At 32.4% G+C, this 72,089-nt stretch overlaps 2 protein-coding genes and 1 pseudogene across 6 annotated transcripts in view; 2 read left to right on the top strand and 1 right to left on the bottom strand.

The window, feature by feature from the left end:
* Positions 1-16,478, top strand: part of LOC145277621 (ketosamine-3-kinase-like) — a 90,180-nt gene extending 73,702 nt beyond the window's left edge. For all 5 annotated transcript variants that reach the window (XM_080129166.1, XM_080129158.1, XM_080129184.1 and 2 more), the window contains exons 5-9: positions 251-416; positions 4,336-4,386; positions 5,582-5,726; positions 10,067-10,241; positions 16,126-16,478. In XM_080129166.1, the coding sequence (XP_079985292.1) occupies positions 251-416; positions 4,336-4,386; positions 5,582-5,726; positions 10,067-10,241; positions 16,126-16,201 (613 nt within the window). In that variant the 3' untranslated portion in view covers positions 16,202-16,478. The remainder of the gene's footprint in view (positions 1-250; positions 417-4,335; positions 4,387-5,581; positions 5,727-10,066; positions 10,242-16,125) is intronic.
* LOC145284883 (U2 spliceosomal RNA) lies at positions 9,706-9,848 on the top strand (annotated as a pseudogene).
* A 14,949-nt stretch (positions 16,479-31,427) lies between the features above and the next one.
* LOC145277614 (thioredoxin-related transmembrane protein 1-like) lies at positions 31,428-68,440 on the bottom strand. Its single transcript, XM_080129147.1, has 8 exons — positions 68,236-68,440; positions 53,623-53,738; positions 50,633-50,678; positions 45,901-46,029; positions 45,745-45,790; positions 41,347-41,448; positions 39,681-39,791; positions 31,428-31,612 (listed from the first exon to the last, which is right to left on the bottom strand). Exons 1-8 carry the CDS (start codon positions 68,388-68,390, stop codon positions 31,523-31,525), a joined length of 795 nt encoding a protein of 264 aa, XP_079985273.1. The 5' UTR covers positions 68,391-68,440; the 3' UTR covers positions 31,428-31,522.
* Between the last annotated feature and the right edge of the window lie 3,649 nt (positions 68,441-72,089).

The following is a 72,089-nucleotide window of genomic DNA, read 5'->3' as shown; positions in this document are numbered from 1 at the left end:
CGTCACTTCCGATTCATTAAGAATTGCCACGAAAATTATATATTCATCTAATATATAAACGGTTATATGCCTGTCTGTCTGCCTCTATATTACTGCCAATGCTTTATTTTTTTGTACATTATCTTTTTTGGGGGAGGGGGAATAACTTTAGCTCATTGTATAATTGTAATGTGCTGTTTTATTATTACACCTATTGTAAACAAGTCTTCTCTTACAACTTTAGTCGCTCAATTTTTGCCTTCCTTTTCAGAATGCATAAACACAACGAAAACATGATGAAACAGGCGGAAAAAGATGCCGGCAATGTCACCAGGAAATCAGATTGTGAATTGCATTACAAAACCCAGTTTGGCTTTCATATAGAAACTTGCTGCGGATCAATTCCTCAATCCAATACATGGTCAAGCGATTGGCCAGTAAGTATAACTTTGTTTCTTTCGTAAAACATGCACAATATAGATCCTAATCTAACAGAGGGTGGACGCACATATGTAAATGTATATGAAATGCAAAATGATGGCACTGTAAAGAAAAAGACTATAAAAAGGAGAGAGAGAGAGAGAGAGAGACAGAGAGAGAGAGAGAGAGAGCATGTTAGAGAAGTTGAGCACATTTGATAAGATGATTACTTTAGAGACATGAATGACGTCCAAGAGCATGATTACATTAGAGACGTCACAGCCATAACGAGAAGTCATGCCTGGCAGGAGAATGAGGAACTAAATGTCATTATACAACAAAAAAAGCGCGTTGAAGTTCTTTTCTTTGTTTACTTTGCGACTGAGGCTACAACATGTTGGTAACGTTATATTAAGTCATAAATTCAAGGATGTAACTGTCATGTTTTGTAACAGTACCTTTTTTTTTTATATTAGTGACAAATTTACCATTGACTGTGTCCCAGGCTTACATTGATTCTCATCTTAGTGCAATGTCATTTTATTTTCTTTCTAACGGCTCTTTATTTTTTCGATTCCTTTTTGTTTTCATGTGTTAAAGCTTTATTATACTACTTTGAGTTTTCTTTTAGATTCATTTTTTTAATCATTTCTTGGTAACGTTATTACTACGAGACTTAGTTCTACTTAGTTGGCTTTTCAATCTTTTCCGCCCACCCCGCTCTACTTCCTACATAACTTTGCTATGTTTTATGTTAATTTCTTTATTGTTTGTTTTAAGTTGAATCTACTTGTTTGGCCTCTTGTCTTTCTTTGACGATATCTTTCCTTTGTAATATAATGTGTTTGCTGTATTTCCACACAATTGAAAGCTAACTAGATTTACCACTATTTTCTAATTAGTGTGGTAATTCCTTGCCGCAGTATATTTTCTTTCTACCATTCTAGCCGTTACTTGTTGAATGAGATTTCCCCTTTCCTTCTTTTTCCGTTTATGTCCTTTTTCTCTCCTTAATGTTTTCTTATTTCTTCTGTGCCGTCGCAGTGAAACTCACCTCCTTTATTTCATGTTTTCTTTCAGATTTTTACCTAATTCAATGAGAGAAATAAATTATTTTTTTTCTTAAAATGGAATTCGTTTGTTCTGCCCTTTTTGTGAAGTTCGAGTTAACTGGTTATCTAGACAACATGTTGAATAACATTTTGATGACGGCTGCACACAGTAGCATTGTCAGAGCTTAATATATCACGAGCCTAATTTTAAAAGTTAAGCCCAAATATAAAAAAACAAAAAATAGCAAACAGTATCCAATAGCTTTTTCTTATCAAAGGGAGGAACGCAAAAATTAACATATTTTAAAGTCTAGTAGATTTGCAACATTTTGACGACAGCAGCAGAGTAGCATTGTCAGAGATTGATATATCACAAGACTAATTTTAAAAGTTAGATAGCTTCGATCCAAATATAAAAACAAAAAAAAAAGCAAATTGCTTATTTTTTTATCAAATGCAAAAATTAACATATTTTAAAGTCTAGTAGATTTGCAACATTTTGACGACAACAGCAGAGTAGAATTGTCAGAGATTGATATATCACAAGACTAATTTTAAAAGTTAGATAGCTTCGATCCAAATATAAAAACAAAAACAAAAAAAAACAAAAGAAGCAAATTGCTTATTTTTAATCAAGGGCAAAAATTAACATATTTTAAAGTGTAGTGGATTTGCAACATTTTTTTTTTTTATTAAAAATTTTTGACATACAGATTGTCCTCTTGTATTATTTGGAATCTTTGGACTACTGTTCTCATCTTGAGTGTCATTTTTACAACGTTTCGGTCGATGTAACCTTCGACCTTCTTCAGGTGTATCTTGTCGAACTCGGGAATTTGAACAAAATCCAAATAATGCAAATAATCAATCCTCATCTCAAAAATTCCTCCTGTCTTATCATTCAAGATGCTGAGGGTATCCCAGATGTTGGATACAGACAATTACTCACACCCGCTCTTTGTGCAATATAATCCAAAGAGTTAATATCAGTTTTGCTGCATGCAGTCAAATCACGTCTTACACCAACAAGTACAATAAAATGTATCCTAGGTAAAGTATTACTGCCTCCTTTAAATTGTTAATTGTATTTACTATTGATTGTAATTGTTAATTGTATTTAATAATCATAATTATTCACGTGTACTACTTGAGGAATGCTTATAAAATACTAGCTTGCAGTCAAATCATTTTTTACACCCTCTAGCCAGGTTTTTCTTGATCTAATATAATGCCTGTGATATCCAGGTGTGTTATGTAGTTGATGCAAGATGTGACATACTGTACATTACAAAATCACCTAAAACACGAAACACGTGTAAAACCTTCATTATCCTATTGATACCATGTTTCTGATGAAACACAGTTGAAGAAATCCTTCCATTAACAAGTACACTAATACATATCATGGGTAAAATATTACTGCCTCTTTTGCCAAAATAATTTAAATTGTTAATTTCTTTTTTTTTTTTTTTGTTACACAGAAATCACCACTTATCTAGGCCATGAGGCCACTTGAGGATAAGGGTTAATGGGTAGTAAACATAAGTAGTGGGAATTTTGTAAATTGGATTACTTAGGGGGACGGTTCATCAAGAACTTGTTTATGTTGGACTTGAAGACACTCAGATTGCAGTCAGCTGGAAAGCAGGCAGTCGGAAGAGAATTCTACAGGCGTGCAGTTCTAAGAAAGAAGCTTTGTTCGTGGAATCTACATTTAGGTCTAGGCACAGACAAAGAGTGTGGGAAATTATTGATAGTGGGTTCGGCCAGACAAGTGTTTTTCGTACTGTAATTGTTAATCGTATTTAATACTATTCATGTGTACTACAGACTGAGGAATACTTATAAAATACTAGCTGGCAGCCCAGCATTTCCTATTTTAATTTATGTAGATTGTGTATGTATTATTATTGAATCAATCTTTTATTGATTATTGTATATTACAAAGAATAATTTGCTCGGTGGATTATTTTGCAAAAAAAAAAAATAAAATAATATTGATAATGTCATTTATTTATTTTGTCATTTATATTGTTTACAATGTCATGTCAGCTGATATTTGGGGTTGACAATGAATGTCCTGGAAAAGTCACTTCTGATTAATGTTAATTTTGAAAATATGCAAAAGAAGAAATGATTTGTGGCAATATTAAATGATACCTTTTCTTTTATCATAAATTAAACTCATTAATAAGAAAACATTAAAATAAAATGGTGAGGTAGACCCGGGCTTGACAAGTGATCATTCGATCTGTAGTCAAATGATCTACCACTAAGCTATATCTCCAGATTATAATGAATCTATTTTTTTTTTTTTGCTGAGATTTCATTATTTCCCTTGTTGGTGTAACGTAAAATATTCCCCTGTAAAAATTGTTCTTTTTTATCTGTAAGAGAGAAAAGCTATTTTCTTATCAGATTTTTTCGATTTTCGATACTTATTCGCTGAATTTCTGTACAAAACATATCTAAGAACACTGCCAGACATATAAATTATCTCCGAACACGGTACCCCCATAATAATAATGAAGGGTTGGGTTCGAGACTCCTAACAAACGGTTCCCCAGTTTGATACAAAACACCTGATGAAGGCCAGAGGGCAAAACGGCCGAAACGTGACTATAACAACCAAGATGAGGAAGTCAGTCCGACAATCTCAAAAAAAAAAAAATATATACATATATAAATTATCTTTGTTTGAAATTTGCAAAAGATAGGCTCAACCGTTTCAGAACCTATGGGAGAGAAACTCGCACACTCATGCACACACACACACACACACACGCACACACACACACACACACACACACACACACATGCACAAAGTGACTTTTATATAATAGAAAAGATTTAATTATTTGGTATGATTTACCTTTTCTTCCAGGAATTTTATGCAGGGAAGATTGAGTTCCAGATTTCCAAAATTGAAAGTCAGGTAAGTTTTTAAATGGTTTAATGAAATAATAAATTCTTGAATTTAGTTTATTTACATGAATAAGTTTAATAAAATGACTTATTTGTTTTTTTTATCAGAAAAAAAAAAGAATTATATGTAACTTTATCTATACATGAACAAAAAAATAAGTCAGTCATGACTAGGGCTAGGACAACAGCATATTCTTTTCATTGTTTTGTGTATCCATTAATATCTCATATGCTTTTATATAGAGTGATGTGGTTCTCGGTTGATTAACTGTGTCGAATGTATACCCGAGAGTCAAAACAATTAAAAGAATATTCTGTTGTCATAGCCCTAGTCATGGCACTGCATATCTCTGCCTAACAACATAAGGATGAGCCAAAGTTTTATCTGTGTCATACTTCTCCATATTGTATTCTTGCAGTTATGGAAATGCTGATAACTCAAAAGTTGTTTATCAGAAATATTACTTCACGGTTACTATTATCAGAATTATATAAATTATCTCTTTTCCTCTTACGCATTAAGCTATATATATACTTAGGGGATTAGAACAAGAGTCTAAAGAGCAGAGTATATTTTAATGTATTAGTAAATTCATTAATATAATTAAAATAAAAGAAAAGAAAACAGTGCTCGTTGTAATATATATATATATATATATATATATCAACATTTTCAAGCATTCATAAGCTACATTTATCATCTCAATGAATGTATTGATGATGATATGTACGACTTTTAGAAGGCGAACCATTAAAAGATACATCTGCCTTACTTAAAAAATGCTAGGTTTATTTTTCGTGTCTTTAGAAAAAAAAACAACCCGATATTTTTTGCTGATGAGGAGACTTTGTTTCAAAAAACTATATGATAAAATTATTGTCCATGACTTATTGTCTATCTCAATGAAACATTGTTTCCGAAACGATCATACAATTTATTGATTTTGTTTGTCCTTCCTTATGAAACCGATTTTTAATTTTTAATTTTAATTATAAATTATCAATCATCTTACTTAATATATATAATCATCCATATACAGTACTGTTTTGCTGTATCACAGCTGATCAGTGTGGCTAGACTAGCACCCATCCCTTGCCAAGAATTGATATCTTGATTTCTTGACTGCTAACTGTATTACAAGGCTACCTATATTGTATTTATGTTTTCTTTTATGGTATTGAGAGAAGATATCTTTCTCTTACAGTATCACGATCGTTCGGCAAGGGAATTGTGGGATCGCGTGCTGAGGAAGTATTCGGTTTTATTTGATGATCTTGATGTAATCTATCCCGCTTTACTGCATGGAGATTTGTGGAGTGGAAATGTTTCGGAATCTGCAGATGGACCAGGTAAGAAATGATGAGATTTGGTCTCTTTTACAGCATATCATTCTCTTTTCTTTAATTTAATATGGAAACATACTTTTGGTCATACAATTAATGGAATATTTTTTTGTATACAATTAATGGAATACAAGTTACAATTTGAATCCTTAACTGTTGGACAAATTGTGTGGTTATACTTTTTCCAACAGTATTAGTGCAGAATTAAGCAGAATTTGGCATAATTGATTCCATTTGTTACGGTATCCATTCGGCCGGTGATCCTATGCATGAATTGATGAGAAAAAGCTTCAACCTCTGTCCCATCACCGCAATGTCACATTCCTGTGCCTGTTTTGCCAGTACTTGAATGGAAAATGCTCTGATGAACTCATAGCACTTGTGCCCCTCGATGTACATACTCCTGACCAACCCTAGAAGTAGCAAAATCACACCCCTTCACTGTTGAGTTACCTAGATGCCAGAAAGCCTTCTACTCTAACAGTTTCTTCCCTAGGACTGGTAGACTTCAGAATTCCCCCCCTGTTTTCTGCTTCCCTGACTGTACTAACCTGCTGAAGTTTGAATGTAATGTGAACAGACATCTCTCTGCTCAACTCCTCACAGTCATCTGTTAGACAATTAGAAAATCGTAGCCCCTTACATTTCAAGTGACAATATGCTTTATTTGGTGTGGAAAGGTGTAGAAAAAGAAAGCAACAAAAAAAAAAAAATTGTAGCCTGCAGAGAAGTAGTCTCAGGATAACGTATTAAAAAATGGAAAATGATGATCATAAATAGTTGAATTGTCAAAATTGAATAATTTCCTGCCTTGACAGAGTACAAAACCAACTTTGAAATCTAGTGAGCTGTTCTCTTCTTTTTCTTGCAGTCCCTTCCTCACATAAGAGAAGTTGCTAGTCTTTCTCTGCTCTATCATTTTATGGTAGACACTTGATTGAGCTCTGATCTCTGATCTCTGATCTCTACGTTCGCAACAAAAACACATCTGACCACATTGACTGTAAATAATTTTTCTTTCTTATTCTGTGTATCTAAAACTAAATGAAACTTCCATGAACAATGTTTTTTTCCTATATGTCTGTAGAACACAATATCACTGGGCTGTTTCCCACCTAACTACAACATGGTCATTTTCAGGTTCAATATAAACAAATGCTTGTTGAGCCGTCCTCTTTAATAATCAGATTCTGTCCAGTTTCAACCATCATTACCAAACATCATGATTTTGTCTCACTGTCCAACCGACAAACTCATTAACCCTTTTCTTTGAGTGGCCTTTGGACCTTGATAAGCAGTGACTCGTTAGTGTTGGATATTGGCAGGCGACCCTGGAAAGAGAAACATCACGCAGATGGATTCCATCTGAAGAATGCGAGACTTTCCATAATTGTCTAATGGAATGCATAATTTGACCCAGAAATATGTGAGAGGATATCGGTCAAAGGATTGAAACAATTGACAATGAGAAATATTGAACATTCCAATAGGGAAAGAATGTTTATATAAATAAATCAACACAAAGAGAAAGCGGGCAGTTGGTCAGAGAGAAATAAAGCTGTCACATTTCTTCACCGTCAACATCCGACCCAACCGCACACCCCCTTACTTGCTTTAAGAAATGTCAAAACACCAGTAATACGAGGAGCCTTCAATAAGTTTCCAGACTTTTTTCATATGGGCACTTTTACAGAGTGGAACGATAAAATGGTCGCTCTAGAAAAGAGGACATAATTCTGTTTATGTTTAATGAAAACTGGTTTTCTTTTTTTTTTTTTTTGCAGACTATCTGCTAGTTGGCCAGTTGTGTACAAATCCCAAGAGCGATAGGAGCCTTCTATCATGTCTGAAAGTGACACAATATTCAACGGGCAAGATCGGAGATGTGCCGTTACCGATCCAAATTATGACAACAGGACCATTACCAGCACCCTCAAGATGCAAATCTGGATGGTTCAATGCTTGCGGGCATAGCTCAACAAAGTTTCCAGTCACGATTATGGTTTTTGGTGTGGTTTCAAGTGAGGGCCACATCATGCCACCTCACATCTTCAAAGTTGGCTTGAAAGTCAACACCAAAGTGTACCTGGATGTGCTGAAGAGTATGGTGATCTTTTGGTGCAATCAGGCGGCCGCTGGCAGAAGGATTCTGCGCCAGTCCACAAGTCCAAAGAGATCCAGGCTTGGCTTCAGAAGGAGTGCTACGACTTTGTACCCTTCTCTCACTGCTCCCCTTTCTCCCCCAATCTGAACCCGCTGGACTACTTCGTTTGGTCATATGTCAAGAACATCACCAACATGACCTCCCACAACACCAAAACCAGCCTGATTGCCACCATCCGCTGAGTATTTGCTGTGGAAAAGTCATGCTCTCAGTGCCGGATCCGTATCAAGGCGGTGATTGAGGCTGAAGGCGACTACATTGAATAGATCTCACCTCTACTACATAATCAAGTTATCAGAATTAATTTTTTCAATACAAGTTTTAAAATTGTTTTCTTTAGGGTGACAAATTTATCATGCCACCCTGTATTGATAGTACACACATGAAACTCTAGTCCCCTTTGAAAGTAATCTCCTCTGACTGCAATGCACTTGTTGTACCATTCCAACAACTTTTGATTGGCCCCATGGAAGTTCTCATGTGTGAGCGTGTCAATGAACATCGTCATAGCCTCTTTCATCTCCTCAACTGTCTCATAACGATAGCCTTTAAGGTTTTCCTTGAGCTTAGGGACTAACCAAAAGTCACAGGGAGCAAGGTCTGCACTATAGGAAGGTGAAGAACTGTCTTGATGCCCATCTTGGTCAAATAGTCTGTGACAAGGATGGAGTTATGGACTGGTGCATTCGCACACACCTTCTGCATTTTCAATTTCTCATGAATAATTTTGTGTACAGTTCCCACACAGACATCAAACTATACACTTATTGTCTCTAAAGACACATGATGGTCCTTATCTATGAAATTCTTTATTTGGCCAATCAACTTTGCTCCTCTTAAACCTATCATCATCTTTCACAGACTCTCCTTGCCTTCCTTAAATCTCTTATGCCACTCAAAAACCGATGCTCAATTCATGCAAGATGGTCCAAAAGCAGTCTGAAGCATTCTATACATTTCTGTGGCATTTTTCCAAGTTTAAAACAGAATTTTATTGCATATCGTTCTTCTAAAGTGTCCTCATATCCAGATTGCATTTTTGAAATTCACCAGTTGTGACAATCAGGCTTTAGTAGGGTGTATTCCAATTCCTGCTGTAGCTGTTCATTTGAAGCTGAAATCATAAAAATTGGTCAGTCATCTCATAAGATGTATAGCAATAACATACAGAATTTTCAAGAGTTTACAACAATTTTAAATGCCTGTATAAAAAAGTCTGGAAACTCATTGAAAGGCCTTTCATAACTTATAATCAAAAGCTGATTTGTTTGTTTGAAATAAAAAAAAATTTTTTTTTATAGATTAACTGTGTTGTTTTACTTGCTGTCAGTGTGTGTATATCGTAGACCAGTGATAAAAGTCAATATTAACAATTACATAGACTGGAAAACGCATTTTGAACAACTGCCAAGTGAATACAAAACAGTACATAATTTTTTTTTAAATGACTGAACTAAATGATGATTATATAATTAGTTGCATGAATAAATAAAGCGAAAGAATAAGTTCTTGATCTTGCTTTTTCTTTTTCTTTTTGGTAATCTAATGGTCCACCTGTTTTTACATTAAATAAGCCTTTTAGGTTATTTAGTCGGAACACAATACCCCATTGTAAACGATCAATTATATCCAGTTAATTGAACTCAAGTTGCTATCTTACCCATCATTTGGAAATGGGATTTTCCAAAGATAGAGCAAAATTGTACATAATAGATCTGATAGGATCTTTAACTAGTCATGGCCAATTCCAAAATCTGTAATAATATCCATTAGACCAAATGTGCACTGCCTTCTCTATTTTCACTGCCAACATTGTTGAATATTGCTTCCTTGGTCTTTTGGCTAGGAACAAAGTGTAGTATCTGTTCTAATGATTTAGTTAATTTTCTTCTCAGTTAATGGAGGAAGAGTCCTTCCAGACTGAAGCACTTTTTATTTTTGTTTCAATCCAGAGTGCTCCTTTTAGAGGAGCTGGATCTTGACCATATTAAAACCAACCTTGTGTCCAACTTTGCCTTCATGCAGAGGCAAGTAACTAGGCACATTGTTGAATATTTTAGTCTCTGATGAAAACACGGATTCTTGTACTGAACTCATTTGTATGTTTCCATAAAAACTAGTCCTCATGTACCTGTAATCTTCGATTTTATAAATTCCAAGGTTTTCTCTTTGATTTTTGCAGTTATATTTGATCCTGCATCTTTTTATGGCCACTCGGAATATGAATTTGCAATCTCTAAGATGTTTGGCGGATTCTCTTCAGAGTTGTTTAATAGTTATCATACTGTGATTCCTCAAACTGGCCGACACAAACAACGATTGGAACTCTATCAGCTGTTTCATTACTTGAATCACTGGTAAGTGTTAAGAATGTATGTATACACACACACACACACACACACACACACACACACACACACACATATACACACACACACACACACACACAAAAAAAAAAGAAACTTTTTAAAAAGCAAAAGGTGCAGACAAATTTTGTCGTCACAATTTTGATATTATTAACTTAACCCTTTATAATCTGGTTGAACTAATTCATTCAGTCATAAATAAATGAATATAACGGCATAAAGAAAATGGGAATTGATTCAAACACACCTTGTACATATTAGTTCAGTATTTTTTATTGAAATATACTTTTTTCTAGTTCAAAGACAATCATAGTATCTAAAGTTAATGGTTTTGGTGAGATATTGGAAAGATATTGTAATAAGATGAATACTCATTTTTGTGTCTAAAAGAAATTTTAACAAATAAGATAACTCCTAAAATGAAATATTGTAATTAGATGAATACTCCATTTAGGTATACTTCTGCCCAAAAAACAAACTTTTCTCAGCTAATTATTAATGATACTAGCAAGGCCTGTTTCTTGGTGTTTCCCCGGGGAGATATAAGAAATGTTAAGTTATTTATAAAGATTTAAACTAACTAAAATTAACAATAAATATTTTTAATCATCTACATCATAATTCAGGCCATAAAAGATTAAGGAAAAATTTATGCACCATTTTAACATTATGATTTATTCTGCAAAAATTTATTCAAAGCCAACAACAAATTTTCAGAATAAAATGCATCATTATTCACAAACTTCTGCCAATGACCCACAGGCTTTTGGATTTGGCCAATCAATTCCTTTGAAAAATTCTTGACAGGCTTCTTTCAGATCTGAGTACATTATTTCATTTTATTTTAATCATAATTTGATGACTCTCTGTAATCGAAATTGGTGGAGATCAAGACTTTAATAAAATTTGAATATAAGAACATAAGAAGAAAACAGAAACTTGAAATATGTGTGAATTTTTTGTGGGACGTCTTTTTACTTCTTTCATGTTTTAATATATTTCATTTTATTATAATGGGAATTTGATGTTTCTTTGTAATCGAAACTGGTGGGGATTAAAACTTTAATAAAATGATATATCCCTAGAGGAATATAATCAGTATAAAATAATGAGGCCCAACACACAACAGTAAATTATAACAAATTTATTATACAAAGGTACAATATAACAAATATGATATTGGCACTCGAACGTATCTTGAATGCCATAGTATCAAGATCAATTGATTTCCCCATCTGGTTACTGCTTCCTAGTGTCTTTTATAGACTAATCTATTCTTACGGGGTCCTGGATATGACCTAAAACTATATCTGATGGTGAGGCCCCACCTTGTGGGCCTTGGGGAGTGTGGAGCCACCCTTTAATTGCCATTGCCCCCAGGTCCACTCTGACCCGGAGTGGTAGTACCTGTTAGGGTACCAACATACAAATATCTGTGCGTGAGGTTGCCAAGCTAATCAAGAACCTTGATTCCAGTAAAGCAACTGGCCCTGACGGCATTCCAGTTATAGTGCTGAAAAAGCTCCAACAAAACTGTTTAAGCGTTGCCTTAAGGAGGAGTGCTTTCCAACACCTGGAAAACCTCATCAGTATGCCTTGTATTTAAGAATTCAGGTGAAAAGTCATCTCCCTCTCAGTACAGACCAATAAGTCTCCTGTGTGCCGTGAGTAAGTTGTTGGAATCCATATTAAATAAAGAAGTAGTCAACCACCTCAACAGAAACAACCTTCTTAGTGACATGCAATATGGTTTCCGCTCTGCAAGATCTACAGCAGATGTGCTTACAGTTATATCACATAGGATTAGTAAATCTCTTGACAAAGGTTTCCTTTCCAGGGAAATTGTTCTTGACATATTGAAGGCCTTCGATAAGGTATGGCATAAGGGCCTACTTCACAAGATTTCCAGCTACGGTATTACTGGAAATGTTTTCTCAATCATTAAATCATTTCTCTCTGATAGATTCATAAGAGTAGTGATTGATGGGCAGAAATCAGAGGCCCACAGTATTAATGCTGGAGTCCCCCAGGGGTCCCAACTCTCTTCCTGATCTACATCAATGATCTCCCAAAACACATACTTAAATCATTCGTTGACATCTATGCTGATGACACGACCATCTATGCCAATACATCAAAGGCCGTAAATGACAAAGTTCTCTCTAATTCTCTCTCCTCTGATCTTGAGCGTGTGGTACAATGGGGGAAGAGGTGGCTGGTCACTTTTAATGCATCCAAAACCAAGCTTCTATCTTTACATCATTAACGCTCTGATCCCCATCTGGCATCAATTGAAATGGATGGCTCTCGTCTTGGGGTGGCTCCATGTTTTGACAAGCTTCTGGGTCTGACCTTTACTCCTGATCTGAAATGGAACACCTACATCAAATCTGTTGCCAGGGATGCTGGGAAAATGGTGGGATCCTTCTACTGCTTCAGAAGATATCTCACTACTGATGCAATTCTCTATTTGTATAAAAGCCAAGTACGTCCAAGGATGGAGTACTGCTGCCACATCTGGGCAGGAGCTGCTAAAAACAGCCTATCCTGCTTTGACAGAGTACAAAATAGACTTCGTGGTTTGGTGGGGGATGCCCTTTTCTCTTCCCTGCAGCCTCTCTCTCCGAAGAAACGTTGCGAGCCTGTCATTGTTTTATTGTTATTTCCATGGCAAGTGCTCATCTGAGCTCCAATCTCTTGCCCCTCCCCCTCGCCAATCTTTCACGAGAAACACCCATCTGGCTGAAACTACTGTGAATAATTTTCTCCACTCTTTATCTGTGCCTAAATTCAAACGTAGATTCCATGAGCAGAGCTTCTTTCTCAGAAGTGCACGATTGTGGAACTCTCTTCCGTTTGCCTGTTTCCCACCTGACTACAACTTGGATGTCTTCAAATCCAACATAAACAAATTCCTGACAAACCACCCCCTTAAGTAAGACACTCTATCAAATCTCCAATACTAATGATTACTACAATACTATCTCATTGATTACTGTACACGCAATAACCCTTATCCCTGAGTGGCCTCCGGGCCTTGATAAGTGGTGACACCCATGTAAAAAAAAAAAGAAAAAAGATATGTACCTGAAAAAAATTAAAAAAAAGGCTAACAGTAATTAAAGATTCACCAAGTTCGAAAGTTGAATGAAAAATGCCATTAAAAACATAATGAAAAAATATTAAATTATGTCTTATACTTAACAATATGTCTCTTACAGACAAACTTTGCGCCTTGAATTACAGAGATAACTCCTCATTCTTCATAAAGTTTTGCTTATGAATACTTGATAAATACTTGAAAAAAAAAAGAAAAGAATATAGACTGTAACAATAATTAAAGATGCACCAAGTTCGAAAGTTGGAAAACATAATGAAAAAATATTAAAAATTATGTCTGATACTCAGCAATACGTAGTATTTATGTCCATTGAGAAAATTAATGAAGCTGACAGTTATCATTTATTCGTCATAATTTTCAAGGGCAATCTTTAAGGTACGTGCAATCTTACATGAGACCTGCCTAAAGACATAGCAAGTTATAGAGATACAATTCGTCTAAAATGAGATATTGTAATACAATGAATATCCCATTTAAGTATACTTCTTCCCAGAAAAAAACTTTCTAAGCTAATTATTAATAATACAAGCAGGACTTGTTTCTTGACGTTTCCCAAAGAGATATAAGAGATGTTAAGTAAGAAAAATATTATTAAAATCTTTTTGAATTGCTAAGTACCCATGTACCAGCATTACTCACCAGAAGTATGGCACAAAGCCAGAACAGATCTGGTAAGAGAATCCTCCCCCCCATTCCCTCAAATAAACAAAATGAACTATAATTATCTGGTGCATCATCATATGTGAGTCACATAAAAAAGTGATTACAAATAAATTGCTGAAAAAAGTTAAACAGAGAGATGTTATATATAAAAAAATTGAACACGGAAAGAAATGATTAGTTTGTTATATAAAATTTTGAAAGATAAATAAAAATAAGTTATTGACAGAATTGTGTACCATAACACTTGAATACAAACCAAAATATGATTATTTGGTGCAAACTGATGTATGTATTTCTGAAAAGAATCTATTCTTACCACTTAAATAATTTTGTAGTTTATTTAACTGAAGTAGGAATTAAAATTTTTTTAAACTGCTTTTTAATTACCAGTAATGAATAATTGTGATTGTATGAAGTAAATAAAATGTGGTATGTGATATTAGAATTAATAGAAGCTGTTATTTATGAATGTATTCGAGAATAGTGGATCTGATCAATGTTTTTTTGTTTTTTTTTATATGGGGGTCACCACTTATCAAGGCCCAGGAGCCACTCGGGGATAAGGGTTATTGTGTGTACAGTAATCACTGGGATAGACTCGTAGTAATAGTTAGTATTGGGGATTTGATAAGGTGTCATTACTTAAGGGGGCGGTTCATCAGGAATTTGTTTGTGTTGGACTTGAAGACATCGGGGTGGGGGGTGGGGGAACAGGCAAGCGGCAGAGAGTTCGACAGCCGTGCAGTTCTAAGAAAGAAGCTTTGTTCATGAAATCTACGTTTTGATTGTTGAAAAAAAGTGAACCAATAAGGATGTTGGCTATTCATGCCTGCAGTTGTTTGGTGTTTGTTAGAGTCGAAGTAAATGAAATGATGTTAAATGATTCTTTGTAATAAAATGTTTTGTTAAAGCTTTGTTATTTGTATAAAGCTCTTGTATACACAGTTTTGTAATTAAACTAGTTAAATATGTTTGTAATTTTTTTTTTTTTTACATGGAGTTCACCACTTATCAAGGCCCAATGGCCACTCAGGGATAAGGGTTATTGTGTGTACAGTAATCAAAGGGATAGTGTAGCAATAGTATTGGAGAATTGGTAAGGTGTCATTATTTAGGGGGGGGGGCGGTTCATCAGGAATTTGTTTGTGTTGGACTTGAAGACATCCAGGTGGAAGTCGGGAGGGAGACAGGCAAACGGAACAGAGTTCCACAGGCGTGCAGTTCTAAGAAAGAAGCTTTTTTCATGGTATCTACGTTTTGATTTAGGCACAGATAGGGAGTGGGGAAAATTATTGACGATGGTTTCAGCTAGTCGGGTGTTTTTTGAGAAAGATTGGCGAGGGGGGACCAGAGAATGGAGCTCAGACGAGCACCTGCCATGGAAATAACGATAGAACAATAACATTAATTTAACTTGTTATATATTTTTGTAATTTAACATTAATTTAACAGTTTCTCAATTTAAATAGTTAAATACTTTTGTAATTTAGCATTAATTTAATATTTTTGTAATTTAACATGAATTTAACAGTTTTGCAATATTTTGAAATATTTTTGTAATTTAACATTAATTTAACATATTTTTAATTTTACTAGTTAAATATTTTTTAACATAAATTTAACATTTTCTTAATTTAGCATAAATTTAACATTTTTTTTTAATTTAACATTAATTTAACATTCTTGTAATTTAAAATTAATTCAACATTTTTGTAATTTAACATTAATTTAACATTTTTGCAATTTAAGTAGTTAAAACATGTTTGTAACATAACATTAATTTAACATTTTTTTAAATTTAACATTAATTTAAAATTTTTGTAATTTAAGATTAATTTAAAATTTTTGTAATTTAAGATTAATTTAATATTTTTGTAATTTAAGATTAATTAAAAAATTTTGTAATTTAACATTAATTCAACATTTTTTTAATTTAACATTAATTTAACATTTTTGTAATTTAACATTAATTTAACATTTTTGTAATTTAACTAGTTAAAACATTTTTGTGCAAATATACATTTGATAAATCCTCATTTTTAATTGTTTCATTTTTACTTTTTCACTGATTTTTTTTTCTTTTGTTTTTAGGAATCACTTTGGAAGTGGCTACAAAGGACAAAGCATTCGTATTTTGAAGAATCTTGTAGCATTTCTTTGTGTCTAAAAGAAACGAGATGTGTGGAAACGAGATTAAATCCCATCTGTGATATGCACCTTCAAAAATGAAAAATAAGTCATTCCTTGATAAAATTTTGTAATTTTTAAGAAAACTGACACCTAAAACTGGAAAGCTGTTCTTCAAAAATTTTGAGAATTTAGAATTAAAAACAAATTAACAGAGAAGGTCATTACATTTGATTTTTACACAACAGTTGTTCCATTATTTTTTCGTATTCTTAACCTTTGCAAATAAACTACGAAATTTGATTGGCAAATCTTTATTAACAGGTCATTCTTTTTTCCTTCATACAATGAAAACGATACAAAAATTCACAATCAAATATGCAAAGTTCATGGTTAAAATAATATTCTTGATGAAAATTTATGAAGCTAGTTAAACATAATCGAATCTACAGTCGTGAGATTACATGATAACATTAGGATGGGTTTTATTTGGCATCTTATCTGTTCCTTACTTCTATATCTCTACTTCTATATCAAAAACATTTTATGTGTGTGTGTGTGTGTGAGAGAGAGAGAGAGAGAGAGAGAGAGAGAGAGAGAGAGAGAGAGAGAGAGAGAGAATTCTCTATGAACTCGGAAACAGCTGGGCCGACTTTTTTGAAATTTCACGCAAATGTAATTCATGTATTTGGCAGTGTTCTTAGATAGATTTTGTATCAGAATGTCCTCGATAAGTTTAAAAAATCGATAATCAAAAAAATCTGATGAAAGGAGAAACAGTCCGATTTTGACCAAAGTTAACACTCTGATACAGCCTAACATCATAAATGCATTTTAGAAGTTTTATCCCATCACAAGCAGAAGGGGTTGGCATATAAAATCAACAGTAAGTTCTTTGATAAGACAGGGGTGCATTCAAAATGAATGTTTCTGTGTAAAGCACAATTGAACCATGATACATAACTTTTGCATTTTGAACTTTAATTCAAGCCATTATATAAAAAATAATTTTATAAAATCAATAGTAGGTTCTCTCAATGTACACTGCAATGTATTGTGGACTATGTCAGTGTAGGAAGCCATGTGAAGTTTTTCTGATGCACTGAGGTAGGTCCTCAACTAGAGCAGGCAATCAATCAATTTGATTAAAAAATGGGCAATTCTACTGATTACGAAGTCTTGAAAGGGTGGAACATTCATTAATTCTCATTTAATGCCGGGCAACGTCGGGCCTCCCTGCTAGTATTGTATAAAGCATTTCCAAAGTTATGCAATATCTGATAAGGTTGAAATTTTGCATGGTGATTAGTGCTATAAGAGAGCATCAGATTCGAACATTAAATTGGAAAGATCAGAAGTTGAAATTTTGTTCAAATTTTCACCTTGACCAAACTTATCAATGTCACATAAGATGTGAGTGGCTCTTAAAATGTATTTCACTAGTGTTGGGGCAATATAAACTTTTCTGTTATTTAATCTATAAAATCCTGAGACAGCTTTTTTATGGGTATGAGTGAGAGTTTCTTGTGTCTACATAACTTTTGGTGGAAAAATTGCACACTAATGAAGCAACTGTAATCATATGCGTTTTGTAATGAAATAGAACAACATATATTAATTGTACAAAATATATGAAACCAGGAGAAATATTTCATCATTTATTTATCGTCATTCTCATAGTAGTAGTAGTGGTAGTAAGTAGTGGCGGTGGTAGTATTTTCTGTACTAACCTGTCACACAACTATTGCAGATTTTCCTTATAATGTACATTTCTCTTAAAATAAAACAAAAGAAAACGGAAAATATGAAAAGAATATATTTTTGAAATCTATATAAATAAACCATTTCTTATCTAAATACTTGAAATGATTACACAAGAAGGAGAGTGAGAAAAACAAGTATTGTTTAAAAGTTTAAAAGAAAAAAAAATAGAGAAAGGAATTGAGAAAACCAAACATTCTTTCGAAACTTTGAATATTAATTTAATGTAACAAAAATTGACTTGAAAAAAAAACAAAACAAAAACAACAGATAATAAGAATGGGTTCATTTTAGTTAACAAGTTTTTCTTCTGTTTTTATATGTTTTATTATGTACTAGCGGACATATCCGGCGTTGGCTGGGAATCTTTTTTGCATTCATTTTTTCTTTTACTCTTTTGTTGCATAAAAATTTTTGATCTTTTTTTTTTTTCTGTAAATCTTAAATCTGGAAGAAGAAAAAAACTATTAATTAATGAAGGTTAAACAGGATTTTTAAAAATTTCGTTTTCGTTTATGCTATTGCATTTTTTTTATGGAAATCGCTCCAGACAAGGCATGAAGCCACTTGATGTAAGGAGCTAACAAAAACAAAAGATGGTTATTGTAAAGACAGGAGATGCCTATGACCTTATTCTTGAAAAGGCTAAAGTTATAAGCAGGAAGAAAACAGGAAGAGAGTTCCATGTCTGCAGTCCTTGGAAAAAAGCTACTGAAAAAAGCTACTGGAATAGGAACCGGTATTACAATAACATATCAAAGTAGCAAATTGATGGAGACCACTAGACCAATGAATCAAACGAGATGGAACAAAAGAAGCAGGGAATAAATCAGACAGTTCTGATTAACAAATTCCATAATAGTATTTGTAGAAAAGATTGAGACTAGCAGCATAGAGGTTGCAAAGAAAAGGAGTGGTGTGAATCAAATCACGGATATGTTTCTGTATTTTATCAGGAACTCTCAAATTAGACAGAGATTCATCAGCCCAAATATGATAACAATACTCCATACATGGTTTGATATTAGATTTGTAGAGATAAAGAATAAAGAGTGTGAGAAAGTGTTTAGAACGATGGAGAGAACCAACTTTACAAGAAGCAGAAATTAATATACAACGAAAAGTAGATATACAAAATGATAATTCATGGTATCATTCAAAGTTATGTAGAGCAAGAAACTCACACACTCATAAAGTTGTCTCATGGTTTCATTATATGCCAGTGGGTGGGGGTGCAGCAGCCTTGCCCGGCCATAAAATATCTTTAAACACATTTTAATTCATGCAGATTTTTTTTATTCATTATTACAGAGCCAATTCTCTATTGAATATTATATTGTACCTAATATATAGTAATGATTTCAAAAGATTATTAAAAGAAATGACTTGGTTACCATCAGCTAGAATCGAAACCAAAATATTTAGTGCTCCAGTTGCATTCCTTATTGTTTGAGCTATCAACAGATAGATAAGAAAGATTTAAAATCAAAGCACTTCAAGCTATGAATGAATTTGCGCATGTGTAAAACTAATAAAAATATGTTGGCAAGTTGAAATGAACATTTTACAACTTGCTAACATATTTCAGTCATAGTCAGTTGGAAAGCAGGAAAACGGAAGAGAGTTTCACAGGTGTGCAGTTCTTAGAAAGAAGCTTTGTTCATGGAATCTATGTTTAGGTTTAGGCACAGATAAAGAGTGGGGGAAATTATTGATAGTGGTTTCAACTAGACAATTTTTTTTCGTAAAGTCAGGCCATGGGGGGGGGGATAGATTGGAGCTCAGTTTTATTTTGAGAGGTTCCAATGGTACTTAGTCTCTCTACCAAATAACAAAGTTGCAATCAGGGTAAACATCTGCTTAAGACCCCAGAAATCAAACTAACCTCTCCTGTCTATTTTGCAGGAATATACTGTACAACCCCGGGATACAGTAGCCTAGGATATCTTTTTCAGGTTACGATGTAGAATACAATGTTTTTCTGGCCCCTGGTTACGGTATTTGTCCCGCCTTATATTATACTTATAAATAATATACTTATATTATTTATAATGTTATTTGATTATATACATGTGTATTTTGTTACTAATTTTTAATGCCGTATCCTGGAGTTCTACTATATATAATGTTGGGACAATTAATCGGAATCAGAATCAGAAAAAAAAAAAAAAATCAGAACTTTTGAGGAAAAAAATTTGTTTGGAAAAATTTGTGTCTATTTTCTGATTGCAAAAACGTTTTTTTTTTTGTTGCAGTTATTTATTTTATTTATTTATTTTTTTTTGTTTAAAACTTAATTTTCCACAACACGTATTAATGTTGAGATGATAAATATTTATTGATTTTAAAACTACAATCTATAGATTAATCTGATGAATGTGAAAATAGCTGCACATCTTACATGTATTTTTTTTTTTTTGCAGTAAACAACTCTATATTTAGAAATTTAAAAAGAATCGGAATTGGTAATTGCATCAGAATCTAGAAAAATATTGGAATTGTTCCATCACTAATATAGATATCCTGTCATTTGCCATATGCCGGACAGCAAGACAATTTGAGAATTATCTGCTGTTTAATCCATGGGTATAAAAATTTGACTTGTACAATCATAGAAGGAACAGAACAAGAACAGTGGAATAAATGTGATTTTAGGTGTTTGAGAGCCCAATCCCCACATTTATTTTGCCCTCAGCTCTCCCCAAAGGTCGTCTATCTTGGAGAACACCATCCATCACCATATTCCATACCCCACTCATCACATCTGCTTCTTTTCGGTTGATCTGGAAAACAATAGGCAGGGTAACAAATGGTTGGAAAGGCCTTACTAATAATGTCCCATAAGCATTTTGTTTGGTTCTTCATCTTTCATTATTTTTTGGGGTCTTTTGTAGATATTTCCACTCCGCATCATTCATCATTTTCTATACGTATTTTCATGGAGAAATAAAATTCATATAAAAACGATTGGAGATTCTTTAAGTAGGTTTAAACTCCAGGGTGTGAATGCGGTATTTTGGTAAAAAGATTTGGCTAAGAGTAATCCAGAATTTTGCAGTCATATATTTTAATTAATACAGAATTCTTATTTATTATAAACAGAAATACGCAACGTTAAATTCCTAAAAAAAAAAAAAAAAATGCAAAAAAGAAAGAAATTGAAACAGGTGCATGCGAATATTATGTTTTTTCCTAAACAGTTCAATTCTTTCTTGTAAGTAAAAAAAAAAATACTCGAGGTGAGATCGAAACCAAAACTTGACAGTGAGTCAAGTACGATAACCATTAGGCAAGCTTGACACGCTCTTTAAAAAGTGTTTTCAAACCTACTTATTCTTAACATTAGTAATCTGTCATGTGAACGATTCATGCATGTGCATTTGCGAAACAGTTGGCAAACAATATTCCGATGACCCTCCACATACTAATTTTTCAATATCAACCTCTTAGCAAGCCCCTTTTTTCCGGATGAAAATCGATTAAAGTTTTCCACATGTCTGAATACCCTATATATCAAATTTCAAGTCTGTAGATCAAAAATTCGTTGAGTAATAAATATATAGGTTGAATCCTCACTAACACACACACATTCTCACTTTTATAGCTAACACTGGCGAAGCATATTTTTTTCTGCTAATTTTTTTTATGATGTTTTTTTTTTAATAAAATGGGGGAAAAAATAAATAGCGAAAGTGAAGAGAGAGGGACTCAAAAGTATTCTAAATAACTGATGTCGCTAACAAGCAATAAATAAACGTTGCTAAAGAAAATTGTTAAAAAAAAAAGTACAATCTGTTGTCGCTAAGATGTTTAAACGATATTATGTTCTTTTACTAGCTGGCAGCCCGGCATTGCCTGGTCGTACAATACACTTAAACATGGTATTTTGATTGATGCAGATTGCGTATGTATTATTATAGAATCAATCCTCTATCGATTATGATATATTACGAGGAATAATTTGCCCGACGGACTAATTCGCAAAAAAATAAATAAATAAATAAAAATCTATATATTAATACGATAGCGTGTGTGTTCTTTTGTGTGTCACGCTTACATCCGGTTGTTTAATTGTTATGTTCTATTTCTTGTCATAAATAATTTTACTAAGAATTCTTCATAAGTTTTGGTTTCGGTTTCGACTATAGCTGATGGCACTTAAATCATCTATTTTTTTATAAAGCATTTTATCAAGAATTCTTAAGTTTTGGTTTCGGTTTCGATTATGGCTGAAGGAATTCAAGTTATGTATATATACGTATATTTTTCATAAGTTTTTATTTCGGTTTTGATTCCAGCTAATGCACCCAAGTCATATGGATATATAGATATATTTTTTTTTTTTGAAATCGCAACTTTATAATATATAAAAATCGATAGAACATTAACTCTAGAATAATATATATACGAAATCTGCAAGAATTAAAATATCATATTTAAGCGTACGTTATGACCGGACTTTACCGAGCGTTCGTGCTAGCTTAGATAAATACTTTTGCAGTTCCACAGGTCCCGCTAGTAAATAAATAAAATAAAAAATAATGATAATGTCGTTCATCAAATTCCGTCTGTGTTTGTTTACAATATCATGTCAGCTGATATTTGGGCTTGACGATGAATACCCTGGAAAAGTCACTTCTAATTAATGTCTAGTTTTAAAATATGCAAAAGAAGAAATGATTTACGGCAATTTAAAATGGTACATCTTATTTTATCATAAATTGAGCTCATTAATAAGAAAAAAATCAAAATAAAATGGTGAGGTACACCTGGGTTTGAACGAGGGATCATTCGATCTGTAGTCGAATGATCTACCACTAAGCTATATTTCCCAGATGATAATAAATCTGCTTTTTTTTTTTTTTTTTTTTTTTTTTTTTTTTTTTTTAAAAGAAGAAACGATTTGCTGAGATATTATTATCTCTCTTGCGCGTTGTAACGTAACATATTCCCTTATAAAAATCATTCTTTTTATCTATAAGAAAGAAAAGCTATTTTTAAAATCAGTTTTTTTTCGATTTCCGATACTTATTGGATGAATTTCTGTATAAAACCTATCTAAGAACACTGCCAGACATATAAATTACCTTTTTGTGAAATTTGCAAAAGAGGCTCAGCCGTTTCAGAACCTATAAGAAAGGAACTCTCACACACACACACACAAAGTGACTTTTATATAACAGTAGAGCTCACCCCAAGATTGCTCCTCAGTTGGGACTAACTCCCCTCATAGTAATTACCTCCTCATGAGGGGGTTATTTGTTTTTCTAAACTATCACTTCAAGAATATTTTCCTTGAGGAGTGACTCCCTTAATAATTACTTTGCAACAGGTGAAGGGAGTAATTTTTCTTACCGTGACGTCATTACTTACACGAATGAGAAAATCGACCCAAGAATGCTTTCTGTACGTACTATACGTACTACTTACTTATCTCCTCACACGGGGATCTTTTTATCCTTCTTTTTAGCAGTGTCATTTGCACAAAAAAAAAAAAAAAAAAAAAAAAAAAAAAAATTTAGGAATGTTTTCATTCATTTCTTCAATTATTTTCATCCCCTAGAGGGGATTTTTTTTTCTTTCTTGTCTAAAGTATCCCTTGCACAAATGAATGAACATTCTTTGAGGAGTAATTTTTTTCCCCTCACGAGCAATTAATTAATTACTTCTCCAAGAGTGCATCTTTCTTTCCTTCTTAGAAGTATCATTTGTATGAACGATGTAATCTCTCCAAGAATACTCCTCACGAGCCCATATTTATTTTCTGTGATGTATGGACCACACGAATAAAGCAAAAGGCTCCCCTTGGGGAGTAACTTATTTTTAATAGTGCATCTTATTTTCCTTCTGTTTCTTCATGCTGTAATGCAATACACAATTAGACAACACATTGTAGCAGAATACATCACAAAGAACATAGGACAAATAATAACTCAACTTTTTTTTTTGTAACAATGTTTATTTCCTCATTCTCCTGCCACACATGACTTCTTGTGATGACTATTACGTCACCCACGTCTCTAACTTGCTCTCTTCATTTTTATAGTCTTTCTGTTTTTTTCTTAGCGTGACGTCATTTCACATACAGCTCGATACTTGCATGTAGTTGCCATACACGCTCTGTTACAATGCTACTGTCTCCCATAGTTTGGAAGGGGGGGGGGCGTAAATTACACGAGTAGATCTTTCTAAATATTTTTCTCAATGTTTTTATTTTAATAGATTGAACATTGTGTGACAACTACTAAAGATTTATTTTTCTTCTAAAACAACGATTGTTGGCAAAATGTTATTTGGATTATTTTTATAAAAGAAATTAATTGCAGATTGCTATGCAAAATAACTATTCTGTTCCTACATCATCTTAAAAAAAAACAAAACAAAAAAAAGAAAAGCCTCCTCTCATGTTTAATTATAAGTTTGTAAATAATAATAATAATAATACTAGCGTTACCTGTGGAAATTCCACAGCCGATTCTTTCATATGTAATATATTGATGTTGGCATTCTGTAGATGTTCAGCATAACCGGAAACGCCCTGATATTATTGTAGCTCTATTATTAAAACTGCAAACGTATTTATCTTAGCTAGCAGGGACGTCCGGTGTAGCCCGGTTTTAAAATACGCTTAAATATGATATTTCAATGTATGTAGATTTCGTATACATTATTGTAGAGACAATTTTCTATCGATTCTTATAAAGTTGTGATTTCAAAAATAAAAAAATATATCCATACAACTTGTGTGCATCCGAAATCGAAACTAAAACTTTAAAAAAAAAAAAAAAAAAAAAAAAAAAAAAAAATCTATATATATATATATATATATATATATATATATATATATATATATATATATATAACTTGAGTGCTATCAGCTATAATCGAAATCAAAACCAAAACTTAAATTCTTGGGAAAATTAATGGAAAAGAAATGGAAGGTTATAAAAATTAAACGACCGTCACTCAGAAGAAAAAAGATGTAAGCATGACACAGAAACTAATATTAATATATAGATTACTATCTATCTCAAAAAAAAATATTCTTAACATGGAGAACGCTTTGTGCTTTCTCACTATCAAAGAAGATGCACATTTTTTTATCTTGATTAGAAAGACGATTATTCAATTGATTTGTTTTACTGTAAAATGAAAAACAAACTACAGCAAGATATAATAGTAATATTACTACAAAATTTGTAGATGAACATCCTCAACAAAGTCACATGTCCAAAAAAGAGATTTACCCCCCCCCCCCCCTTGAATTTAGAGGGGACATCAGTTTCCTACATAAAATTTAACATAAAATGGCCTAGAAATGATTTGTTTTAACTAAATATGGCACAATCACGTTGACACACTGGTTCTCGCCAGATCACCAAAATTAAGCCATGTTGAGCCTAGCCAGCACCAGATGGTTGACCATTTGGGAAGGCGAGGCTCTGTATGTACTGCAAGGTAAAATACCAGGTTGGGAAACTGGCTTGGTCTATCCTTCTCTTGAATGTAGATGGGACTCTCTTAAGCCGTGGTAGGCACCCCATCTAGTGATGGCATCACAATAAAGAATATCCTTGATAGCCCTAGCGAAGCATCAAGTATTCAGCTACCGACAAGATACGAATTACATTACAAACTTGTATAGTGAGTTCAATCTCGGCTGCGGCTGCACTCAATGGATGGACTAACTAAAATTCACTAATTCTTTTTATCCCTAACTCAAGTCTGAATAGCAAAGTTATAAAACCATGTGTAGCCCCCCCCCCCTCCAATTATACATACAGAATTTATATCTCAAAGAAAATTAAACATTTTTGGTTTACTTCTAAATGCTAGAATGTCTCAGAAATAACTCATTTTTTTATATAAAACTAGCAGGGGGGGGGATTCTGGCTTTTCCCGGTCATAAAATATGCTTAAATACATTAATACATTTTAATTTGCCCAGATTTCGTATATATTATAGAGTCATGATTTAAAAAAAAAAAAAAAAAAAAAAAAAAAAAATTAAATTTGGGTCCCATCAGTTGGGATAGAAACCAAAAGCAAAACTATAGTATTCAAAGCTAGTGACGTTACCACTGTACCAGCATGACACATATGAACAAATTAAAAATAAACTAAGACGAATGTACAAAATGTATAATGATTTTTTTCAATTTTGACCCATTAAAAACCCATAAAAGAACGGTCCACACACAAAAAAAAAAAAAAAAAAAAAAATCAATCATTTGAGACTGCTAGCGCCGCTCTGCAACTTTTAATTTCAGAAGAGAGAGAGAGAGTTTGAAAATAGAGACAGACAGACAGACATAGTGAGTTTTATAAATTAGATTTATGTGAAACCGATTCTCCTGCTCCAAATTCTTGTTTTTTCATGTTGTTCATTAAAACTAGTAGAATCATATTTTTAAGGGGTGGGGTGGAGAATGATTTAGCAGTGACCAGGCAAAAGCCCACTAATGAAAAATATTACGTAAAAAAGTTTTATATTTAAGTTTTTTTTTTTTTAAATAAATACCAATAAATGTTTAGAAGTTTTTTTCATTTTTAAATATTTTTCCAGTATATAATGTATGTAATGATAAAATTTACGCCCTAGAAAAGACGACATGATTCCGATTCCGTTTGATGAAAACCGGTTTTATTTTTTTGTTGCAGACCATCTACTAGTTGGGTAGTTGTGTACAAATCCTAAGAGTGATAGGAGCCTTCTATCATGTTTGAAAGTGACAATGTTTAACGAGCAAGATGGGAGATGCATCACTGTACAACTCAGGACCATTGTCAAAATGTATCACTGGATTGCCACCAATAACAGGAACGTTCAGAGTTGTGAAAAAGTTTCTGGCCACGGTTATGGTCTTTGGTGTGGTTTCGAGTGAAGACCACATCATGCCACCTCACATCTTCGAAGTCGGCTTGAAAGTCAAAGTGTACCTGGATGTGCTGAAGATTGTACTAATCCCCTGGTGTAATCAGGTGGCCGCTAGCGAGCTCTGGGTGTGGCAGCAGGACTATGTGCCCGCCCACAAGTCCAAAGAGCCCCAGGTTAGTTCAGAAACAGTGCTACGACTTTGTACCGTTCTCTCATTGGTCTCAAGATTGGTATAGTCTTGAAGCTCGACGTCGTGGATGACCAATATTGAAAAATTGGCCAAAAGACAATTCCTTTCGCCCTCAACTGAGCAGTTTTCTACAAGGAGGGGTCGATTTTTGCAAGACATCTTTTCTTTTCGATTGACTATGTTTAATTTTGATGTTCTCGACTTCCGATTGCATGATGGCGACGTTGACTAAGACGTTACCCCCCACCCCTCTTCCCGTTACGGGTTCGAGCTTGCCTACCACTATAAAAAAAAGAATACCTCTCGTCACCCAGTTTTTTTTTTTTTTTTTTACGCATCGCCCTTACTCAATATAGCACCTAACTATACCACCTCTACACACCCGGGCAATGCCGTTAGTTTATACAGAAATGGAAGAAAAATCTTTTATTTTCTCATTTAGATTAGAATACCCGTCCTGTGATGGGTAAAACTGATTCTCCAAACAGAACAATTTTGCACCACTTGGTAATTGAGCATAACACAGTAGCTTAACTTTGGTATGGTTTCAAGTGAGGGCCACATTGTGTCCATTTTGTGCTTCCATACCTCAATTCAGCTATGTGGGTGACCTCTAATAATATGTTTAAAAGTTAAGCTACCTTGTTATGCTCAATTACCCATCACTTTAATGTCTCTTAAAATTTTATGTCTGAAATCCTTATTTCACGATTTTGATTCTAGAAAATTTAAGACTTGAGCACAAGATCTTTATTAAAAAAAAAAAAAGAAGTTTTTAATTTTGCTTAATTGGTGTATAATGACTATGGATAAAATTTAATGAAAATCTAAGATATTTGGTTTTTCAAATGGAGCTTATGTTCATATTATGCCTCATAACACTTTAAAAAATAAAAATCTGAATACTTGGGGAATATTTGATATTTTTCTAATAACCATGCTGAAAATTCATATATCTTCTATTTTGTGAAATTTTAACGATCTTTTGCATAGATCTAAATATAACCGACATTACCACTTTCCAACCTAGCAGCTTTATTAAAAAAAATGCAAAATGATTAAACAAGTTTTTTCAGAATTAAAATTGAATACTAAAAGCAGGACACATGTCCTTTCTTCCAGTCTATATGAGCCCCCACCCCTTCACTTAGAGACTACTCTTTGTAATCAATTCAATGTTTAATCATCTTTTCTTTTTTTTTAAAAAAAAAAAAAAAAAAAAAAAAAAAAAAAAAAATCAATAAAAATCATAAGGTAATGTTCAAAATTTCTTCAATAAATTATAGTTTTATTATAAAAGTTTAAAAATTTAACATCAAGGATTTTCAAAATGTGGAAGTTTGGCAGAAATTAATTTAACATTTAATAAAATACTAGCATGCTGCTCAGCATAGCCCGGTCATAAAATACATTTAAATATGATATTTAAATTCATGCAGATTACATATTTATTATTATAAAGAAAATTCTCTATCGATTGTCATATTGAACCTAATATATGGTACTGAAGTCAAAACTAAAAAATATGTGACTAGAGTGTCATCAGCCAGAATCAAAACCAAAACATACAACTCTTCACCCTCATTTCTGAGTGTTTGAACCACATCCATATGTACGTCATATATATATATATATAGATAGATAGATAGGTGTCCTAGATGTAAATCCAATGAAACATGCGATTATTAAAGAGTGCTCAATGGAGAACAGAGCTAGTATATAGTCTGTTTATTATACAAACATTGGTTACATATGTGCATACATGTTTCAGGGTTTTTTTTTTCTTCAATATCGCTTTTTTTTTTTGTGGTCTGATGAAGGGGGAGGGTCTCCTTGAATTAGGATTCCACTGAAACATGTATGCACATTTGTAACCAATAATGTTTGTATAATAAACAGACTATATATTCCGCCTGTCATCCCTTTTTTAAAAGATGGATTCGCCCGATCATTGAAGACAAGATGCAAGCAAATAAGATCCACCACAGAGTTTTACAATTATATAGATGTTGCTGATAGTGACTCTATAACAAGGTAGTAATAACAAGGTAGTGCTGAAATTATTTCTTCTAGTCGATCAAAGTAGACATGACATCAAAAACTAATAGTTTTTGATATTAAATGTTATTCTGCTGATGAAGTTACTAAACCTGTTTTTATCTGAAATATTTTTAAAACTTTTATATTTATAGAAATAAATGTAAACAATGAATCATTACAAGTTAACCTCAGACAAAAAAAAAAAAAAATGCACAAAATAACTTTTTATTTATAGTTTATATTTATTTTATTGAAAATTATTTCTCTTTAATAAAAAGGCAATTGTTAACTCAAATTTACCCATCAAATGTGATAAATTTATAAGTAAATTATATTTACATTTACAAATACATAGAAAACACAATCTTTTAAAGTCCTTTTTACAAAAAAAAAAAAAAAAAAGTTAGCAAAAAAATAGAATTCGTTTTTATTTTGAAAAAAGATTTATGACAGACATGATACAATGAATGCATTGGGGGAAAGGGCATCACTGGCTAAACAGAAGAGAACATAAATGAATTTGATATATAAAACGTTTAAGTGTTACAAAATCTTAAAGTTACTCTCATGTGTAAATACATCAGAAGAGTTAAATTATTTAAAATAAAAAAAAATTTTTTTTTCATTTAGTTTTCTTATTTAACTTTTAAGATATATCTAACAATACAGTCAATTACAATGTTTTTACATAATGTATCTAACAAGCATTTACTTATATAGATATAAAAACAGAATTTAATAATTACTATAAGCCCAAATAATCTATATTTTTATCATTCCTCAATACGAAACCAACAGAGACAATGGGGTTGTAAGCATAGAATAGAAAATATAAATAAGTGATGCTACAACAGATGTTTGTAAATATTTTTGATAGAAAAACTGAAGAAAAAAAAATACAATGTCAAATGAATAAGTGACAAAGACTAAGAGTATGATGAATAAACAGATAGTAACTATTGTCGCTGTTGGTTTAGTTTTATTGGACTGGGATTTTGTTCAGGTGAATTAGAGAAGCATACAAAATTATGAATTATGGACTTCCATAACAAAAAAAAAAAAAAAAAAAAAAAGTGATTTTTATAAATTAATGTTTGTTTTCAATTATTTTAATTAGCTATAAAGTTCCAGTATCTTTCTTTTATGCTATTTTTAACTGTCCTCATAAAATTATATATATATATATATATATATATATATGTGAAATCTTTCATTTTAGAAAATTGTAAAAAATTTAAAAAAATGTAGAAACTATGACACAATAAATGTAAATTAAATGCTTATATGAAACAAAGCAATTTTTAGAAAATATCTAAACATTAACTTTTTTTTTACCATATTGTTATTTTTTTTTATTTTTGCATTAAACAATTTACAACATGGAATATGATTTAGATTAAGCAAAAATTTAGCTTTTAATTTTTACAATTGCATTGTTAAATATTGCAGGTGGAATGCTTTCTTTATTTTTCTTTTTGTGTCCTTCAATCGAGTTTTAATACAATTTTGGTGACATGTTTGCCAGTTCAACATGAAGTTCCGAACATTAAGACTTGGTAATTAGAATTTTCAGGTTATGTTTGTTTTTTACAGCATGTCAACCCCCTTATTTTTTATGTTTGTTAATGCAAAGTTTGTTTTTTTAGATTCAGATATAAGCACAATATAACTTATTGTAAACAACACTGTATGCAAACTGCAGCTACTTTTTTTATTTTTTTATTTTTTTTACTTTTTTTTTTACCCTTAGCAGATTGGTTGAAACTATTTCTAAAAAACTTGTTCCCAACCAACATAAAACGGCCTATATCAGAAATATGAAAATACCAATTGGTTACTCATTTACTTGTTTGGTAAGCCATTTTGATTTTTGTAGAGTTTTGAATAGATTGAAATATACATTTTCTCTTCAATATGTCAGTCGCAAAAAAGCATTGAAGCATCTTGATATCTTGGTAAAAAAATGGAGTCAAAAAGAAAAGAAAAAATAGACAATCTTTACATAAAAATTGCTAAATGAACATAGAATGTGCCTATGTACATAGATAAGTATATATTTAATAAGTATAAATAAATTAAATCTAAAAGAAAACTAGATATAGTAAATCTGTTACAAAAATTAAAAAACAAAAACATGTATAATGTAAAGGTATAAGCTCTATAAAACTGAAAAAAAAAAAAAGTCTATAAACTGTTAATGTATTAAAAAAAAGTAAAATATCCCCCCCCCCAAAGCTACTCCCAAGAAACTGTATAAAATACAAAAGCAAAACAAAAAGAAAATCACATAAAAAAAGAGAAAAAAAAATATCTGCTTTCTGCCTTGGAGGTCTTTATAATTTATCCTTGGCTTAACCTCAGACAAAAAAAAAAACCCTTTTTGTGTTTCTCTGGAAAAAAAAAAAAAAAAAAAAAAAAAAGCCGTGGAGCAGCAGAAAAACAATGGAAGAGATTATTGGCTGCAAAGTACAAAAGAAATACAGAACAGGTTTTCAATTTTCTACAACTTGAGGGTTCCTTTGACGCACAGTTTCAATTCCCTTGACGTCTTTTGTGTCATCAACAATGTCGGATTCATCATCCTATTTAAGATAAAGATAAAAATAATCATGGTTAAATTTAAAAAACAAAACAAAACAAAGCAAGTTTGTTCGTTATAGAAATAGAAAATAAACAGGAATCTTATCAGGACTAATATGGCTACCATTTTAAGAGGAAGCCGATACTGTTACTAAAAATTAACGCTTGGTATAACTTTGGTAAATTTTTGTGAAGTCAAATTTACACTTCATCAATTTATTGATGCTGATCGTCTCCTACATCTGATCTCTTCCCATCCTTATTCAATCACTAATTCTAATCGTTCTCTTGTCTTCATTCATCCTTACAAAAGGATGTCCCCCCCCATCCCCATCACTTACTCTCCACATACCCGCCTCCTTTTCTAACCATAATATTACCTACCTTCATCTCAAAATATCTCTCTTGTATATAAAGTGATCAAAAATGTTCTTATAACTTTGATAAAATTCTTTGAATGAAAGAGAACACATTCAACAACCAAAGATTTGTTTTGATGGTTACCCACTTTTTCATGTACAAGGTGCCTTCAATAAGTTTCCAGACTTTTTTCGTATGGCCACTTTTATTGATAGTACATACATGAAACTCTAGTTTCCTTAAAAGTAATTTCCTTCAGCTGCAATGCACTTGTATCGTTCTAACAACTTCTGGAAAGCCTCATGAAAGTCCTCTTGTGCGAGTGTATCTATGACTCTTAACACAGTCTCTTCCATCTTAATTGTGTCATAAAAACAGCCTCTAAGGTTTTCCTTGAACTTAGAGAATAACCAAAAGTCACAGAGAGCAAGGTCGGGACAATAGGGAGGGTGAGGAACTAGCTTGTTGCCTATCTTGGTTAAATAGTCTGTGACAAGAATGGAATTGTGAACTGGTGCATTCACGCAAACTTTCCGTATCTTCAGTTCTTTGTGAATAATTGTGTGTACAGTTCCCACACTGATATCAAACTGTGCACTTATTGTCCAAATTTAAAACAGAATTTTATTGCATATTGTTCTTCTAAAGTGTCCTCAAGTCCAGATTGCACTTTTGAAATTCACAGGCTGTGACAATCAAGCTTTAGTAGGGTGTATTCTAATTTCTGCTGTAGCTGTTCATTTGGTCAGTTATCTCATAAGATGTATAGCAATAACATACTGAATTTTTAAGAGTCTACGATAATTTTAAATGCCTGTACAAAAAACGTCTGGAAACTTATTAAAGGAACCTCATATTTCTCTACATTGGATCAGATTTAATACATACAATCATTGCAGCCACTTTTTTTAAAATTCTTAGTTAAAGGATAGAATCTTTTTCTCAAAAATCTGTTTTCGATACAAAACAGCGTACTACAAAAATTATATGAAATGGTTACTCGTTTGTTTGTTGTTGGGTAAGCCATTTTAATTTTTGTAGTTTTTTTAATTGAATAGAATATGCGTTTTTTTACTATCTTTCTTCCCCTTGTGCCTAAAATCAAATAGAATCCCCATGAACAAAGTTTCTTTCCAAGAACTTCTCACAAAACTGCTTCCCCAAGGGCTACACCTCTTCAAATGATGGCATATGTTAAACAGCTTTTAGAAATTCTAAACTAAACTATTTCTGCTCAGGTCTTTATTCTTCTTTCTCAAATCCATTAGACACACTTTCTTCCATGTTTTTGTTAGCCTTCTTCTGCCAGAGGACCCCCCCCCCCCGCACGCACACACACAATGGGCCCAGTGGTGGAAATAGGTAAAAAATTGATGTCTTTAACTTTCTGAATTTAATAAAATGTAAAATAAACTTCTGACAAAAATAAAATCAATAAGATAAAAAAAATGCCAATGGCATCATGTTTAGTGATTTTATAAGATTTTGGAGTTGCAGGAATCAGCAACCTTGGTCAGGCTCAGATTTCCATAAGCAAAATTGTACCAACTTTGGAAAACTTCTCAAAAATAGAAAATCCTTAAAAACACATTTCTTACTTGTCTTGTTCGGTTTGTTAATGTTTAGAATTAACTTATCAACTCCAAAAATTGATAATAAATGAACATTTTCAGAAAAATTGAGTATAATTTTAATACATCTTTGTAAAAAAAATATGCCAAAATTGTACATACATTGTACATTGCATTCAAATCGGGTGATTTTCTTTTTCATAAATTGCAATATATCATCAATAGGACTAAAAGCTGACATCAAAAATTTTTTAAATCCTTGGTTTATTTTTTTAAATCCTTAATTTATGGTCTATCTGGTGAAATAACCAGATTTATGTGAGATCAAGCGGTTTCCAAAATAATTTACTTTGAAAAATTCTATGGTTACTGGATAAAATATAGAAACAAAAAAAATTTCCCAATTCTTTTCAATATTATGCGTTTTCAAATCAAAAACATTTATTGCAAATGAATATTGAATTCCATGTTGTTAGTTTGTTACTGTTTACAAACTAACCTACATATTTTTCAAAAATTGAAAATTGTCGATTGAGAAGTTCCGTGTCCATTTGGAATTTCTTTGATTTTCTTTTGTTTAAAACTTTCCTTAATATAATTTCAACTTTCAATTTTTTTTTTTTTTTTTTTGCAGTAATGGTTTTATAACATCAATATTTACATTTCAAGTATAAATTTTCATAAAGAAAGAAATCAGCAAAGTGTCCGTTACACAAAAACGAATCTTCCAAGTAATCATTTATTAAAGGTCGCAGTTTCCACAAACCAAATCCCCCGATTATGATGCTTGTATCAGTACATGTGGAAAAGAATTCAATTCAATCCAAAATTCTGCTGACTAGTTGGAATTCTTCAAATCAGAGATGCAATTCACTCATTTAAAGAGTTGGCACAAGAAAGGCAATTCAGCTGTGCTCGAACTTGCTAGTACGTAAGTTAAATTGTTTGATGCTACTGTTATTAAGAGTGAAGATGTTATAACAACAAAGAAAAGCGTTTTCGTGATCCGTGTGCACACGTTGGCAATAAGGCATAGAATGCAAAGATAAAAATTCGTAACACCATGAAAGATTTAAAGTTTAAGAAGCACGTGTCAGGACTAAGTGATGCCGATTGTATTCTTTGTATTAGCAAGCAGACAGACGAGACAAATCCTGAATTTATTTCTGAATCAATCAACAGATGTGCTAAGGATACTCTGAAGTTGAGAGAAAGTCTAGTTGATAATTATTTGCAATTCCTTTCAAGAAAACCATCACCAATTGAATAGTTAACTGACGTTATGTGTAGACTGCTTGAACGTTTTGATCCTTGTGTTGTGAAGCAGTTCAATCAATTGCATCCTAATAAATACTGCACTGAATGTTGTGCAAATGATCACACTATTAAATCTCATGCAAGGCTTTTCAACTTACCAAAGAAATTTTTTGTTTCTCTTGTTGAAGATATCTTAATATATTGTAATATATATATATATATATATATATATATATATATATATATACTATTTCGTATTCACATTAGACTTACAACAAGCCATGAACAACTGCCAGCAGATCATTTTTCATTATGATATGCCAAATATTTAATTTGCACTTTTGGGAGCAAATTCCTGGAATTAAGTTTTTGGGTCCTAAACACCAAATTTGACATTTTTTCAAATATTTTAATTTTTATGCATTTGACTCATCGTTTTACCTCAAAAAAGCCCTCAACCACTACCCGAGGACTTGCCATTGTCTATTTCCACAAATCAGCAATCTCAACCCACTGTGACACACACAAACACACACACAGGGGAGGGGGGGGGGTGTTTATAAAATAAAATTGAATATACTTTAATTCATGCAGATTTCGTATTTATTATTAGAGTCAATTCTATATTGATTATTATATTGTACCTAATATATAGTAGTAATTTCAAAAGTTTAAAAAATAAAACTTTGTTGCCATCGGTTAGAATCGCAACCAAAATATTTAGCGCTCCAGCCACATCTACTGATGTAACTATTGAGATAGGTGTAAAAAAAAAAAAAAAAATTAATATTAAAAGCCTTGAAAAGATGAATTGAATTTTGGCACAGAAAGTTAAAATCTGTTGACAAGTCGAAATGAACATTTTGCGCTTCAATTTGTTGATATATGTCTGTACGCGTTATTCATTCATCCAAACAAAGATTTTAATCATTATAAACCATCGTTGGTGTAGGATTACTATTTTCTGTTAATTTCAGTGTTTTGTGATGAGTAGTTTAAATATATTGTTCAAGATTGAATGATGATCAATGAATGTTCCACCCTCTCATATTTTTATTGTCATTCAAAATTAGCGAAATAACCCATTTTTTTTTTTAATCATTGATTGAATACCTGCTCTAGTTAGGTTTTAGAAAAGTAAAAAAACTTTGGTTAAAATTAAACTTCCTTCTTTAATTGGATTTTTTTGATTATCGATACTTAGCAGATTCATTCCCGATACAAAACCTACGTAAGAACACTTCCACACACATCAAGTATCTTCATGTGAAATTAAAAAAAAAAAAAAAAAAAAAAAAAAAAGACCCAGCCATTTCAGAGTCTATATAGAACGAACTCACAGACAAAGTTACATTTATATAATAGTAGTGATAAAGATATATATATAGTGACCTTATGTGTGTGTGTGCGCACATGCACAGAATGGTCTACGAAACTACTGTCAACTTTTGGTCTACAAACTTGATATATGAGATATTTGGACCTGTAGAACAAATTCAATTTGGTTTTTAGACATAAAAAAAAAAAAAAAAAAAAAAAAAAAAAAGGAGGGGGTTAAAAATTTAAAAATTATTTGGCAAGTGTAATTGGAGCTAATTTTTATCGTCCTCGCATGTACAATAGATGTTAAACTACATTAATGGTTTAAGTTTTGATATCCATCTAGCCTTAGATCACATGGTAGTGAATATCGCTAGAGAGCTAAATGGTGCTCTCAGTTAGAATCAAAACCAAAATAAAGTCATTTTGTTTTTAAAAACTTGAAATCACTATATTTTGGGTACAATATAATTAATAATTGGTGCTATAATAATAATACGAAATCTGCATGAATTGCAATATATTATTTATGCATGTTTTACAACCAGGCAATGACAGGCGGCCTGCCAGTAAATATATAAAATTTATAGATCTAAGAAGGGGGAAAAAAAAAAAATGGAAGAATTATATCCAATCTGTTGCTAAAGTTGTTGAAAAAAGTTGGATCATTCTACCGCACTAGAAAGTAGCTGACTCCTGATATGATCTTCTACTCGTATAAAAGTCAGGTACATCCTAAGAGATAGTATTGCTGCCATATCTGGGAGATGTCACTCAGAATATATTTTTTTTTGCCTTGAAAAAGTTCAAATCGTCTTTGCAATCTAGTGGGGAAGGATTTGTTTGCTACATCCCCCCCCACCCAGAAGAAACTTTGTTAGTCTTTCTCTACTCATCAACCCTACTTTCTCCTTATAAAACTTTTACATCAAGAACTCATCTGTTATCACTATAAGGAACTTCCCTTTCTTCTTCCATATGCCTAACATCAAACAATTTCCAGGAACAGAGTGAACGTTCCATCTGTGGAAGACATTGCCACAAGATTGCTTCCATGAGAATTACACCATTCTTCAAATCTAATCCCAATAAACACTCATCATAAACCATCCTCATAAATCATTAATCCTTATTCTTGAGTGGGTTTTCGCCTTGATAAGTGGTGATTAGTAAAACAAATCATATTTGAGATGTAAAGTTAGTAGAAAGAAAAGTTCATTCGTCAAATGCATTAACAAAACAAAAACACGAGTTATAATTTTAATCGCCACAAATACACATTTTAAAAACAGTCTTCTACATGAAGGTAAAAAACAGTGAAAACTAACAGCAACCTACGTTCACAGAACAAGTTATTTAAAACAATCATTTGCAGATATAGTATGTACAAAATGTTACACATTGTCGATTTTGGGGAGAATTAATAATCACTATCTTCACTGTCACATTCATGAACTCAACAAATCAAGCAGATCACAAAACGGTGCATCTAAGCTATTATTTTGACATCACATTTTCTATATGCACAAAATTTAACTTTACATAAAATAAATGATTAAGCCTGGGGGGGGGGCTATTGTTCTTAATAAAAACTTAACTAGACACATTCAATTAATATGTGTACGTTTACAATTTCGGTTCACTATAAACATTCATCTCATTATATTCATCCCATTGACAATTATCAAACATCATAATACAACATCAGTTTAACATGCTAATATGTTTAACTACTTAAATTCCTAATGTTGATGAGAACAAAGTTAATAGGTTACAAAATATCTGGTCCATTTATATAAGAAATCTTTGAGACAATTCATTTTTTCATTGATAGTATTTTTGAAATTTATACTTTAACTGTCACAATTCTATTAAGACATATTGATTTCTGTTGACACATCTAAAACTTGATCAACTCAAGCTTGGTTTTGACTACATATACAGAATCTTAAAGTTATCCAACGGAAGAGCTTAAAAGATTTGTAATTGAAGAAATTTCTATACTATATACAACTGTTTAAGAAAAAACTAGCTTTTATTTATTAGCAATCACAAGTTCATCACATTTAGCTTCGCTTGTTTTCTATGATGGCATATATTAAACAAGCATAATATAAACTAACTCATCTGACTGAACTCCAGTTTATGGTTGCCCTCACCAAACTTTCACCCCCCCCCAAAAAAAACACACTTGACTAGCTACAAGCACTATAAACGATTTCTCCCACTATCTGTGCATAAATCTAAACGCAGATCCCATTAACAAAACTTTTTCATAACTACCACTTGTGGAACACTGTTCTGTTGTCCTGCTTCCCAGTTGACTACAACATGGTAGCCTTCAAATCCAATGTAAACAAATTCTTGTTGAGCTGATCCCATAAATAATCAAATTCTACCAAATTTGCACCATTAATGATGACTACACTACCACCATACATTCATTAACCCTTATCCTCGAGTGGTCTTCGAGCCTTGATAAGTGGTGACTCCTAAGTAAAAAAAAAAACAAACCCATTCTAGTCAGATCTTAGTCCTTTCTCAAATCCATTATCACTTTCTTCCATGTGTTCCTTGTCCTTACCTTGTGAACTGACCCTGCTACCTTAACTGTTCTACATTTAGTAACCTAAGAACTTTCATTCATTCTTTCAATGCGACCATACCAAAAAAGTCTTTGTGCACAGCTCCCTAAACTATACCAATTCAATCTTCCTCTAAGCTCAGCAGATCCAAGTCTGTCTTTAAAATTCACATTACATATCAATCTTACTGTTATATCATTTCTATCCATGCAACACATATCCTCAATGCTTACTCTTACTCGGTTTCACTTTCAGACATCATTACACTGATCACACATGTCTGGTAAATTCTTTTTTTGATTGTCAATAGTAACAATCTACTTGTTAGTAATGGTCGAAGTTTCTTGAACTTATTTTATCTACTTCTAACTCTTGCAATCACACTAGCACCTGCGATATCCTCTGTTCCAAGGTAACAAAACTTTAAAAAAACAAAAAACAAAAAAAAACTTAATATCTAAATAGACACCAAAATAAATATTTTTTGATAAAGAAAAATCAACAATTTTAATGAGTAGTAAGGAAAAATTCTAGACAATCGATCAACCAGAACGAAGATATGCAACCTTTTTTTTTTTTTTTTTAAATCAATTTTAATTTACGGATTTCATTCAAAATGAGAAATACCAGTTAAAATGCACAATTTGCCAGATCATAGTGAATCAAATTATAGTAGAACCCCAGGATAGTTTTTTTCAGGTTACGATGTGGAATACAATGTTTTTCCGGACCCTGGTTACGATATTTGCCCAGCCTTACAGTGTTATTCATAATGTTATTTGATTATATACATGCGTATTATATACTGTATTTGGTTACTAATTTTTAATATGTATTGCATGAAATTCTGCTTAGGCCCCGCCATGCGGCGATTTCACCTTATGATCCCAACCCCAGAATGGATTAATGCCGAATCCATTTCATATGAAAATATTTAACAAGGAATCACACGCACACAAATACATATTAAAGCTTACTTTTTCCATTTCCTCTTTTACTTGATTTGTTGGCATTGGAACATGCTTTGGAGGTTGTGGAGGTGCAAAATATCTTGTGGATAACAAAAGGTCTACGAGAAAAACCATAATCTGGAAGAAAAAAAAAAATGAAAAAAATCAAATTGGTTTGATTTCTGCAAATAAATGTTTATAGAAGCAACTTACAGTCAAATATTAATTCATGAAAATCTTATGGCCACCATGATTATTTCTTGCTCTCTATGATAGACATCTTTCGGTTTAAAAAGGCAAAGTCTAAGAAAGTGTGGAGGGCAAGTTGTTACCTACTCAACAGACGCCCTTTCTCTACATTGCTGGAATAGTTCAGTAGAAAGGCAAGCGCTGATACACCACATGGTTCCAGTGCTGCCACAAGATTTGCCAGCATATTATATACACAGACTACCTTAGGGATCATGGCTTATATATATATATATATATATATATATATATATATTTGTTTTTGTGATATGTTTTGAATGAATTCAATTATTTATACGAAAGTGCATTTTTACCTAAATGCGAATTAGGAATAATTTCCTCTTTAACCAATTTGGTACCCTCAAATAGAGAGTGATATATATATATATGATAATTATAGAAATAATCTAACATAATGAAAAAAAATTTGTTTATATGTCCATTAATGTTCGTTTCTATTTCAAGACTTTCTCAAGGTGACTGATTTGAAGAAAAACACAGAAGTCAATAATTTGAAAATACATGGCGAGTCTATGGCATCAAACATTTTTTATTCTTTTTTTTTTTAATGAAAAAAATGTTAGAATTCAAAATATGTGTTGAATTTATGAAATGCAATGAACACGTACTTTTTAAATATTGATGTTATGTCGAAAGTTATACGTGTGTGTACGGCATAATCACGTTGAAACACAGGGTATCGTCAGGTCATCAAAGTTAAACAATGTGGAGTACCAAATGAGACAATTTTAAGTATTTTAAGCGCTGTATACTCTCTGCTTATCTCTGTATTGTTTCCAGTAGTCCTGAACCTCCACTTGCCATTGGTAAGTAACAACACCAACTCAGGAGAGATTGGTTGGAGATTGCACAACTGTTGCCACAAAAATCCATGCGCAGACACTCTTACAGGGGATATCCATAGTCTGTCAAGACTGAAAGAAGCTACCATGTATGCATGTGTATAGGAACTTGCTTAGTCTTGAGAATGGATATTCTTTGTAAGCCTACCTGCATGGGAAATCTATAGTGAAGCAAGAAGTACACAACTTTCAACCTCATCTGTTGATTTTCCAATGACAAGGAGAAATCTAGGAGGACTGAAAAAAATTCTGAGATAAGCAGTGAAAGATGGGTGTTATTTCAGAATTTTTCTTCGACGTTGCACAATCAAGGTTTGAGAGTTTGCACTATCTAATCCATAACTGGAGAAGATATATAGATCCATATCTTTCAAGGGTACTAGTGAAAGTGATTCAGTAGCCCCGATAGAACTCAAACTCGACATGCAGAGCACACAGTCAGCACTTGTAACCACAACACCATACTACTTCTATATATACATGCAGAAAAAAAGCTCACTCATAAAACAATTTACCCCCCCCCCACCTCAATTCCAAGAATTGTTTCAAAAGTATAAATCGAAATTGTAAAAGTAACTTACCAATCCAAGTATGAATCCACATAACAATGTAGCCAAAGCAAAGATAACATAACATCCCCATTCAGGAATTCCATACTCATCGGTCATCGTAGAATACAGAGACTGAAAAAAAAAAAATAAATAAAATAAATTTTACACACCTAAAATAAACCAGAGAATTCATTTATCATTAAATAAAACAATTCAATATACCAAGCTCTTGTGCATATTCTCCTATACGGATGCGAAACCTTGCCAATACGAGTTTGTGACCTGTCCAAACTGGAAGTTTTTGACCACTAATATCTATGCCACAACCTTAGAGTTCACTGGCACCAATTTGTCCCAAATGTCATCATCTGTTCGTGCTGCTGGATACCATCCCTGAAACAGACCCTCCTTCCGAGACATCTCGGATGGTTTGGTCACACTCTACACTGGCAAGCAGATGACTTCATCCATGCCACCATCAATCCAGCCCCACTCCAGAGTTGGAAGAAATGACGCAATGGTCAACTGAAAACCTTGCTCAGCATGGTAAAATAAGATGCCTATCTGATACTGTGTTTTCGCCTCTATGGAATGCGTTGTTGGAACTGCAAATGGCTGGACCCGACATAGACTGCAACTTCAAACCAACATGCCTGGGCAGCATCTGTACGAAATACAGAGAATTCAGTTGGAGGAACCGGTTCAACTTACCTACGGTGAACACCGACAACAAAACAATTCGGTATTTAATTATTTTGAAATATTTACACATTTCGCATTGTGGAAAGAAAGAACAGATGGCTGTTGAAGTAAAAATAACTTTATAGTTATTGGTCTCTTTTCTACCTCAAGAGACAAGGGATACACCCTGTGAAAGGGTGTCTGCAGGAGTTCATAGTGAATCAAGGGTTGTGTTGTTTCTAATTATACTTATTAACTTCTTATGCAAGTTTATTGTTGAGAAGTAATCCTAAACAGAAAATAATGCTTGCATCAGTTGGGGAGATCGAGTTTTTCTTGTAGATTTGTTGCCTCCTACCAAGGCTTGAAAGTATAGTCCATCCTACTATTTTATGCATATTTGGAGAGAGATCCATACTTTTTCTGTACATTAAGAATGAGAAAATGAAGGAGAGAGAGAATAGAGAGTAAAGAAGAAACATCATAATGAATTTATTAACATTAAAATACAAGTGAAAGATTGGCCAAAAATATTCATTCCTTCACCCTCAAATGGGCATTTTTTTTCTACAGGGAGGGTCGCTTTTTTTCAGGTATTTTCAAAAGTAATACCCTCTTTTCGATTGACTAGCCGTAATTTAAACATTCATCACTTCCGGTTTAGCGATGGGCGCAACAGCAAAGAAGTTACATTTTTTTTTCACATTCTTTTCCTCCTTTGCGGTACGGGTTCGAGCCTGCCTGCCTGCCTACAACCACTTTTTTTTTTTGCGCTCACACCTACAAACACCCGGGCACCCAGGCTAGTATATATATTATTATATTGCAACAATAAAACTTTAAACCAAACTTTGGATTGCTTTTTTTTTTTTTTTTTTTTAATAAAAACGAGTTATATTATTTCCTTATGACCAAGATTAAATTTCTGTAGAATGTGTTTATATATTTAGACAACTCTTTACAAAACATTTTGTAGGGAACAGGATTTTCCCTACATTAATAACTGAATTGAGAATTTAGGACACCAATATCTCCTGTCAGCGGTAAGTTACGGTGAAACAAACGAGATTTGAAAATTACATAATTTTTATTTTTTTTTAAAGATAAAATATAATATCACAACATACAAATCTTTTTATAACTTATTCTCTATAAAAAAATTTACTATTCGCTTACCTCCCCACAAGGGCAGAACTAAAGGTTATAAAAACATTTCTAAATAAAATCATGTATTTTATTTTTGATTATTATCAGGACGTTGATCTTTACTGCTAGCTATAAATGAAATCTTTCTAGACAGAGGCAATTTTATCAAAATGGCATAATCAAGAATAAAATTCTAAATTCTTATATCAGTTTTTAATGCAGGGAAAATCCTCTTACTCACAAAATGTTTTGTAAAAAAAAAAAAAAAAAAAAAAAAAAAAAAAAAAAAAAAAAATTATGCAAATATATAAACACAACTCTACAAAAAACAGTCTTGACCACAAGTAAATAATATAACTCATTTTTATTATTAAAAAAAAAAAAAAAAAAAAAAAAAAGCAATCCAAAGTTTGGTTTAAAAAGTCTTGCCACGATATAACTTGTTTTTATTATTAAAAAAGATAATATATATATATATATATATATATATATATGATGATTGATCGCCATCACATTGAGTTTTCCCAATGTTGTCGTCCATGCCATCTCAGATGACTCTGCACTCCCGCCGCAGATTTGCACATCTTGAAGCAGATGTGACATACAAATTGAGCAATTTCCATCGAGTTGACTTCCTCTGGAGGTTGAAGGGTATTCCTATGAACAATCACACACATATATATATATACAAACATACACACACACAATACAAAATTTAGTTTTTAAATGTTTTATTGTCGTGATACATTCATATAACTTGTTATTACTTTAAAAAAAAAATATATATATATATATATATATATATAGTAATACAAAGTTTAGTTTAAAAAGGATTTCTTGTTGCGATATTTGCTTACACTAGAGACAATGTTTGTGCAAAGGTGAAGGTCAAACGGTGTCAAAGGAAAGAAGTCTTTTTTTTTCTTCACAATAAAGTCTGTCACAGTCCTTATTCCTTACTTTGTCTAATAATTTTTTAATAGAAAAAGTAGGCTTTTAATAATGTCAGAGAAAAAAAAAAAAAAAAAAAAAAAAAAACTTTATAGCTATGCATATTTTTATAATAATACATATACATACGATGAACAGAACATTTTTGATACAAAAGATTGTACAGGTTTAGGTTGGTTTTACAGCATATCAAACTTTTATGGTTATTCAATGTCGAATAAAACTGTCAAATGGAATCATAGTTAGGATAATTATTTCCTACTCTTTAAAAACATTACTCCTAGAAGTAAATACTATAGAGATGGTGGAGACATTACTCCTAGAAAACAATACTCTTAGAAGAAAAGTTTACAATGAATGGGAACATTACTCGTAGAAAACATTCCTTGGCAGTGTTTTTTTTTTTCTCAACATGATTGACCCCAAGCCACTACCTTCTGGAATCTGTTGGAGAGGAAAAACAAAAAAGATAGGATTTTTATTTTAAGAAGAAGCAAACTGAATAGTAAGGGCACGATATGACAAACTGATTGGTTGGATTAGACATCTATGAAGTTATGGCAAAAGTGAATTGCTGCAAGTCACCAAACAACATACTGTTTAACCAACAAGATCCCATTCTAAAGCATCATGGGTCAACATCCATGATATACAGGTGGAAGGGAGATGCGTTATGTCTCTGCATAGGGTTGCAGTCAGTCAATTCATGGTTCTTTCAACAAGGCCAGACTATGGTAATGTAGACAAGATTCACAAGACATCGTAAAACAACAAATGTTAAAAAAGAAATAAAAAAAAAAAAAGGTTTTCTTTATACTTAAATACAATTAATTGATGATTTTGGAAAAGTTTTCAATTAATGAACATTCATGAAGATCGATTATCTTAAAAAATAAATAAAATAAACATCAGTTTAAGTACAGGGTCTTCCAAAAGTCTTGGACACTTTTTGACATTGAATATCTTGAGAAATATTAATGATATAAAAACACATCTGGTATATTCAGAAAGCTTGTAATCTTGTGGAATGTTCAAAGATGTTTAATGTAAGCACAATTGGTCACATGACACACCAAGCCGATAGTCCAATTCTTGCCAAACACATCCTAGCATTGTATTGTCAATGGTTGCAACGCCTATTATTTGGGCCTTCAGCTTCCCTATATCTCTTGGAATAAAAAGCACAGACTAGTCCTTTCAGACCCCCCCCCCCCCAAAAAAAAAAAAAAAAAAAAAAAAAAAATCACAGAGTCCAAGATCTGTGAACAAGTATATACAAAATGCCTTTTCTTTAAGTGAACAGCATTACTGGATCTGAAAAGAAATAATATAATAGCCTTACAAAAGACAATTAGCTTTAAAACTGCACCACTTTCATCTTATTACCTTTCATTGTTAAGCAGATATGAGGACTTGAAATGTACCCAAAACTTTTGGAACACCCTGTATGATTATCTGAAGTTGTGTATTCAGTTATTAAAAAAATAAACATCAGTGTAAAATGACTGGAGAGTACTTCAACTGAAACAAAAAATATTAATGAAAAATAATTTTTCATGAATATTTTTTGTTTCAGTCCCAAAACAAATAATATCCCCTCCCCCAAAAGCATGAGGTCAAGGATAATAGTAACATTTTTATTGTACTCACTCGAATAAACATGGCAGCTTTGAAGAAGAGGCTGAGGGATGACATCCTGCAATAAGAAAACAAATATTAAACAAATGAGGATTTTTTGCTGATATTTTAGAATTATCACTCAGTCCATTAAATTTTTTATTTTTTTTATTGAAAGTCATAACTTACATCAAAGAATCCGGTGAAAACCACCAGCTAACAGGTATCACTTTATCCCATCGTTTGTCTTCAATAAAACTTATTAAGTCTCCTGTAATGCGAGGACCTTGGTACTGACGGAAAATACCATCTTTCACACTAAAATTTTAAAATAAATACAAGAAATATAGAATACAATACAAATTAATTCACAAATAAATGTACATGATATACAAAAGAATTTATCAAATATCTCCTCCCCCTCCCAATTCACATGGAATTGGTAATAAAATTCACTTTTTTCCTTTCCAACCACATCTGATGCAATTAAATTCCAGCCATACAGTCTGTTTTGTATTATTCGTACTACTGTTCTCATTTTGAGAATTATCTTCAATGTTTTGACGGATGTAACTTCTAACCTTCTTCGGGTGTCTCTTGTTATAATCTGGAATTTGTAAGGAATTTCAAATGGAACCTTTATTTAATCCACAAAGTGAGCATGGTGTTGCTCAGTCAGCCATGACCAGATAGAAATCTAGTAAGTAATTTGCAATTGCACTGAAAATTGAACTTTCCACCTACAAAAGATTATCAATTAGAACTAAATTTTACCTAAGTACTTTATCTGTTATACCTTGTAGATAATTCTAGCATGAATTTTGAAAGCCTTAAAACTTTTTTTTTATGTACAATTTTAAAAGACGTTTCAATTATACCAGTCATCATAGGAGCAACTGGGCTTATGAAAAAGAACTTTAAAAAGTACATAGCAAGCATACCCGGTGAACCAAGTGCAAGTGAAATACAAACGATTGCACTGAAAGGGACGGCTAGAATCCTGAAAAGATCTCTTGGTTGGACTCACTAAAATAGGGGTAAATGTCAGACATCTGGTTGGATGTCCCATCCCCTAGAAGAAAAAGTTTAAGAAAAATGAAAAAAAAAAAAAGAGAAAGAAAAAGTGCTCTTTCATTAAGACAATGCATCATGTCGAGTTTATCGCAGCATGAACGGCACTTCAAATTGTTTCTGTACTTACTATTTTGCAGATCTGGCCTTCACCGACTATTGGCTGTTTGTAGACCTCAAAAGAATGCTCCATGGATAGAGATTTAACTTCAATAAAGAAGAGGTGACAGAACCTAGAGCATATTTTGAAGCTAAAGATAAATACTTCTACACAAATTAAATTTTTAGAAAAGTGCTGGGATCAGTGTAGCCCCTCCCCAGGAGACTATGTTAATGAATAAAATTGGATTTTGCCTAAAAGTTGTTTTATTAGTTGGGTTTGAAAGTTGAGTTATGTTTTTATTTTTTTTATTTTTATTTTTTTTATTTTTTTATTTTTTACAAAGGAATCAGCACTTATCAAAGTTTGGAGGCCACTTGAGGATAAGGGTTAATGAGTGTACAGTGGTCAAGGGGAACCTGTCAGTCATTGTTAGCAGTGGAAATTTGGCACATTGGATTACTTAAGAGGAACGGCCCATCAAGAATTTGTTCACGTTGGACTTGAAGATGACACGATTGCATTCAGTTGGAAAGCAGGAAAATGAAAGTTCCACAGGTGTGTAGTTCTAAGGAAGGAGCTTTGTTCGTGGAATCTACCTTTAGGTTTAGGCACAGATAAAGAGTGGGGAAAATTCTTGATAGTGGTTTCAGGTAGACGAGTGTTTTTCGTGAAAGTCAAGACAGGGGGCACCATAGACTCAGAAATTCTAATCTAATTTGCTCTATTCTTGTAATGGTCTCAAATCAACAGATTTTTAGCTGAAATTTTATACTCCTTCATATGATTTGCTAAGAACTCCTAGATAGCTTATGTGGATTATATTAGACTTAAATCTGAAAAGGCAGATTACTGGAATAGTCTTAGTGATAAGATTAAATAGAAAAGTAGTTTTTTAAGTAATCTAAGAATGTTATCTATGCTTTCTTTCCCTTTTCTCGTCTGAAATACCAAGTCAACAAAGGTCAAATAAGTAAAGAATAAATTCAAAGCACAATCTTAAAATGATTGTCAGTCTTGTAATGCGAGTACCATCACAAGAACAAACAAACCTAAATAATAAAAATCCGACTCCGCATGTTTTATAAGTGCAAATGAAATGCATTTATTCGTTCTTCCCCCAATACAATGCATTTCATTATATTTCAAAATTCTTTTGTGTATACAGATGAGTTTTTTAAAAGTATGTTGCTGCCACCTCATGCTAGCGCTTTCTCACCCTCAACTTTCACACGTCCATCTTGCCTGCCACGCAACTTGCTCCTCTCCTCAACCATGTGATGTATTTTTTTTCTTGCAACAAGTTTGTGAACACTTGCTAATTTGAATATGTGCTTCAACAGCTGCTGCTAATATTTTTGCTAGCTAGCTATCTTTTGGCAGCTGCAGATTCCCTCACACGAGCCCATACATACCGTTACAGTTTGCATTTATTATCTCCAATAGTGAATTCATATTACATATAAAATCATTTTACCTTTGAACAAGCCAAAATGTTAAATGGCCATAATACAAAGAAAAAATAAAAAAAAGAATTCAAGGAGTATCAAGAATTTTATCAGCAGAAAATCTTTTTAAAATTCAAACAGTAAATTCACACCAGTACATAGTCTGCACTAGCCTGTAATATTGTTTAAGAAAAAAATATATACATCCAGAAATGTTTATTTAAAAATAAAATTTTAAACTTTCTCTATGATACCTACAGAAGAAAATTCATATTACTAGTACTTGTTTAATATATAAAGGGAAAATATCTATATCCAGATAAAACTTGAAAAATCCAATGTTAGTATTTTTTTTTCTTATAAAAAAAAAAAAAAAAAAAAAAAGAAAAAATTATTTTGGGGGCAAAATGGCCATCTATATCATTTACTGCCATAAAGGCGCGCGCGCACGCGCACACACACACACACACACACACTTTAATATTATTATGTAGTCGTTTTCCAGCCACCAACAAAAATGGCTGGTATTTTTTTTTTTAGTTATTTACATTATGCAAACTAGAATAGTGTGTGTTCAAAGAGAGGAATGGGCTGGGTGAGAAAGAAAGAACGTGCGAAGAGAAATAAAGATATAAACAATGCCTGGTAGCGCTGCAAGTTATACATATAAGAACAAATTTCACAATTCAGCTTGGTGCTTGTGCCGTTAAGGATGTGCTCCAAAGCTATTTGCCTCTGTACATTTGTACATCTGTATGGTTGTTCCTCTATGGCAGCATGTCAAATGTTACGGGAAAAAAACAAACAAAAAGAAAAAAGTCAAATCAAATATTGCTTTTCTTTTAATGAGATCCAAGTACCTATGCACATGTTTTGCTGGGTTCTGTGGAGATCACTGATTGGTACTGGAGTGAAAACTCTAAAGGAATATTTAAACTCAATTGATGAGGTTTCATACTACAATCTCATTTGATACTGCTCAATTCGTCATCGTAAAAAATAACAAAACAAAAAAAAAAAAACATCATCCAAAAATCATATGAGGAGTCACCATCCAAAAATCAGTGGCCATGATGCATCCACCACTGCCCTGACCAAGCCTTTGGACTTCTACAAGTTCAACAAGTTGGCCACGACTTTTGGCAGCCTGTTCCATGAAGAAACATACCAAACTGAAAATAACTCTAGTACAGCTTCTGAATTTACACAAAGCAATTTTTATGGAGTTAGTGTGAAGAAGACAAAGAGGGCACATATGTTAAAAAGGTGAGGATGAGGTGATAACAGCTTCCTATGTTCCAGCAAGTACAGCTTGTTGGCCTTTAATTATTGTTCATAGGACTGTGTAGAGTCCATAGACAACAGTGTCGTAAGATTCTAAACAAATCAGGAGTATGAAGCTTAGATGCCATATTCTAGAGTGGGTGACACTAGAAATACACACAGTAGTAGCAAGATGTCAGCTTTAGCAAAAGATGGTAAGATTAGAATTATATACCACTAGCGGGGGTACCTGGCGTTGCCTGGGTGTTTGTAGGTGTTAAATAAAACAGAACTGGGGGGGGGGGAAAGGATCGAACCGGAAGCCCTGAGGCGAAGTTTGAAAATAAAATCTGCCAGCCAGAATGAGTTAGTGAAAGATGTTTGAATTTATTTAAGTAAGAACCAAATTGACGGGTGCGCGCCCGGAAGTCGTCGAGCGTTATGACAACGTCAATGACCAGGTTTGTTTGTTATAAGCGAAGTAAAAAACAAGACAACGTTAAAACTTAAGCGGGAAAAAAAACCACAAAAAAACTAAAGTAAGGCAAACGAATGTTGAAAACAGAAAAACGAATATGTGAAAAATGGCTTAAATAAGCCTGTTTCGATATTAAAAAAAAAAAAAAAAAAAAAAAAAAAAAAAAAATCAGTGGGTACCCAGGTGTTTTTGGGTGTGTGGTCAGGGGTGGATAAGCGAAGTAAAAAAAACCAAAAAAAAAAACCCAGAAAAATGAACGTTATGTGAAAATGGCTTAAATAACACTGGTTCAATATTTAAATTTAAAAAAAAATCGAAAACTCACACCACAATTCGAACCCAAAACCTTTAGATAATGAACCAACGCGCTAATTGACTGACCTAACATGACGTACATGAAATTTGTTCAGTTTTTCAACTATTTAAAGTAAATCAGGTCATGACGTCATCTGGCGCATGCGTAGAACTGCTCGTCGTCACGAGAAGACCTTTTTTGAGATAGTCTAGCATAATCTATATAGACTAATACGAAAAAGTACATTTCAGAAAGAGCATACTTACTGGAATATTGTAGGCAAAGAGGTGACAAGAAAACGGCCACTCAAACCTAGGCGGAAAAAAAAAAAAGAAAAAGAAATAAAATAAAATTAAAAAAAAAAGGTAAAATAGAGAAAATAAGAGACGTTTAAATAATGGCTAGCTTTCAGAATGCTGGGAACAATTCTATAAAAAAGTGTGAAAATAAAATCTAGCATGCATATATATATATATATATATATATATATATATATTCTAGCATAGGGATCCGACATTGCTCAGGATTGAATGAGGATCAACGAATTGCCACACCATACTTTTATTGTCATTGGAATCAATGAAAGTGTTCATTTTTCAATCAAATCGATTGTTTACTCTAATTGCATTTTTATAATATGGCTTGAATTAAGGTTTCAAATTCAAAAGTCAAGTATCATGGTTCAATTATATCCTAAACAGAAGCATTATTTTCTGTCTTATCAAAGAACCTAATGTTGATTTTATACGTTGGACCTTTCTGCTTGTACTATGATAAAACTTCTCAAATACACTTGCGATGTTAGGCTTTATAAAAGATGTTAACTTGGTTCAAAATCAGACTGTTCCTTCTTTAATTGGATTTTTCGATTATTGATACTTATTAGAGGAATTCTGATACAAAGCCTATCTAAGAACACTCCCAAACACAAAGTATATTTGTGTGAAATTCCATAAAAATCGGCAGAGCCATTTCAGAATCCATAAAGAACTGTCTTTGTCTTTCACACACACACACACACACACACACTTTTATATATAAGTAGATTTTCACATGTACGATGTTGTCCTGAAAAACAAATTGTTTTCAAAATATGTGAAAATGGGACAAAATTAAAAGATATTGATAAATGTTCAGTAGATATGTCACATTTGAATAACAATTTCATACAAATATAATTCATTTTACAGCTGTTGTACTAATGGATATTTTATATCCGATCTCTGTTCATCATAAATGCAGAAGTCAGCACGTGATCCCCAATTAACTCTTCAGCAAATTCTTGTAAAGCAACTTTCGCTAGTTTGGTCACTTTGTATCAATATACCAAACTTTGTATCAATATAATAAATTCATCAAAAAAGTTCTTGATCCAGTTTCACTTCAAGACTGAAAGAAGTAGCGTAACAGGCAATTCAAAACGTGGCTCAGAATGGTGAATCAAAATGCATCCTTGACTCTCATATCTACAGTATTTGTTGGTGGAATCAACACCGTTTGTTGCTCGTCTCAACAATCCTTTCTTCTTTCTCATCATTTAGCAGGTTTTTATCACATCAGATGTGGGTTGCATGTTTGCCATGATGGTACAAAGTGATTTTCTCCATGAAATTCTATCGTTTACGTTTTGATGTGCCGTAGCTTGAGGTCATCTTTGAGACATTTTAAGCCTTCATCGCTGCTTTTTCCTCACCTATCTTCAGTGCACATTTATTTATTCAACCAGAGCTTCATTCAGTATGCTGCAACACAAAGCTGACTCCAGTCTGAATACCTTCAGTCTCCGGAGTAGAGAGTCAGAATAAACTGTCAAGACGCATACAACAAATTAAACGATAACGCAATCGTTTCTCTGCATCATCGGAAAGAGAGAATCAGTGAGATCCCAGTATTCATTTGCATGTAATATGACAAATATTCATCTGCATGTAATATGACATTACTGACATAGTTGTGTTAGAGGAAAGTGTAAAAACAGGCAACTTTAATATCTTTATACAATAATCCTTTGAGATACGAATTTAATTTGTTCTATGACTGCTGTAATATCTAAAAAGAAAAATCATATTTGAAAACAATTATTCCTATTTGAATTAAAAGAAACAGAATTAATCTGCTCCAGGGGTAAGAAATTTATCCAAATCAAGCTCAAACTATGTTCAAATTACATAACAGTAATAACATGGAAATTGATATATGATAATAAATGTATTAAAAAAAAAAAAAAAAAAAAAAAAGATAAATAAATAATTGTATTCATTGCCTAGGCGAATGGTAGTATACGGGATGCATGCAAAGCTATCACACATACACACTCACACTCACTCTCACACACACACACACACACACACACACACACACACACACACACACACACACACACACACAATATGGTAACTAAAAAGGGACAAGATTATACATTTATTTTTTGGGGTTAAAATGGTGCTAACCACTTAAGGTTATTAATAGATCACTTTCAAAACCAATAAATTAAATAACATGTTTTTTCTGATAAAAAAACAAAACAAAACAAAAAACTCAATTTATCCTCCCAAAATATGACAAGTCATTTGATGATTGAAGAACACCACAAATTTATAAAAAAAAAAAAAAAAAAAAAATATTTGGTTGGTTGGTTTACGGCATATCAACCCTTTTTGAATTATTTAGTGCCAAATCCAGTTATTTTGGCAACAGTATTCGATGTTGTATCCAATTATTTTATATTTATTAAATTTTTATTCTTCAAGCTCTTTGTATCTTCAATCGTTACTTTGTAGCTTTTGGTTTGGTTGTTTTATGGTGGATTTTGTCATTTTTGTTCTCTGCCCTGAAGAACATGATTGGGTTTTGCAATCGGAGGGGGAAAAGTATTAATGCTTGGTACATTTTAAGTTAGAAAACCAGTCAGAAAGTTAGGGAGATAGAAAGAGAAAGAGAAAATAGGAAGGAAAAGTGGGAAAAGGTGGGTTGTTTTTGTTTTTGCAGAACATAAGGTGCTGGGGGGGGGGGGTTGTATTTTTTGGAAGAGTCGTTTCTTTGATGTAGGATAAAATTTTTCCAGTGTTCTTTTTGAAGAGTTTTTCAGATAAAAGAAATATTTGGAATTTCTCATTTTGGCACTCCCAAGTATATTCTCAAAATTACTTTAAAAGATCTATGCTCATAAAAAAATCTAATGTAAGAAAATTCATATCCTTGAAAGAAAGATTCAAGAATTGTTGAACAATATCATTACATCACGAATGATCTTTACCTGGATTATCAGTCACATCCACAACAGCCACATTGATATCAAGGTCTTCTGCCCATGTAGCATAACTTTCCCAAGTTTCTTTGAAGCCCTGGCAGGCTGGACACCATGGTGCCATACTAAAAACAGAAACAAAAATACAATTTCAATGACGTAATATAAAAAGGTGGTGAAATGTGTTTCTGCTATTAACAGTCAACTTTCATAATGAGGCCCAGTTTTCGTAACATGTCTCCGAGTGGTATTTGTTCTTGGACAAGATGCAAAAAAGTTCCTAACCGAATACATCCCACACTGCAATTTCTATTGCATCCTCGTGTACTTAACAAAATGTACTCCAATGAACTTACTTCACTTGTAGATTTCCCTCATTTCAACCTATAAACATTCCTGACAAGCAGCAAAATCCCACCTCTTCAATGTAGAAGTCCCTAGATATCAGATTTTCTACTCTAATAGAGTATTTCCCCAAACTGCTGGTCTCCAAAATTCCCCTCCCTGCTCTCCTGACCACACCAACATGCAAAAATTTTAACTAATGTGAACAAATATTTTGCTGCCCAACTCTTAACAGATTGAACTCCTATTTATATGGCCCCTATGACAGTAGCCCCTTTATGCTCCAGTGGCAATATGTCTTAAAGGATAAACAAGAAAATGTTAATTTGATTTTCTAATCAAATTACAAAAAGGCAGTGACACTGTTTCCTGTTGTAAATATATGTTTAGAGTTAAATACTAATACCATCTTTTCAAAAAGATAATGTTCTTATCACAGAAAATTATAAATTATTATTCGGAATAAAATTAAGTCATTTTATATTTTTATTTGTTAATTTTCTGCATAAACTGAAAACTTATAAAGAAAAAGAAATCAAATTTTAGTTATAAGGAAGACAACTCTTTCTATATTCTTCAACTTAAAATAAGAGTTATTCACCTTGCTAATAACTAAAGAAATGTTTCCGCACCACCATTTGTCGAGGCAAGATTATAATTTTTTAAAAATAAACATGTTGGTCGTGCCAATAACAGAAAAATAAAATAAATATTAACCAATTTCAGATTTGAGAAAAATTGTATAAACACTATTTTCTTATTTACAAGATTTTTAAAAGTTTAGTTTTTTTTTCTGGTCTTATTCTGGAAATTGTATAAATTTCTCAGAACTCTTAAAAATCAAATTTATATGTCTTATGGCTCACTAAATTAAAAAATAAATAAAAATAAATAACAAGCTGTGCACACGTGGTCTCCCCCTGGTGCTGCATTGTGAGATGCCACAAAAAAAAAAAAAAAAAAAAAAAAAAAAAAAAAAAAAGTGAAGAAATGATGAATGTGAGAAGTGTGAAGGGCCAGCCTTGCCTTAACATTTTTGCCAAGTTTCAGAAAAATCTAATGGATGGGACAAAAGTTATTGGGTAAAAAGTGTAATTTTTTGCAATTTTGGGGCATTTGTGACCCCTTTTAAGCTCCTGGGAATGCTGAATCATAGTGAAAATGGACAAACGGTGCAGTTTTACGCCTTAAGACACGTATATTTAAATTCAGCACCATGGAAAACCACTATATAGACATACATATCAAGTTTTTGAGTAATATGAAAAAAGAGCTCCAAGAAGGCATGTTTTTTTTTTAGCCCTAAAAATCCCAGAGGGATGCGAACCAGAATTTTACCAGGGTCACACATACTGAATTTATATCAAGAACAATTACCTCCACATTTCGGCCAAGTTTCAGGAAAATCTAATAGATGGATCAAACACTATAGGGCAAAAAGTGTCATTTTTGGTTAATTCGAGGCATTTTTGACCTCTTAAGCCCCATGGGGATGCCGAATCCCAGTGTAAATGGATAACGTGCAGTTTAAGGCCTTAATACATGTATATTTGAGTTGACCAACCACTATATAGTCAGACTATCAAATTTTTGTTGAGAAATATGAAAAAAGAGCTACAAAAAGGGACGTTTTTAGCATTAAAAGTCCCCAGGGATGCGAACGAGAATTTTGCCAGGGTCACCCATACTGAATTTCTTTTAAGAATAATGGGCTCCACATTTTGGCCAAGTTTCAGAAAAATCTAATGGATGGATCAAAAGTTATGGGACAAAACGTGCCATTTTTGTCCATTTTTGATCATTTTTTACTTCTTGAGCCCCTGGGAACGCAACGGGAATTTTTGCACAAAAAATTTTTTTTTTTTTTTTACTGTGCACATCTATTTAATGAAATACAATTTTTAGCAAAATTGCAGGAAAAACTAATGGATGGTTATCTGGTAATCGTCCAGATTAACGGATGCACAGATGCCACTGAAAACAGTGTTACGTAGTGCGTTATTATTCCTTTTCATGTAACAAAAGGTCCCTCTCTGACAAATCAGGGAACCAAAAAAACTATCAGCATCACTGTGTGTGTGTGTGTGCACGCATCTGTTTGGATGTGTGGCGCAACAGATAAAGTTAGAGTCAGTTCTAAGAGTCTATCGAAGTTGAAGGTTCAATCCTCATTATAGGTGATATTAACTAAAAATAAATGTCTCAAAACTCCTACCCAATCATGGCTGACAAAACAAGAACAATCTATTATGGATTAAATAAATGGTTTAGCTTGAAACGATACAAAGATTTCCAGAGTTCAAAAGATGCACCCAAAGAAGGTTAGAAGTTACATCATCTGAAACATTGTTAGCATAACACAAGGAGAACAATAGTCAGAATAATCCAAATTGTTTTATGGCATTCACCATAGGCGGGTTGAACTGGATTTCTCCAAAAGAGGAAGTGTCAAGGAAACATTTAAGTCACAAGCGATCTCCAGTCACCAGTAATGTTTGATGCATTTTTGGTCAGGAAGCCAGTATCTTCAGACAGTCTGATCTGATAGCACAGGATGCTCTAACAAGTATTAGAATTCTGGGCCAAAGTGAACCTGGGAGTAATGGTAACTAAAGGGCAACTCTGCATTCCCCACAGTCCTCAAATAGAGCCTCACTACTGGATGTCTTTTAAAGTCATAATCAGTGGAATAACCCAAAATGGATTAAAAAGTTAGTGTTATTAACAATTATTTTGTAATGAAAAAAAAAAAAAAAAAAAAAAAAAAAAAAAGGTATTAGCAAAAATTACTACTGGAAACAAAACTAGATCTATTTTCCACTTAAAAGAAAGATGGTTTTCCCACAAAAAATATTCAGAGCAGAAATGAAATGAAATGAAATTTTTTTGTTCTAACAAAATGCAACAATGTTCAGAATAGAAAAAGTTTAGGCAGAATCAAATATCGATTTGTGAGGTGTAATTCTTATGTAGATCAACTGACTTCTCTTTATATATTAAACATTTTTTGTAATCTATATAGCTATACAAGTGAAATTGTCTGTGTGTGTGTCTGTGCATGTACATTTTCCTATGAAACTACTGTCAATTTTCAGTCTACAGACACGAGATTTGACATAAGGGGTACTGAGATTTGGGAAATCTTTTTAATTGGTTTTCGGACAAAAATTTGGCTGTCAAGGGGTCAAAGTCCAACGATTTGACCTTTAAAAACTACCACACTCCTCCACCAATTTTGGGTCTAAATACTTAAAATTTTAGATGTAGGTTCCTTGGACATGGATAAACTCTTTAACTCGATTTGAACCCAAAACAATAAATGTTGAGTCAAAATTGGGATCAAAGGTAAAAAAAAAAAAAAAAATTTGACCTCCTAGGCAATTTTTGGTCTAAACACTTAAAATTTTACATTAAGTGTAGTCAGACACAAGGCAAGCTTTTTAATAGGTTTTTGGCCAAAAATTTGGCTACCAAGGGGTCAAAGTTAAAAAGATTTGACCTTTGTGGTCTCTAGCAAACTATTCAGCATTGGGTCTGTCTAAACATGAAATTTTACATAAAGGTTATTCAGACATGCAGCAAACTTTTAAATCAGTTTTTGAGTGAAAATTTGGCTGCCAAGAGGTCAAAGTTGAAAGAGTTGACCTTTGCAGACTCTACCAAACTCCTCCGCCAATTTTGGGGCTAAACACTTGAAATTTTAGATGCAGGTTTATATAGACAGGAGTCGAACATACTATATATAAGTTATAAAATATGATGAAACGCGGAATATTCTGTAGCTTAATTGCCATATTTATTTTATAACTTACTACCTATGTATTGAGCACTGTTGAAGTAAATACTTAAAGTTTACACATAAATTTATACTTTCATATATTAATTCATGTGATTAAATGAAGTAGTCATATATATATATATATATATATATATATATATATATATATATATATAAAAAGTTATGAACAGTACATAGGGCCTAAGCAAAGCTAGGCTGAACTGCTAGTAATATACAAAATTAAAGTGAATAGCCATGCAACAGCTAAAGGTTTCAAAACAAAGTTCGTCCAAAGACAAAAAATTAGTATAGCTTTTCACTTTGTATTTTATATACTATCACTAAGAAATATATATTGCTTTTATAGTAGAATTTAGCCCTCCTTAACTATAACGCTATATACATCAAAAACTGGTTGGATTGATAGAATTTGAGGATATTAAAATGAAAAAATTGAAATTAATGTTGAAAAATATACCACTATTGTTTATAATATTAGAAAATTTCAGAAAACTAAAATAATAAAAATTAAAAAAAAAAAAACCCACCAAAATCTAAAGTTTAACCATTAATTTCTTGATAGATTATCATAAAAGAGAAAGCTAAAAAAATGTAGGCCAGTTCGTTTATTTAATGTTACTGAGTAAAAGCAAAATACAAAGGAAAATTGATGGAGCAATTCAACAGTCAATACACAAGAATATTAATTTACTTCAAAACGACTATTAATAGTCACACATTTGTTTCAGTGACAATTACAAATTCTGTGTTAGATTTTTTTTTTTGGATAAAATGTTTCTATTAACTTTTCAGTCTCAATAAATCAATAACTTCTTTCAAATGATTCACGGTGGTATGTTATTTCATTAACAAAATTTTTTTTTTTATATCTATGTTTAAGCTCAAAATCAACAGTAAAACTGAATGAGTTTCAAAATGGCAAAAAATTTAAAGCATTTCATGTAAACGTCCCGTTGTTAAAAACTGCTTATTCAATTGCCAGAAAATAAAATTCAATAATGAAAGAATATTCAAAAACATTTATATTACAATGTTCCACTCATGAAATTGTGGAGAAAACTCCCTCATTTCAACAACTAAAATAGACTTGATACAAATAAACTTAAGTCATGAATGGCTAACAGTCTGTTTATTATATATTGTTTTATATATACATATACTAGCAGGGAGACTCAACATTGCTTGGGATTAAATGCGGATCAACGAATGTTCCACACTTCTAATTTATTAAAATCAGTGAAATTAATCATTTTTAATCAAATCGATCCAGTTCCTCCTTGGGGCTGGAAGAAGCGATGCAGTGGCCAGCTTAAAACGTGGCTCAGAATGGTTCAGCAAGATACCAAACTGATTCTGGGCCCGACAATTTATGGCGTTCGCTGTTGGAATTGTGACTGGCTGTTGATAGTGTTGGTGATGGATCGCTGAGCTTGGTCAGCTTTCGTGAGAGATGTGGTGAATTCAATGGAAGGAGCCAGCTTAATAGATTGGGGGGTGAATACAACCTCAAGACAAGACCTTAAAGAGACTTAGTTCTGATGAAATCTGGATAGTACAAGGAGATGTGTGCAGAATGGATTTTAATGATATGGCCACATTGAAAGAATGGATTAAAATTCTTGGGTTATAACAGTTGAAGTAGCAGGTCCAGTTTACAGGAGAAGACCAAGGAAAACATGGATGAAGTGATAAAAACGGACTCTAGAAAAATAGGAATAAACTGAGATCTGGCAAGATGGGTTGATTTGAAAATCAATTTCTTAAAACCATCCAAGACACGCCAGCATGTAAAAGGGACATTAGACTGAATATGATGTCACCACCCTTCCACATAATGGATATTTCCAAATAGTAACCAATCTGATATTGACTAGGCTCAACATTGCTTAACTATGGTGATCTAATAAAAATGGACAAGGACATGTTAATGTGAGGTCATATTTTAGATGATGAAACAAGTAGAATTTGCCTGATAAATATTAAAAAAAAAAAAAAAAAAAAAAAAAAAAAAAAAAAAAAAAAAAAAAAAAAATAGGAATGCAATCTATTATTAAAACTGCTGCATAAAAAAAAAAAAAAAAAAGAAGACACTATATTCAGGTATTTCAAAGCAGATGCCCATCCATGTGCCAATTATTAAGCATTTCATAACACACTTGTAATTACATCTTCATCGTTACTGCAAAAGGAAATAATTATATAGGCACTTATGAACATAAGCAACAAAAGAATTCATTTGAAAAATACATGTTTAGAAACATTTAAAGAAAATAATTTTGCAAGAAAACACAATGGAGAATTATATTCTGAAAATTACAGTTCGTTCATAAGAATGTGGAAAAGTTTGGGATGCAAATGTACAAAATTTCTTTAAAGAAAGAAAATTGATTAAAAATAAGGAAGCTTTTTTTTGGGGGGAGGGGGCAGAGTGATTTTCTGCAATTTATAAAAATGTCATGAAGTTGGCAGATAATAGAAGTAACACAAGGTTGATAGAACTCTACGCAAAACAATTACAAGAGCATCTTTAAAGTTTGTTTTATCATTTTGTTTTGTCGTTCGTCAACCCTTTTGAGTTATTTAATGTTTAAGCAACATTTATTGTAAACAAATCATTGTATACGATTTATTGAACACAAGTTGCTACTTTACACAGAGCAACAGGGGGATTGTTGGTTATTACTATTCCCAAATGGGCTTAGTGTAAGTTAGTGTTAGTCAGTTAAACTGATAAATCCACTAGAATTTGAACCTGTCACAATAGATTCCTTAGTCGTAATGGAATCGATTAAGGTTTGTGTTGTGATGCAGTTATAAATCATAAAATAAAAATATTGGTTCGTATGAGATCAAAATAATTTGCAGTGTAAAAATGGTATTTTGAACTAAAAAGGAATCAATACAGAAATGTTCACATCTGAAAGGCTCTGTCAATCATGTGATCTATCAAATCTAAGTTTGGAAATCACACGTTTTGTCACTAAACATGCGACTTGAATTAACAGTAATTGTCTGTATTTTTGAGATGAGGTGTTTTCATTGATTGAGATTGTCGGACTGACTTGGTTGTTATTGTCACAACGTTTCGGCCGTTTTGCCCTCCGGCCTTCGTCAGGTGTTTTGTATCGAACTGGGGAACCGTTTGTTAGGAGTCTCGAACCCAACCCTTTATTATTATTATTATGGGTTCGGACTCCAGCTAGGCTTTGGGACATAGTTGCTGATTCTCTGTTTTGAAGGTTACTTTTTCACTGCCTTCGTTCAGGAAACTAAAGGGGAGACGGAAAAATCGGGTATAGCCAACCATGTCTGGATGGAGAGGGGGGGGGACCATCGCCCCCTATGGGATGAAGTAAAAATAATAAACACAGAGACCCACTGGAAAGTGAGAAAACTTAAAGAAACAGCTCACATGCTCGGACATAACAACCTACTGAGCAAACCAAGCATAGAGCTGAATGCAATTTGGACACCTATGATAGAGAGAGAAAACCTGGAATAACAACATAGGTTTAACATTAACAAAAATCAACTAAGAATTGTCCTAGTGACATATGACCGAATGGTCCTAGACATATCAAAGTTTACAGTTACCCAAAGGTGCTGAGTTCAATCCTGAACGAAGGCAGTGAAAAAGTAACATTCAAAACAGAGAATCAGCAACTATGTCCCAAAGCCTAGCTGGAGTCCGAACACATTACCCCCGTAATAATAATAAAGGGTTGGGTTCGAGACTCCTAACAAACGGTTCCCCAGTTCGATACAAAACACTTGACGAAGGCCGGAGGGCAAAACGGCCGAAACGTTGTGACAATAACAACCAAGATGAGGAAGTCAGTCCGACAATCTCAATCATTGAATTAACAGATTAAGAAGGTCTATTTTTGGTTTTTTAAATAAGGAAATTCTAATTGAAATTATTTATAAATGTTCAGTTAAAAAAAAAAAATAAAAATAAAAAATAAGGTCTTAAACCACGAAAGAAAATACAAGCTAAACTATCAATTAAAAACAAAATTCGTTTTACATTTTTTATAGCTTACCAACCCCATTTATTTTTTTTATTTATCAAGATTCAAATAGATTCAAATAAAGCTGAATGAAAAAAGATAATATCAGGATCTCAAGATTAATTTTAAAATGACAGTCTCTAAATAAATTTAACATTTTAGCGGTTGTTTTAAGGCAACTGACCAAAAAAAAAAAAAAAAAAAAAAAAAAATCTTAATACTTGAACACAATCCATGGACGACCAAGTTGTAGAGAAATACAGATAGCATCCATAAAAAGGGACAACATCTACTCTTGAAAGAAAACGCTGACATAAATTTAAGTATTAAGTCCAGAAGGGAGCCTCTTGATCTCTTGAAACTAACTTAAAAATTAACCATAACTGGTGGTTACTGGCAATTATGTTTTTTTAGTTGGAGTTCATCATTTATCAATGCCCACTCTAGGATAAGAGTTGAGGAGTGCTAGGTAGACGGTGAGACAACACTATGATGGTTAATAATGGTGGAACTTTGGTAGGGTTTACTTATATAAGGAGGACAGCTCAACAAGAACTTATTTACATTAGATTTGAAAACGACCATGTTATAGTCAGCTGGGAAGCAACCCCATAGTATTGTTTCACAGAGAGATCTAGGAAAGAAGCTTTGTTCATGGAATTTTTGTTTAGTTATAGGTACAGATAAAGAGTGAGGGAAATTGTTGACAGTTATTGCAGCTAACGAGCATTTGTTAAAAAAGTTTTACAAGGGGGAAGGGTCATAGATTGAAGTTCAGTCGAGCACCTACCATAAAAGCAACAATAAACAGAGACTTGCAACGTCTGTTCTGTGACAAAGACAGATGAAAAGATCTTTGCCCACTAGATTTCGAAGACAGTTTTGTATTCTGTCAAGGCAGAAAAGGTTACTCCTAGGAGCTCCTCTCCAAATGTAGGAACAGTACTCCACGTTAGGATGTATTTGTCTCTGGTACAGGTAGAAAATTGTGTCAGGATTGAGATACTTTCTGGAGCAATAGAATGATCCCACCGTGTTTAATAATATACATTGTGTCACTGGTAAATAAAAAAATCCATATGTTAAAAATACTAACCTCTAAATGGAATGTGTCAATTTGAGCCCATTTGAATTAGTTTACAAATTACAGTTATTTAAATAAAGCTACTTCTGCAAATTTTAAAACAAATGATAAAACCAGAATTTGGCATATTGATAAAGCATCGCTTTCTGATAGAAAAAAATACTATTCAAGGAAGGCATTAGTTTGATTAGTGTTATTTGAATTATACTCTATTGGAAATAACAGTTAAGTGGTATGCTCACAAATAATGCTGAATGCTCAAGCCGCCTAAATTTTGCAACTTTTGCAGAAAAAGTTAATAAAAAGTCCGTAAACTAATTTTGGTCAACTATAAATTGGAATTACATAATAGAGGTGTTGAAGATATCAAAGATAGTATATTCAATATTTTACATGAAAATTTTGGAATGAGAAAGCCGTGTTCAAAATAAACGATGCACTTGCTCACAGTGCACCAAAAACATGATTCAGAGTTGTTTGCGTTTGAATCTAACAAAAAAGGAGTTTTTGTGTCAATGTGACAAAGGATGAATCATTGATCAATCACTTCACTCCAAAGTCAAATCACCAGTAAGCCGAGTAGACACCAGGAAGTGAAAACTATTCAGAGATGCAAACATCAGCAGGCAAGGTTTTGGCTTCTTTATTTTGAGACACGCAGATTATTTCATTCATCGATTATCTTGAGAAAGGAAGAACCATTAATAACAAATGCTGCGAAAAATTATTGATATATTTGAAGGAAGAAATCACCGAAAATATCTACAGAGGTTGAAAAAAAAAAAAAAAGTGTTGTCAGCAAGACAATGCACATGTTACAAAATCGATTGCAAAATACATACATTGCACTTAGAAGCGTTTCTGCACTTATTTTCTAGTTCTGGCCCCGAGTGGCTACTGGCTGTTTACAAGCCCCATAAGAATGCTTTAAGAATTTAGAGATTTGGCTCCAAGGATTGGTTGGTTGGTTGTTTTACGGCATATCAACCCCCCCCTTTTTTTTTTTTTTTAAGGTTTATGACATGTGTGCACACACTTCAATTATTTGTTACTTTAGATATAAATGTAGATAGAATTATGCAATTTATCAAAAACTATTTTTTCAGTATTTATTTTTTATTTTTCTATTTCATTTGGCGGGGGTGGGGGCACTAAATTTACTTCACCTAAGGCCTCCAATTATATAAGGCCGGTCCTGCGTAAAACTATAAAATGTATTTATTTATTCAAACCAAACATTCCAATTCTATATTACGAGTATTTAAAATTCTTGTAAACATTTTACTGTTTTACATATTTATCTGGATTAGTTATGACATTAAATTCCAGTCCTGACTCAAAACATTCTACTGCTATTGAAATTTTTGGTTATTTCCATAAAATTGTCACCGGTTTGATTGTCCGTCACTCACACCTCTGCCCGGGACATCCGGCAGTGACTGATGGTTGGTTGCTTGTTTTACGGCATATCAACTCTTTTCAGGTTATTTCTTTATTTTGAAGAAAAATTTTTTAATAGAATATATTTGTTGTTTTCAAGTTGGTTTCTATTTAACTCATAGTTGACACCCTAACAGGTACTACCACTCCGGGTCAGAATGGACCTGGGAGCAATGGTAATTAAAGGGTGGCTCCACACTCCTCAAAGCTCGCAAGCTGGGACCTCACTGGATATAGTTTAAGGTCATATCAAGAACCATTGGCTCCAAGGAAGAGATTAGTATAGGAAACCAATGCATATTTTGAAGTTAAAAACAAACCGTTCAACAAGACAGGTATAGATTTGTTTAGAAAAGTGTTGGAAACTATCACCTAAGAAATTAATAAAGGCAATGTTGATGAATATGTTTTATTAGCTTATCCCAAGACTTATTGAGGGACGTGTTAAAAGGACTATCTTTACATTTATATCCATTTGTTGTTGTCAAGCTTGACAGAGTTCAAAACCAAGTTCAAAACCGAGTAGGTGATGCCTTTTTCTCCTCCCTGCAACCTCTTTCCCACAGAAAAGACCTTGCAAATTTGTCTTTGCTCTATCGTTATTTTCATAGCAAATGCTTAACTGAACTCCAATCTATGGTTCCCCTTTGACAAACTTTAAAACACTCGACTAGCTACAACCACTATAAATGATTTTCCTCATTCTCTGTGCCTAAATCTAAATGTAGACTCCATAAACAAAGCTTTCTCAGAACTGTCCGCCTGTGGAACACTGCTCTGCTGACCTGCTTGAATACAACATGGTAAACTTCAAATCCAATGTAAACAAGTTCTTGTTGAGCTGTCCCCATAAATAAACAAATTCTACCCATACTACCATTCATTAACCCTTATCCTCGAGTGGCATTTAGGTCTTTCTAAGGCTTGCCAGATTGCCCTTTTTACGCTCTTGCATGTAACCATGATTTTGGCTGCAGTTTTTTCGGGGGGTTTCTTTTTCTAAATGTGCCCTTTAAGTGCGTAAATTATTGTTAAGACATTGGTGGCTATTGACATTTTTTTCAAATTATTGTTTTTTTTTTGGGGGGGGGGAGTATTTTCATGGGATATGATTTTTGGTATCCATATTTTATTAAAAAAAAAAAAAAAAAATTAGAGGAGGGGAAAAGAATGGCAATATGAATAAAAAAAAAACTACCGAAGGCGGTGAAATGGCACAAAATAGTCCCAAGGTCTAGGGGTTCATACCATGCAAATGGTAAATTTGTGGCGGGTTTGGTTATCAGATATTCGTTGTCAGCGACCTCGAATACCCTAAAAAAACAAAAACAAATTAGAATGGTCGGTGTTCTGTTGTAGCGTAAGGTAACATTTACCAAACTTATTTTAAAATGTTTATTCAGTTAAAAAAAAAAAAAAAAAAAATAATGGCCGACACGAGAACGTCACATCTTTGGAGTCTGGATAATCGCTCAAAAATAGAAAATTAAACAAGATATTGGTTGAAATATTGCGATATTTTTGGTGGATTTCTACCAGTAGATTAATTGGTGCTAAATGCAGTTGCAATGCACTTACTGATCCGCGCTATTTTTTTAAAATCGTATTTCCAAGTTTAATTAAAGTTTTATGTTTTTTTGGGTTTGTATTACTGTACACACAGATTCGAAAAAGTTGTCAAAAAACAAATATATAATAAATAAATATTATCAAAGGCAAGATAAGTTACTTTTCTACCAAACTGGATACATTTTTTTTGTTTTTATTCAATGTAACATATTTATTCAGCTCGAAAAACATGCAGTGTCAGAAATTTCGTGAAAATAGTGAATAATTCCACCCCATCTTTCCAAGCTTATAACTCCTCGAAAAATGTAATTCAAGCCCTAATTTTTTTTTTCAATTAAAGGAGTAAGGACTAAGGTTTTATTTAAAAAAAAAAACAAAACAAAACAATGTGTTTTTTTTTTTTTAAAAGGTTTTAAACTTCGGACTTTACAGGTAAATTTCTAAAAAACTGATTTTTTTTTTTGTTTTAAATTTGAATATATTATTTATTGACCTTTTCTCTTCAATTTGTGATATATAAACCTATTAAACATAAATTAATTATTTACTTTTTAATATACATTTCAAAATGAGAGGCGTAAATTATTCGACCCCCTATCTTTCTAAGCTTATAACTCCTCGAAAAATGTAATTCAAGCCCTAATTTTTTTTTCAATTAAAGGAGCAAGGACCAAGGTTTCATTAAAAAAAAAAAAAAAAGACAAAAAGAAAAAATGTGTTCTTATAAAATAAGGTTTTAAACTTCGGACTTTACAGGTAAATTTCTAAAAAACTGATTTTTTTTTTTGTTTTAAATTTGAATATATTATTTATTGACCTTTTCTCTTCAATTTGTGATATATAAACCTATTAAACATAAATTAATTATTTACTTTTTAATAGACATTTCAAAATGGGGGGGGGGGCGTGAAAATGGGGGGGCGTGAATTTAAAAAAAACGTTTGTCTAAAATATTATATTCGGTTTATTGGAAAGAACATAAAATTTCACATTGACCCTGAAAATATCGTAAAAATAGAATCAATAGAAAAATTTTGATAGATTTTTAAAATTTAAAAATATTGAGTTTAAAAATTGAAAAATATTGAGTTCGGAAAATTCATTACTGTTTTAAAAAAAAATAAAAATATTTTTATTACTTTTAAAACAACTGTAATAGTTTATTTTGGAAGTATAATCCATAAAGAAAATAAATAACCCACTTTTAACAGAGAAATTACGAGATTTTTATATTGTATTCGCAGTTTCGTGTTAGGGGTGTCAAAAATTCCTACAAAAATTCTGATACTGCTACCGATGTATTGGAAAATTCAAAATGGCGCCCGACACTCTCTTTAACATGGTAAGTTTGGGAAAAGGTGTTATAAATAATAAACTAGACAAAATACTATTAAAAAAAAATCACCGAATATATGTCAACTTATGTCATGGTAACATATAATGAGTGAATTTCTAACAGTATTTTGTCTAGTTTATTATTTATAACATCTTTTCCTGAACTTACCGTGTTAAAGAGAGTGTCGGGCGCCATTTTGTAATTTTCCAATACATCGGTAAACACTGTATGCTTTTCGAGCTGAATAAACATGTTACATTGAATAAAAACACGAAAAATATATCCAGTTAGGTAGAAAAGTAACTTATCTTGCCTTTGATAACATTTGTTATATATTTGTTTTTTGACAACTTTTTCGAATCTATGTGTACAGTAATACAAACCCGTTTTTTTTTTTTATTCAATTGTAAGGTTAAAGTATAGAATAGGTACAAAACACCCTCGCCTCCCCATGTTAAGAATGGCTTTTTAAATAACGTTATTATTTCAGCACGGATCAATAAGTGCACTAGTACCGTTTAATTTTCTATTTTTGAACGATTATCGAGAGTTCGTATTTAAAGTAAAACGGTTAAGGTTACAATGACAAAAAAAAAAATAAATAAATAAAAGGGGGGGCGCAAACTAAATAAATTTGACGTAAAATCTAAATCAGAATTTAATAATTCTTTGTTGCAAACACGTAGCCAAAACTGAAACATTTTAAATATTTTTTTTGTCATGAAATTTTAATAAAAAAATAAAAATATGGAAATTCTATACGTGAAATTTCTCTATGTCCGTTCTCAAACTGAAAGCAAAGTTGAAATTAAAATGAAAGAAAGAAATTCATTTCTTATTTTAATGACTGGCGTTGATTTTGGATAATAAAAACAAAGTCAACGAAGAAGCATTAATGTCACGTTTCATGTAAAAAAAAAAACAAACATTTTTTTTAATCCTTAGAAAAACAAACAAACGCAGTCTTGAATATTTTTTCTCGCCAAATTGTTAAAAAAAAAACAAAAAAAAAAAACGAGATTTGAAGTTGAAAACTTACAATTCGACCATCCATTCACCTTTCAGCAGTTTATTCCAATTATTATCCGTTATAAGTATTGTATGGCTTTTTGGACCTATCGAAGAAGCTGAAGTTTGGGAAAAAAGAAAAACTATCCCAATAAAAAGAGTACACGTCGAGACGTGAAACTCCATTTTGTTAATACGCCGGTTTTGGACACGGTGAAGAAGGAAAATAGACGCCAATTAAATATTGTTCCGACGGCGGTGGTGTTAATTTATTACTGTCAATCTCACTTTAACGTAGGTAAAGCTCTCGATTTTTCTCAAATCCGGACTTTTATGTGTTCTACCGCACTACGTTAAATGTGTCCTTAGTCAGTGGAGGGGGGAAATCCTTCTAGACTAATTTTTATTTTTAATTCCTTTCAAAGTACCCCTTTCTGGGGAGCTGGTTTCCTTTCACATTAAAAACGACTTTGTGCCACATTTTGAGAAGCAAATAAATAGAAACTTCTCAATTTTAATATTTCATTTTTGCTTATGTTTAAAATAAAATCTTCGGATTTCTGAATAGACACCACTTTATTGTTTGGTTATTTGATTATTTTATTAACCTATATATTTTTTTGTTGACATTTTCTTTTGTTGGAAATATCGCCCGTAGATTGGTCAGTTGATTAGTAGTTGATCATGCGCTACGAGCTACCAAGTGGTAATGATTACCTACTTCCGGGCCAGATAGCGTTTTTAAGGACATATAACCAAATATTTTTAAGGAAGATAATTGCATGGTCGTCTTTTGATCTAGGATTGAATTAAAAAGAAAATCCTTTTCACCCCAAACAAGGCATATTGCCACATGAAACATAAGAGGCTACTATTTTAAAGTACTTGTAAAACAGGCACAGTGATGGGACAGAAGTTGGTGCTTGACCGACAGTGTGGGATAAAAGTTTAGGCAGTACTGCTTGAGTAGAACAGTTCATATATTGAAGTTAGTGCCATCAAATTGTTACATAGTGCATTGTCTTAGTGAAAGAGCACTTTTTGTTGCAATATTTTTTATTTAATGAGGGTATGAATAAAGAAACTTTGAAGGTCCTATATATTATAGACACTATATATTATAGACACTATATAGTATAGACACTATATAGTATAGACACTGGGAATAAGAACTGACCAATCAAATGGAGTCACATTCTGTGACCAACCAACCAGAAACTGGAATTAGGATTCGCACTCATAATTTTTCGTGTCCACATGGAAAGATCTTTATTCATTGCCTGCAAAATTTTAAAGTCCAAGACTTATACAGATCAGCTACTCACCAAAAACTCTTTTTCATCTCTAATACAGATTAACTACTAATCTGAGACTGTTCTAAAATTAAATATGGCTTTCAATTCAAAACTTTTTCTTCTTCATTAGTGACTGTTTTGGGATGTTATTTCTTCCTTCAGGCACGCTTCTATAACATTTTCTATAGAGAGATTTTCTTTTCTCAAATGAATTGATGCAAAAATATAAAATATTTTATTCCGTTTTTAATATATTCTCACAGCCTTGATTATTTTTACCACCATTGTTGAGTTCCCCATTGTTGATTTTTTGGCTGTCATTTCCTATTATTTTCAACTAAATAAATAATATTAATTTATTCATTGCGAACTATTATCCTCATCTTTCTTAGTTGTTGTTTCACGGGCCCTGAATGCACTTTGGGGCCCGTGGCACAATAGATAGAGACGTTGAATCGCTATGGTTCCAGGTAAGAACTTTCTGAAGATAGCAGTTTCAATTCTACCCAAAAGCTGGCCAGAGGCTTACTTGACCAAAACGTGGTGAGACGACAACAACTATGGAAGGCAGTAATTGCTGAGAATGCATTTAGGAGATTCGGAGTTCCTATCTCATCATGGTTACCACCTGATAAAGCCAGAGGAATATTTGTCCGAAACGTTGTGAAACAAAAACTAAGAAAGATGAGGACAATAGTGTGCAATGAATAAATTGATAAACAATACTCATCTCAATATGAATTCCAATAAATAATATATTGAATAATCTACCCATTTAATATTTAATAACAGTTTATTTGATAAACTTTAAAAAGGTTTATTTGATAAACTTTAAAAAAATATTATACTGGGTTCTTAAGAGAAAAGTTCAACCTGTAGTGTTCAATCTATAAATGATCAAAATCTGAAGATTAAAGATATAAAGGACCAAAATTTGAAGATAAATGAAAATAAAGGTCAAATCCAGAGATAAAAATTAAAAATGGTCAAAATCAGAAAGTAAAAATATAAATGGACAGAATACAAAGGAAAAAAAACAATATGAATGGTCAACATCCAAAAATAAAAAATATAAAGGGTCAAAATCCAAAATTAAAAAATAAAAAGGGTCAACATCCAAAAATAAAAAATATAAAGGGTCAACATCCAAAAATAAAAAATATAAAGGTTCAACATCCAAAAATAAAAAATATAAAGGGTCAAAATCCAAAAATAAAAAATATAAAGGGTCAACATCCAAAAATAAAAAATATAAAGGTTCAACATCCAAAAATAAAAAATATAAAGGGTCAACATCCAGAAATAAAAAATATAAAGGGTCAACATTCAAAAATAAAAAATATAAAGGTTCAACATCCAAAAATAAAAAATATAAAGGGTCAAAATCCAAAAATAAAAAATATAAAGGGTCAACATCTAAAAATAAAAAATATAAAGGGTCAACATCCAAAAATAAAAAATATAAAGGGTCAACATCCAAAAATAAAAAATATAAAGGGTCAAAATCCAAAAATAAAAAATGTAAAGGTTCAACATCCAAAAATAAAAAATGTAAAGGTTCAACATCCAAAAATAAAAAATATAAAGGGTCAACACCCAAAAATAAAAAATATAAAGGGTCAACATCCAAAAATAAAAAATATAAAGGGTCAACACCCAAAAATAAAAAATATAAAGGGTCAACATCCCAAAATAAAAAATATAAAGGGTCAACACCGAAAAATAAAAAATATAAAGGGTCAAAATCCAAAAATAAAAAATATAAAGGGTCAACATCCAAAGATAAAAAGATAAAAATCAAAATCCAAAAATAAAAAATATAAAGGGTGAAAATTTGAAGATAAAAATATAAATGGTCAAAATCTGAAGATAAATGAAAATAAAGGTATAATCCTGAGATTAAAAATATAAAGGTCAAAATTTGAAGATAAAAATATAAAAGACATTAATCAATCAAGCACTAGTCCATCACTTTGCAAAAGCAACTCTTCTCTCTGACAAACAATATGGATTTAGGCAATATCGTTCTACTGCAATGTCATCTCTGAATGCATATACCATACACTGGATGAGGCAGGCAAAGCCAGGGCTGTAGCTCTTGATATATCCAAGGCCTTTGACAAAGTCTTTCATGATAGCTGTTAATGAAAATGAAATCGTTCGGTATAACTGGACGAATACTAAATATAATTAGATTCTTCTTAGACAATAGGACCATCCAGATTATCATTGACAGATGTACATCCAAACAACATAACATTAATGCTGGAGTGCCTCAGGGGATGATCCTGGAACCACTATTTTTCCGATATTCGTTAATGACCTTCCTGATAATATTGTGTCTGAGATGGGTATATTTGCTGAATGATACAACACTCTATAACATGCACAAGGGAAGAACAGATGTACACAAATTTAAGACAATGGCAGAATCCTTAGAAAATGACCTCCAGATGGTAGTGGAATGAGGCCGCAAATAGATGGTAGCATTAATGCCAGTAAGACTAAGCTGCTCTCCTTTAACAATTACAAAAAGCCTCTCCAACCACCGAACATAACAAATAACACCCTACCTGAGAATTCTTCCTTC

The sequence above is a fragment of the Euprymna scolopes genome, chromosome 1, assembly GCF_053919585.1.
Source record: "Euprymna scolopes isolate OS-2025 chromosome 1, ASM5391958v1, whole genome shotgun sequence".
Classification (NCBI taxonomy): Eukaryota; Metazoa; Mollusca; class Cephalopoda; order Sepiida; family Sepiolidae; genus Euprymna; species Euprymna scolopes.
The sequence above is the reverse complement of the archived record's forward strand: the minus strand, read 5'-3'. Positions and strand labels throughout refer to the sequence as shown.

Excerpts from the sequence above, each read along its gene's own strand:
- LOC145277614 (XM_080129147.1), bottom strand. The coding sequence starts at position 68,390 with ATGGAGTTTCACGTCTCGACGTGTACTCTTTTTATTGGGATAGTTTTT. Across the intron at positions 50,679-53,622 it reads GGATGTGACTGATAATCCAG|GTTTGAGTGGCCGTTTTCTT; the intron begins GTAAAGATCATT and ends TTTTCCGCCTAG. Across the intron at positions 39,792-41,346 it reads GTGGATTCATACTTGGATTG|ATTATGGTTTTTCTCGTAGA; the intron begins GTAAGTTACTTT and ends TTTTTCTTCCAG.